The 72,089-nt window shown below is 42.7% G+C and overlaps 1 pseudogene; it reads right to left on the reverse strand.

Moving 5' to 3' along the window:
* Nucleotides 1–17,447: 17,447 nt before the first annotated feature.
* On the reverse strand, nt 17,448–45,159 carry LOC121290505 (annotated as a pseudogene).
* Nucleotides 45,160–72,089: the final 26,930 nt, after the last annotated feature.

Genomic DNA, 72,089 nt, shown 5'->3' on the forward strand with positions numbered 1-72,089 from the left:
TTTTATGACCATCTAATCAGTCAATTGACAACTTCCTGCTATCAAACCTCCTCACTATCAAACACAACCACTGTTCTCGTTGCCTGAAAATTTCATGAAGATTTCACCTATATATATTTCAGAATAGTTAATATGTGCCATGGGAAAATATGCATGTGGGTTTTTTTCAGGAGAGAAATCTGGTTGGTACAAATCCATCTCCCACATACCCTAAACGCTGATTTTTTTCAGGATTCACTTCGGTGCTCGGGCGCTCTTTTAAATGTAAGTTCTCCGTGCGCTCTGCCATTCCGCCTGATAAACAATTCCCAGTGATGTTTGCAGCAAAACTGTGCAACGGATTTGAAAACTTTGCATTATAACTGAGCACCGTTGATTCGTGACACATAACCTCCTGGGTTCAGAAATCAATGCCGCCCCCGTCCAATTCCAACCAATCTCGAACGGTTCGTTATGAAGCCAGCCAGAAGAGGTTAAACGCGAGGCAAAACAAGAGTGAGCTCCCCCCACGATGTTGCTCTGGGACTTGGGAAGCGGCGTTGTTGCATGACTGTTAATCAGGTAAATACATCAATCACAACGGCAGTGGGCCTGTTATTACCGCTTTTCCAACTTGCTCTGATCGCCTCGATTCATCGATTGAGGGCTACGCGGAAATATATTTCAGTTCCCTGTCATTACAGCTCCCCCGAATGATAGCACCAAAAGTAAATTTCAACAGCCATTCGGTAGTTTCTTGTTTAACCCACCGTCCTGTATTTGCCATGAAATCCACACGCTTCAATTCCAACATCCTTGAGATACGGCAACATTTCGACACTATTTTTACTTCAGTGCTTGAAGTGCTTTATAATTATTAAATTTAGCATCATTCTTAAGGCAATTGTGAATGAACAACTTGCACTGGTCATGCGCGACATGCCCATCATCCCAAGAAATAAAAAAGAAAGTGATTGCATAGATATCAGCCTATTGATGACGGGAGATTTTGTAGCTTAAGGTTTGCTTTTGTTAGGTTATTTTCATCATTGACAAGAAGGAGAAGGTATCTGTTGCTGAACAGCTTTCCGAGGGTCGGATCATTCAGCAGCCCTGGGAGAAACATACAATCACAGCTCGCTGGTAACCTGAAGTTTCAACTGGGCAAATAGGAGAGTTGCAGACTGTGCACAATCAATCAGCAAAGAAGAATGCTAAATTGTCCACTCTCTGCCAGTTGAATTTGAAAACCAGATACTAGGGAAGCTGCGTAAGGTGACCAGTTAGCTTTGATGGTTATAGCGTGGTGCTAATAACGCCAAGATCGCAGGTTCTTTCTCTGTACGGGCCAGTGTATTTTATTCGACTTAGAAATAATTAAAGGCCACGCCCGGCTCAGTTGCTATTCCTCCGCTGTCACGTGGAAAGAGCGTTTCGAAAAGTTCTTCTGCAGCGTTTGCAGGCTGTGCTTATTTTTCCATCCATGCTTCTTGCTTTTGGGACATTTCTGCCTCTAGTTCTGACAAATCCATCCTTCTTTTAACAATTCTGTGCCACAGATTTGTTGGCAACAAGACAACCACGCTTTGCTACTGTATAACGGAGCACTTGCAAACGACGCTGTGCTCAGCAAATATATCCTTACCGCTCCTTGGTAAACTGATGCTTTGACTCGCCAAATACGAGAGTTCCACCCTGTGCGCGATCAGTCAGGTAAGGAAGAATGCTGAATTCTCCACTCGCTGTTACACTGCATTTGAAAAGCATTTGATCAAACTAGGAAATGTGCAGATCGGCGATCAGTTAGCTCCTAGATAAAGGCAAAAGGCTGCGGATGCTGGAAATCTGAAGCAAAAGCAAACCTTGCTGGAAAAACGTCTTCAGACTCATACGGAATGAAATGTTAAGTATGTCTTTCGCGCCACATATGTTCTCTGAACTGCTGAGTTTTTTTCCAGAACTTCTTGTTTTTGATCAGTTATCTCCTATGGTTAGAGGGTGATGCTAGTGGCATTGAAGTTCACGGGTTCTATCCACATTGAACAACGAGACATGGGAGATGTATGGTAAGTCTGCCCCTTTTCCAGTTCAGCTGCAGTCCTTATACTGTTATATTGTTAGAGGTTCAGTTGTAATTCCTATCCTGTCATATCAGAATAGGATTTCGAATAGGACCATGTTCTCCTGCGGCATCGCAGGTTCAGCCTTTTTTTCTTCCACACTTCTTGCCTTTGGAAAATTTCTGCCTCTTGTCCTGACAAATCCGTCCTTCTTTTCATACATCTGTGTAATAAACCTGTCAGCATCATGGCAACAAATATTTTCTCCTGTATAGCGAAACACTTGCAGACGAGCAGTGACATCGCTGTCACCTGTGCCCGTGCCTGCCGTTCGCTGCAATGCCGCAGGCAAATTCACTCGAGCCAAATTGCAAGTGTCAGTGCAACCAATCATACTATCCTACCATAAAGTGATTGCATTCCAGCTATCAACAGGTCTCTACCCAGGCAACAATAACTCACTTCACAACAATTTCACGCAAATACTGCATCTGTCAGCAAAGTCTATCCATTACCAAATTTCTCATCAGTCAGTCATCTGCTGGCGAGGCCAAAATAATATTTGCTGCTTCGAGATGTCTTTTAAAAAAAGCAGCACAATATACTCCTAATTTGTTTTTAATTATTCTCAAACATGACGGAATGAAGTAAAATACTGAACGGCAACGTCTACTTCATTGCTGAGCTACTAGTAAGCGACGGATAAACTAGGTCGCTGAGAAACCAATGTTTTCCCGTCTAACTTGTCGTAATTCCAATCTCTCTCAGACATTCTATTCACGAAGACACCCAACAGAGGGAAAACTCAAGGCAAAATAACTGTGAGCTCTCCCTACTGTGCAGTAGCTTTGCTGTATGACTGTTACTGGGATAGATTTGTAAATCACCAAGGGCAGTCGCTCTGTTATTTGTTTTCATATTTACTGGTTCTGTAACTTGCTCTAATCGCCTAAAGCCGCTGATTGAGAGCCATGTGGAAATATATTTCAGTTTCCTGCACTTGCAACTTCCCCGACCTTTACTAGCAAATTTAAAATTCAACAGGCACTCGGTCATTTCTCGCTAAAGAACCCGTCATAATTCGTTAACACTGTGATCGTCTAAATTCTCATTCGCAATTCAGTTCCAATTGCCAGCTTCACTTGCATCAACCTGAGGACAGGGCAAGATCTCAGAACTAATTTTACTTCAATATCCGCCTGCTTTTACAATTAATCCGAATAATGTTATGAGAATTATTGTACTTTTGTAACATGTGGAATTCCTTCCCTTATCCTCTGTCCCCTTTTACCTCTCTCCTCTTCTTGCTAACAATCGCTCAAATCTTCTTAATTGACCAGAGAATTGGTCATTTTCCTAACTACTTCCTTGTGAAACTCCGTTTTAAATGTTGATGAATAACGCTCCTTTCAAAACACCCTGGCAAGGGGAGGGGTAGGGGGTGCTGCTATTTTATGAAAGGAAACAGATAAATAGAAGGTTCTGCTGTGTTGTTCAGCTGAGCGGGCTTCAAAATTAAATTGTGTACAAACGTCACAAGTAAGTATATCCCTCAGGTCAGAGCTCGCTATGTGGAATGTTGATGAGGGTCACTGTTCAACATGGGATGGCGAATATTATCTACCATTGGCTCCCATTTATATTGGCAGGTACCACAGGTTGTCAACATTCATTATGCCGGACCTCCACCATCGATTTTTAATTTGGTAATTTCCATGAGGTGACCAGAGCTGCACACAGTTATCCCATTGTGGCCTAACTAAAAATTGATACAGTTCCAGCATAACCTCCCAAGTAGTATATTCTATGCCTCGGTTAATAAACCAATGGATTCAACATGATTTTATAAACTCCTTATCGTCCTGACTGGTAACATTCCAGGAGTTGTGGAGATTCACTCCGATGTCCATCACTTCCTTTACACCTCCCAATATTCACTTCATTAATTGTCTACTCTCTTCGACTTGTTTGAGCTCCCCAGCTGCATTCAATCGCTCTCCTCCGGGTTGAAATCCATTTGGCACTTATCTGCCCATCTAACCAGTCAATTGATAAATTCCTGCTATCAAACTTCCTCACTATCAAACATTTTTTTTTGCCTGATTATTGAAAAAGCAGAGCGCTATTAATAACATCGCCAATGTTAGCAGTAATTCTATCCCTGAACTTGCCAGTGAGGTGCAATGCAGGCCAAAATGCTATTGGCAGATGGTGATATACAGCTCTCTCCATGTTCTGAATTGCACTGAGTCTTTCCCTTTCTCAACTCAGTAGGCTAAATTTCATATTTCTTTTTTGCATACTTTCCCATTGGATATAGGTGTCGCTGGCAAGGACAGCATTTTTTACCCTGCAGAGCTGGTGCCTTCCAATTTGAAGACAATTCTCTTTGCCAGGACGTTCAACTGCTGAGTGTGGAATTCTCGCCTCAAGATAACTAAAGGTCTCCTCGACTGAAAAATGAAACACGCGTGCGAACATCGACCAGAGGCAAGCTCGCCCCCGATATTCACGCTGGATGCCATTCGTTTGAAGATCAAGGAAGCTCCGGTAATTTTAAAACAATATATTCTTCGGCCACAACTGGAGTATTTTGCTGAATTCTAGGCACCACAATGGAGGCATTCGTGCATTATTGCAGAAGTTGTTATTGTTCTCGGTGGAGAAACACCTTTACAGCCTTGCCCTATTCCTTAGAGAAAAATGTTGATAGATTTGATGAAAACCTAAAAAAGGATATAAAATCTGGATAGCGTGAATAAATATGCGTTGTTTGTATTGGCTGGAGGATGAATAGCCATCGGACTCAGGTTTAAGGTCACTGGCAAAGGAAACAAATAAAAGGTGAAGATTTTTTATCTGACACAGCGTGCACGTCTGCAGCGGGATGCATGCCTCACACAGCGCTGGAATTTTTAAATGGAGAATTAGAAAAAAAAAAGTCTGAAAACTTGAAAAAATGCATACTTCCTGGGAAAGGGTGGCACATTAGGACGGGATAGAGTACATTTCGAGAGAGCCAGCGTAAACTCACTGGGTCAATTAATTCTGTGTTGCAGGAAAATAGGAGTAATAAAGCTTTTAAATGAGTTAAATTGAGTAACACTGAATAACTTAGGGAAATCTTGAGAAGATGGAGGCAGCCAAAGTCGAGATAGTGAAGGAGGTAATTGAAGGAGGGAAAACCTGGAAACAATTACGGGAGGAAGAGTGAATGGAGCGAGAGGAGATAGCGAGGGATGTCTTTTGCATTGTAATGTGGAAGGGGAGGACAACTCGAGTATTTTAGAACTGAGAGAGATTGTGAAAAGATGTGGAAAGAAGAGAGGGAAGGAGCAATGTGGTTTAGTGTTGTCAGCGAATCAGGTGGAAGCGAGGGAGGGATGGATACAGAAGAATACCAGGAAGTTGTAGGAAGGAAGTGATTGTGGGGGCAGGATGTAGAAGGGAGAAGTCACAGGGCGATGTTGAATGATGGGATAAAATATAAGGATGTTGAATAATTGACCGAAGGAGAGAATCTGGAAGGAAAGGAGAAAAGGGAGGACCTTGAAGGAGTGATGCTAGAAAGACGTGTGGCTGGAGGGGAGGGTGGTCGATGGCTTGGAAGGAGAAGATAAAGCGAGAGACTGTAGGAGGAGGTGCGTGGTTATCATAAGGTGGAAGGACAGGAGGGAGAGAGCAATGTGGGAGGATTAGAAGGAACGTGAAGGTCTAGGAGAATGCAAAAGAGGGAAAGTTTAAGATATTGGGGAGAAGGCCGGAGAGGGACTGGGCCTGAGATGAGAAAGCCAGAGGTGTCACCTACGACAGAGAAGGTGGCTCTTTTCGCCACTGGCTGCTCGCTGCTACTCATTCTGATCCCGTTGATCTCACTATGTTCTCAATCTGGCTGCTCAGCTGTTGTCCTTTTACATCCCCACTCTCCTCGAACTCTCCGTCTCTGCTCAGCTATGAATAGACGCTGTTACCCTTTCCACGATTCTCACTCTCTTCTCACTTGTGCTGTACTTCAATGGCACTTCTCTCCTCCCAATTGGTTTTCTCTGTTCTCATTCTCGCTGCTCTGTCGCCCCCATTTTAAACTCCCTGGTGGCCTCTTTCTGTTTTTTCCAGGCTTGCTGCTCTGCTGCCAATCTTTAATGCTCCCTTCCCACTGGTCGCACTCTCGCTCTGTTTCCCGTGACCACTCTTTCAGCCTTTGGCTGGGCTTGCTCTGACTGCTTCGGGTAGGATTTGAAGCACTTCCTAATTTAAAAAAAATAATAAATTGCAGAGCGACCCAGCCTCCTAATGAATTAACTGCAATATTTTTAATGAAATGGAAGTTCGAATTTACAATACCCCAAATAAACTAATTAGCGAATGTTCAAAGAGTTCCATTTATTTAACACATGCGTTTGTTGATTCGTTTCCAGTAAGTGAGTGTCGGGATAAAGGACTGGCTGGTGCAGACATTCACATCTGGGCTGACACTGTTACTATTAAACCAAGGCGAAGCATTCCTGTATTGCTAATAAATTACTGTTTTGCGAAGCAGAGAGGGTTATGTTGGAAATTGAAGGAATACATTCTAATTCAGAAGATTGTATTGTAAAAAAAGTACTGTCAAAAGCCCGATACCAAAACACCCGAATCACATTTATGTGAACAAGCAGCTATTGGCAGGCTATTTCAAGGATATAACCTGTTAACTTAGAGAGCTCACTGCTCAATTTGCTCAAATGTTTGATTTTAGATCTCTGCGTCTCTCGCTATCTGTGCCATTTTATGGTGCGGTCATAAAATGGTTTTGTGGGAATATCATGGCATAGCCGATGGTAGGTGATGATTTGTTCAAATCCCAAAGGAAATTTGAAACAACTGGCGCAACTTGTTTTGCAATTTGTGTGAAGTTCATGTTGCGTGCCTTGAATTCAATAGTAATAAGTGCACCAAATCTTATAGGGTTTTTCAAAACTAGACTAACATTTATTAATAGGAGAAATGATTTTAAATAAATATAAATGTCTACAAATTATGACTATAATAGCTTCGAAACCCCCTATTTAATCAGACTGCCAGTTACACAGTCGTTAAGGTAACAGTAGGGCACATAAATGCCTCAGGCAACTTGTGATGCAGTACCCTGAACCGGTCAAAGTAAAAGACACTTTCCTTAACTTCAGTTCTCAGAAGCTTCAGGCATAGATGCTCATGGATTTTTCACATTTGTTAGATCTTAAAAATGCCTACACTTACATACAGCTTCGCTCCTTTATACAGGTTCCCAAGTTTGAATGCAACTTCCTATTGATTCATTGTCTCTTTGGACTTTATCTTTCTGATTATAAAAACCTCTCACAGTACCAAGTTTAACCAGTGACCTTTAGGGAGACCAACACACTACTTCCAAACTTCACCTGGCTAGGAAACAGGTTTCACTCGTCCTTTGAAAATAATCTAACCTGCTTTATTTCAAAAATGGAAATTTCCTAAACCTCAACCCCATGTTCCCCATGTTTGCATCAAAGCCAATCAGAGCAGCTTCATTTGATCGAATTAAGTCAAACACATGCACACACATAAACACACAGATACGCAGATACACACACAAAACTGACACGATTTAAATGATTTAGACTTTCTGCCACTACCACCAATTTGGGCAGCGAATTCCAGACACCCACTGGCCTCTGCATAAAAAGTTCTTCCTCATGCCAGCTCCCCACCCAGCGTACCACCCCACCCCCCAATCACCCACCGCCCCCCCCCCCCCCGCCCCACCCCCGCTACACCTGCTGCACCTTATCTTGAAACTATGTCTCCTCGTTCTAGAATTCTCCACCAAGGGAAACAATGTTAGCCTGTCCACTCTATGTGTTCCCCCATAATTTTGTACACCTCAATCAAGTCACTTTCAGCCTTCTTTGTTTTCAGGCAAATAACCCCAACCCTTCCAATCTCTCCTCGTAGCTACACGTTTCTGACCCTGGCAACATTCTTGTAAACCTCCTCTGTACTTTCTCCAGAGATATTGCATCATTCCTGTAATGTGGCACCAGAACTGCAAACAATACTCCAGTTGTGCCCTCACCAGTGTTTTATACATTTCCAATATTATATCCTTACTTATATCATCTATACCTCTGCCAATGAAGGAGAGCATCCTTCTTTAAAACTTTGTCGTCCTGAACTGTTGCTTTCAGGGGCCTGTGTACTTGTCCGGCAAGATCTCTCACTTCAACAACCTCTCTTAGTATATTCCCATTTATAGTGTAAACCCTGTAACTATTTGACCTCTCTAAATGTATGACATCACAATTCTCAATGTTATAACCCATCTGCCTCTTTACCGCTACTCCACCAAACCATCTATATCGTTTGGAGATCATGACTATCTTCTACACTATCCAAAGCTCGGCCAATCTTTGTGTCATGTACTAATTTCCCAATCGTGCCCCCAACGTTAACGTCAAAATCATTAATATATAACATAAACAGCAATGCCTCACTGCCGAGCCCTGTGGAGCAGCAGTTGTGCCAACTCTCCATTCGCAAGGGCATCCACCGGCCGTTAGCCTGTGTTTCCTGTTAGAAAGCCAACCTTTTACCCAGTTTGCCACATTACCCTCAATCACATGGGATTTAACGTACCTGACCAAACTGTCAAGTGGGACCTTGTAAAAGTCCATGTACACAACATCGACTGCATGACCTTCATCGACTCTCCTTGTCACTTCCTCAAATAATTCAATCAAGTTTGTGATGCAAGGCCATCATTTAACTATTCCATGCTGACCGTCTCTGACTACTCCATGCATTTCCAAAAAAACAGTTAATCCATTCTCTTAGAATTCATTCTATAATTTGCTCACCACAGATGTAAGACTAACTGGCCTATAATCGTTTGGCAATTCCTTCGAACCGTTTTTAAACAATGTAACTAAGTTTGCATTTCTCAGATCCTCTGTTACCTCTCCTGTATCTAGTGAAGATTGGAAAACCATCCTCAGAGATTCTGCAATATCCTCCCTGACATCCTTCAGCAGCCTCAGAAACAATCCATCTGGCACTGTGACCTCACAACTTTCAAGGATTTTAACCCTTCGAGTGCTTCCTCTCTCCTTATGACTATCCTGTCCAATATCTCCCAGTGTTCCTCCTGGACTATTATATCTACATCATCCCTTTCCTTTGTAAACATGGAGAAAATCGATTCATTCAAAATGCTTCCCACAGCCTCTGCATTTACACACAAATTTCCTTTTTCATCTGTTAGGTCTTTCTTTTTCTTTAACTAAACTTTCAGGCATTAATATACTGGTTAAGCATCTTTGGGTTAACTTTAACGTTACTTGTTAATCTTTTTTCCTGCCTTCTCTTCGATTTCCTTATTAACTTTTTTTTTACTTCGTCCCTGCATTTTCTACAATACTCTGGGCTATCCACAGTGCTTAGTGCTTAGTGCCTTTCATATGCTTTCTTTTTTCTGTTTGATCTTCCCCTATATTCCTGTTAACAGCCAGATGAGTCTAGATTTGGCAGTACCACTCTTATCTTTATTGGAGACATGTCTCCTTTGTACAATTAAGATCTCGCTCTTTACTGCTTTCCACTCGTTTTCCACTGTTTAATCTTCCAAGATTGCTGCCCAGTCTACCTCAGCAAAGTTCCTTTTCACTTCTGCCAAATTTGCCTTCCCCCTGTTCCAGACTTTTACTCCTGCCTTATTTGTGACTTTTTCCATGGTGGTGCTAAATCTAACTGAATTGTGATTGCAGTACACGATATGGTAGCCAACTTGCACTTCAGTCACTTGCCTTTCTTCGTTCTCCAAGATTCGTCCAGAAATGCATCTCGTCTCGTTGCTTTTGTCAGGAATGGTTGAAAAAAATACCTGGACACACTGCATGTTTTTTTTTTCTCCATCAGTGCTCCTTAGTTGTTTGTTTCCCAGCTGATATTAGGATAGTTGAAGTTTCCTACTATCATTGCCCTATTCTTGTAACAAGCAGAAATTTGCCAACATATTTGTTCTTCTATCTCACTTTCCCTATCTGGAGGCCTGTACTATATTACCATTAGTGTGACTGCACTTTTCCTATTGATAAGCTCAATCTATAATGCCTCATTTTTTGAAACAATTAGCATATCATTCCTTCTCAGAACTGGAATTGATTCTTTAACCCTTAGTGTTACCCCCACACCCCTCGCTTCCCATTTAATCTCCTACTCTATCGTGTCTGAATACTCTATACCCAGGGATATTAAGCTGCCAGTTTTGCCCCTCCTTTAGCCAGGTCTCCGTTATTGCAATGATACCCTACTGCTATGTGTCTACCTGTGCCCTTAACTCATCTCTCTTGCTTTTGATACTTCTTGTATTGAAGAATAACATGTTTAACCTCGTCAATTTCCCTTGTTTGGGCACTTTGTAAACTTTGTTTCTCCTGTAAATCCGTGTCCATCACAACGGCCCAAGCTAATGTTCCACCTTCATTTTTTATGATATTAATCTGACCTATGTGATCCTGCTCCTTGGACCCCATCCCCCTGCCACACTTGTTTAAATATTCCACAACAGAACTAGCAAAAGCCCTCGCAAGGACACTGGTCCCAGCTCTGACTGGGTGCAAGCCGTTTGGTTTGTAGAGTGCCTACCTTCCCCAGAACCGGTCCCAGTGACTCAGGAATCAGAATCCGTCCTGGTTACACCATTACACCAGCTGCCTGCTCATTTGGTCTATCCTCCTGTTCCTGCGCTCATTAGCACATGGTACGGGGAGTAATCCTGAGATTACTACATTTGAGGTGCTGCCTTTTAATTTATCTCCTAACTTCCTGCCCTGAGTTTGCAGGTCTTCATGCCTTTGTATACCTATGTCATTGGGACGATGTGTACCGTGACAACCGGCTGTTTACCATCCCTCCCTAGAATGTACTGCAGCCGCTCTGTGATATCCAGGCACCATGGAGGCAACATACCATCCTTGGTTCACATTTGTGGCCACAGACGCGTCTGCCTGTGGAGCTAATTATTGAATCCGCTATCACTACAACCCTGCCATTTGTTTTCCTCCAGGCCTCAGAGCAGCAAAGCCACCCATGTTCCGGTGAACTTGGCTGTTGCTGCTTTCCCCGAGAGGCTATTTCCTCTACCACTCTACCCACCACCCCCCCCCCCCCCACCCCCACCGCCGCCCCACACCCCCAAAAGTGTACAAAGCGGTATATCTTATAGAGAGGTGGATGACCCTTATTGCCAATTTGGTGGAGATTATGTAGATGGACTTTTTGAGTCCTGGGTATGGATAACAGAGTTTTAGCTCAGTTTGTATTGATAGAAGGTTGAGAGTGGGTGGCCTGGTCAGAGTAAGTTGTAGAAAATTATTCAGCGGTTGGATGTGTTGTAATCTAACTCGGGTCATTAACCTATAAGAAGCAAATATAAAAAATATTTACATTAAAATAATGAAGACTTGAATATAAGTTGGACACTTCCTTTGCATTGCCCACAATGACTTCAAAGCTGCAATTCCAAATGTGGCCTTTAATATTTCAGTGTGTAAAACACAGGTATGAGGAAATTTTAGGGCCAGAAGTAATCGGGTCGACTATGTCCCTGGATTAAGTACAAACTGCAGAAATGTTTTAATATTGACGCAATCTGTAGGAGGGAATGTTCTCAAGACCATTGTTTGTAAAGACGTATATTAAGCCATTCATTTATATTCAGATCAGTCCTATTTCAGTGCAGTTTTCTGCTTAATCCACCAATGAGGTCTGAGGAAGATTATGTTCTGGACGCTGAGATTTTTTTTTTCGGCACACCAATTACATCAAAGTGAAAACTGATGATGTAATGTGCTTGCTCAATTGAGTGTAAATATTAGCAATGTTCATGGATGTAAGCGATTGTGTGGAGATGCATCTTTTGTGTCAATCAGGACCCTTTGCTTTGGATCGTGTCGGAGTTTCTGTCGGAACTGTGGGTGAGATACCAGCAGAATTAGATGCTTCTCAAATAACCAGTTTTTTCAGTAATCAATCGGATAAATTACATTTACTATCCGATCCTTGCAGCAATAGGTGTTCTTGGTACGCTGTTATCTCGGTTATTAATAACGTAAACCGGTGTTATCTATGTGTTAAATCGTTGATAGCTGTGCTGTTTCACTCAATATTATATCTCCATGCACGTTTTCCGCAGCTGCCTATTATTCTGTTGGATAGTGAAATGCCCTTGGCCTATGGACTTTCGATGTTGTATGAGATGCATTATATCTGTAATATGTTTCTTCATCCAAACTTAGCGCAGTCACTGGAATATTCTCTGTACTGTAACATTGGAGTTAAGTGTCTGGGTTAAGAACAGTTCTCAGACAATCAGAAGCCGTTATTAGTTTTTTTTTGTGCAACGAAATTCTCCCAGATTATTTTACTAAATATATTTTCATTGACTGTAACTGAGACAGCTCATGGTCTCAACGGGACAGCAGATAGTGTAACGTCCTCTCTTCACAATTCAAAGTGCACTTTAACTTGGATTTTAATATATTTATTTGTTATCGTTGTTAGGAAAGTCGTTTCGTTTTGTGCGTGGCTTCGCTTCAGAGGTCTGCCCACCGATACTTTCACATCTCATTTACTGCGTCTCTGTCAATGAATACATTCTTACAGGGCTACATTACAAAATAAATGTTTCGATGTTATGTTGGGTCACTTTGCAGTGCTACTGTTAAAATCGTGGGCCGTTCTGTTTATCTGCAGATTCAACATAACAGCAATTCCACACCTAAACTTTGTTATTGTATGAAATGGATTTTCAATTATTGTGAGATCTGTTTAGAAAACATTAGTTTATTCCATGCATTGCAGATGACGTGAATAGTGGAAGCGTCCATATGGAGACTCGGTCGATTTTGATACAACAAACGATTTACCGAAGCTTCACCACTGAACTAGTTGACGCTGAGATTGGGATCACCGAACACGGGGTTAGTGAACAGATTATGAGTATTGAAACAGATGTGAAAGTTACAGTTGAGAATGGTAGTGCGGATATATTGGAAGGAGAGCAATGGAGAAAGAGACTGAAGCAAAGTAGAGGGATGGCGAGAAGGAAAGTGAGAAGATAGTGAGAGGCAGCTTTGATAATCGTTCATCAGAATGAACTGCTGAAACTTCATAACATTATGATAAGCAGATTGGTTTGAATTGCTATGACAATTTGTCAAATTTTATCAGATGTATTGTACTTCCAGAATGTGTTTATCATTATCAGGCCCTCAGTTTATTCTGGCGAAAGTTGAGTTTACTGATTTATGAGCAGAAAAAGATAACATAATTCACATAAATTGAGAAAACATCGGCCATGTCTTGATATTGAATTATAAGGATTCTGCACTGTTTTAAAGATAAATATCTGCTTAATTCGGAAACGTTTATTTTATCCTTATATTTTATTCCAACTTTGATTGAATGAACAAAATGATTTTACTGGGCACATGGAACATCCAGCCAGTTCACATCATTAAACAGAAAGTGGAATTGTTGTCTTGCTGAGACCTGTAATTGTAATTTCCTCTAACAATCTGTTATAGATTCTAACTGTATATCTCAGCTTCTGCTAGCATTGAAATCTATCCTCTGCCTTATTATAGGCTGCTTCAGTCTATCCACCTTCCCAGGTCACCTGCGTGCATTTATTCACAAATCCTGTTAGGCTTTCTTACTTGAATTCCTTTCAATTTCACTCAAGATCTCGAAGTAAAACTTTATTTTCCAAGCTGATCCGAAGCTTCAGCGTCGTCACTGCAGTTCTGTGTGTTTTTTTTTTCTTGAACTTTTGTAGGCTCCGTCAACACAGAGCAACAAATTGTCTGCATCTCTCCATGCCCTCAAACATTTAAGCCTTCAGTATAGAGCCAATTCCCAGTTTAATGCATTGTTTTATTTAACTCCATAAAATGCCTGCTCTCTTCCGCACCCGCACTGCGGCCTCACTTGGGGCACTTCCAGCGGATCATGTGTTGACTTCAACTAGTTTCCAAACAAATCCCCGATTCATTTTTTAAATTGTGTGACAAATGCTTCTGTGTAGGAAAGTAGAACCCTGCCCAATGAATGAGTGTGCAATTCCTCTGCAGTAATAAAGACCTCACTCCCGATCTTGCTAAACTGTTGCTTTAGTCGCAAGCCTATTCACTAATTTAATTTACTTATTTTCTCTCCATTCCAGTTAATCTGGTCGCGAATGTGCTTATTCCAATGAAAGTGTGGTCTCTCCAAATAGATAACTTGTTACCTTGTAGGAGGACAGTGTCCAATCTCCCTATCGTTACCATGGATTCCATATTGGTGTGATATATTTCCAGTATTAATTCGTCTCAATACTCCTGTATGTAGACTTATTAACTCACTCCTTTATGCAAGCCCTAATGTATATGTCCACCTCACAATCTTCTTCACTGTTGATAAGCTTATGCCAATTCGTTGTAAGAGCTTGGAAACAAAACATTGCACAGTGAAACAGCGAATACACAGTGAAGGCAGCAATGAAATGAATCGCAAGGATCCAGGTGTAGAGAACGGAACAAAACGTATCATTTTGCTCTTCAATATTTACAACAGTTTTTTTTCTTTAATTGCTATGGATGCCCTGGATTGTTTGTATCATTTACCAGTAAAGTGCAGAAATGTGGTGTTACATCACGGCCCTCTTTATATCACAGATTCCTCATCGCTCATTTTGTAGCTGCTCAGTTCTTGTACAAAAACCTACTTGAGCTGAGACCCAGCATTAATTCGGAGAGGAAGTGGAGCAAACAATATTAATTCAAATTATTTTTATCACAGGAGGACCTGAAGGGGCACCAGGAACCAAACTAAATTGCATCTCATGTTCTAAATTCCCCAAGAGACAGGAAGTACACATTGGCCCAGATATTCTGGTCTCCGGATGGCCATTTCTCAGAGCTACGCCAAGAAGAAGCACTGAAAGACTCCTCAGAAGTCCCAACGCAAGGATGGGGACTGCCCAGGAAGTTTCAGCTACTCATGGGAGCACCCCTCTGCATCCGAGGCTCTATGAAAACTTCTCTAAACCTGAGTTAATTTCGGAGACTTCAGAGAGATCCAGATAACTCTTGGTAACTATACCGCTGACCCCGAATCCCCAACTGGCATTCCCGACTACCTCCTGGTCGACACTCTGACTCGCTCCTGACCCTCCGAATTTTTGACACCTGGACCCACATCTGACCCTCCGCCTTCCCCCGGCCCTCCTGGTAACTGAGAAGATGCACAAGTAGCCGGAAATTGCCATTTCAGCAAGAAATCATTGAAGAACCTGCGCTTTTTAACGGAACCAAAACTGTTGTAAACCTCATCAAGAAGATCCTGGAGTTGCCATTGAGTAGGTACTGAACTGAACGAATCATATAAATGCAGTGGCCGCAGGAGAAAGTCAGAATTTGGGAAATCTGCGGCAATTAATTCACCTCCTGAATCTCCAAAGCCTGCCTACAAAATACACACCAGTCATCTGATGGGATTCACTTCTCTTTCCAGAAAGTTTAAAGCTCGAGGATACACCAAAGAAACTCGATCCCTGCCAAGACAAAGTAGGCCAGTTGATAAGGCACCACATCGTGCGCCTGAACCATCACGCACAACGGAAGAAATGAATTCTATTCGCAAAATGCTCTGCAGCGACTCACCTTCGGTTGAATATTCCAAACCGCCACCCAATTCAGTAAGAAAAGGCAAAGATGGAAGACCCATAATAAACCAACACCTGGAGGAAACCCTTCAGGGCACGGAACATTCTGACTGGAAATTTCACTCCTTCATTTTCGTTCGGCCAAACATCTCTGAACTCTCTCTCTAACCGCACCGTGGACGGCTATAAACTGGATGGACTGCGTGTGTTAGGGAGACAGATTAACACCACCTTCTCAAGGGCAATCTGCAGTTTATAGTAAATTCCGGCCTAGCCCACGACGCTCATATCCAAAGAAACAAGAAACACATATTAGAAGGAATGCCTTGCTGGAAGCAATGTTGGAGGCAGGAGTCACAAAATAATTAACCAAAGAAATAACTAAAACTAAGATGAACCATGAAAAATAAAGCGATGGGACGGCGCTAACAATCTAACTTTTTTTTGAAGACAGCAGGCTAAACAAAGGAAATAATGTCTTGTTTCTGGGCGGTAAAGATCTCTGGCTTTTGAATGTATGAAGCTGTGCGCCGAAAACCCAGAGTGCAGCACGTGATTCTCTTCCGCTGCTCGATCCATTCACCACAAATATGTTTGATCCTCATTTTCACGCGTCACATGCTATATTCATGCAGCTGCAGAATAAATTTGCATTTATTTCCATGCAACACAATTTACACTCGACACAAATGATCATAATCGTAATCAAAACATTTCTGACTGCTGCGGAATTAAATTACAACAGTCTATATAAATTGTTGTTACGTGCAGGTGTGGGAGCAAGATGTTGTCACAATTGTACTGAAAGTCAACTCCCCTCGGAAGAGAGGAAGAGATGAAAGAAATGATTGAGCCGTGACTTGTCGATAGAATAAAGAACCCAATGCCGAAAATCCATGTTATATAGTGGGATAATTACAGTTCATTCCCATATCAAAATGATTTTACGCATTTATAATAAAAAAAATCCGTAATTCAAAAAGCAATGAAAAAATGACGAGCTTTGGAAGCAATGCATCAAATATATTTAAATATAAAGAGAGGGTGAATGGTATGAGAGCCCAATGGTAAAATATGTACCATTGTATTATCACTGAGAATATCTACGAAGAAGATTATTTTTATACCTAGGGCTTTTATAAAAAATAGTCGAATGATTTTGTATATTAAAGTGTATTTAGTTCCAGACATGAGGACAGAACAACCTCTCTGATATATCTGCCACAACAGCTTTGGATTGCTTTGAAGTACAACATTGGAATTTCTGGTACTGTAGCTGTGAATACTATAATACGATTGAAGGTTTCAGTTCCTGGGAATTCACCAGTTTGAATGAATGATACCTCCACTGCTACAGCCCTAATGATGAGAAAGCTCCAGCTTTCATTATTGTTTCACCGAGTGTGGGCATCGCTGGCTAGATCAGCATTTATTGCTGAACTTCAATTTGAGGAGGTGATGGTGAGCCGCCTTTTTGATCTGCTACAGACCACATGGTATGTATATAATGACCGCGCTAATAGGAATGGAGTTGCAAGATTTTGACCGAGGTTTACTTAATAATATGTGTCTTGTTACTTTTTTCATTTCATATCTGACATCGTCCTGCATGTTATTCAGCAGAATGCCTCAGTCCGAAATTCTGATTTATTCTACATTACAATCCTGCCTTCTTTGTTAAGTTCATTTACACCCATTCATTCTTAGGACCGTGTTTCATTAATTGCTTTGTATCGGACATATTCCTCCATGCATTGCACAGCTGTGTTGTCCACTTGCGGATCAAACTTGTTCGTGAACAGACGTTCCTGTTGGATGATCCAGGGTAGATCTCCAGACCCATAAACGCAGATTAGACGGCGGTACCTTCCTGTGCAAGCCGGATATGTGGCTCCCTTCGCTACATCACCAGCCTCGAAAGACCACTTCACTGCTCAGGTAACAGTTGGGTCACTCTTGTGGTGTCCTGGAGTGTACGGTATGGAGCCGGGTATCTCAGGCATCCTCTGTAAGGTTGCCCAGATGTGCTCGTCGGGGCTGTAGGTCTCCTCGGACCACTTTGAAAACGCTTGGATTTCCGGGTTCACCAACAAAGTCCTCACAAATTGTCTGGTGACAAGAATGTGTGCACCCCCCCCCCCCCACACACACACATACATGGGACCGCTTACGGGTGGGGGACTCTTCTTTTGCTGAGTTCTGAGGACACCGTTACTGTTTTCATAATGAAATTCCCATCTTCTCTGTAAATGAACACAAAGAGAAACTTTTCTTATTTTCCAATTTGCTCTTAATTTTCCAACCACATCGTAAGTAACAGCAGGAACTATAAACATTCATTGTCTCAATTACTTTATATTTCATCTACTTCTTTTCTGCATATGAAATATGCATGGGTCATGTTGATAGCGAGTGATTGAAAAGTGAAAGGAGAAACAACAAGGTGGTGGCACAGTGCAATGTTGGTAATGGCCTATTGGAGAGGAATGATGCGGAGGTGTCATCAGTGAAGCTCAGGAATGTGAAATAAAGGAAGGAAATTAGATGGCAATTGGAAGGCAAGCGTTTATTTTTTTTTTAAAAAGAAGAAAAACGGTAACTATCAACTTGCCAGGTCTTCAGAGGCCTGAAATAGCTAAAAGCACATCACTTTTGGTTTCTTATGTCCAAACCAGCAGGCACCATTTGCGAGGAATGATGTGGTCTGTTTCCATGTTCAAATCAGGCCAATGAAGTGAAAGTAAAACAAGAGCACATGCAGCAGATAGTTTCAGAAACCATGTGCTGCACCTGACAAAGAGAGATAATACTGAGCTAAAGGCCGGCTAGACTACATTGGTTCATGCGAAAATGCTGGGACCCATTATGAAGGAAGTCTTAACAATTCTCTCGAAAAAGCAGAGCTTGATTAGAAAAAGTCACCCTGATTATACTAAAGGAAAATCGTGGTTGACAAATTGAGATGATTTTTTTCAAGATGCACCGAGTCGGGTAGGTAAAGGGGAACCAGTGGGTGTAGTACACCTGGATTTCCAAAAAACTTTTAATATGGCGCCAAAGCAAGGGGTACTGTCCCGGAAAAGGACCCAATCATTTTGGACTGTGATGAGGAGAAATGTCTTCCCTCAAAATCTTGTGAATCTTTGGAATTTTTTACTCCTGAGAGCTCTGGATGAATCATCGTTGAATACATTTAAGGCAATGATAGATATATTTCTGGATTCTCCGGGAATTACGGGATATGGACAGCGGGAGAGAGAATGGATTTTAAGTCTAAGATTAGCTATGATCATATTTAATTTTTAAACAAGATCGATGGGCTACATTGTCTTCTACTCCCCCCTTTAATTATGTTATTGTGTCATTGCAACCCGCCGATCAGCACGTTTCAAACATTCAATATGTCGAATAGGTCTTGCACTCTTGTACCTTATATTAAACTGCTTCCACAGTTTCCAGGGTGGTCCTTTCCAGATTTGAACAAAAGTCTGTGCTCAAAAAAGCAACAATATTTTGGAGAAAATGGTTAGTCTCCAATCAAACACTGCCAGTGTAACCGAGAATGAGGGAGAGAGAGAGGGAGAGGGGGATTGAAGGCGGGTTGGGTGGTTAGAAAGAAAACTAGGACACTGGATATATGTACGACATGAGCTGATCCATTTACCTTTTTGTAGTTTGGCGGGACTACTGAGTCCATAATATTTGAGCCGTTCCTGGCCATAAGACTGTTGACTATCTCCCAATTGGTTTTCGTTGGAAAGTCTTGTCCGCAAACATTGATGAGGTATTTCCACGGGACAGGCCTGTGCAGCAGCTCTTCCATACAGTTCAGGTGAGCCTGAACTCTGGACCATGAGGCGTATGTCACCGATTCTAATTTTCCTGCTATAAAGACATTATTGAAACAGGAAGCGATGGCCTGGACAGCCGAGTGAAATGGATTTGGAGACGTCCTGTCCAAGTGGACACAGTACACGTTCTGTGGAGCATAAATGTTTCTTAGGAGCCTCTCGAACATCTCAAAGTTGCCATGGATCTCCATGGAATAGGCCAGGGGGAAGTCGCGTTCCTCTGTACTTAATAAGAGACTGATGTATTTGCGGATTTTAACAAAATTGTCGCAGTCTTGCGTCATTGCTAAATAATCCGATTCAGTGACAGCTTTATGCTTATTTGTGAAAGTGATGGAGTTTAAAACAGCCTCTTTAATAGCTTCAGGGTCACCACTAATTATCTTCCAACAACTCGAGCTCTTTTCTGCCAGACCGAAGGATGCATATCACACATCGTAACCTGATTTTTGGTTAACTGGTTTCCAGTAGTTTGTGAATGAATTTCCTCTCTAATGAAAAGATCGACAAAGAAAAGTTGCTAAGAGACCGCTCAGGATATATTTCCCGTGTAGCAGCCAGCAAATAGGCTGATACAACATTCTTGTTCTTCTTCCGCGGGTATTTTAAAGATAAGTACCAAACGGGATTACCAGATATAGTTGATATTCAGATGAACAATCAGCATTTTTATTCTATTGAAAAACTGCTATTCAGCAAGTTGAGTAAATTCTGCGCCGAAATTTTAGACACTAATGCATTGAAAAGTGATGTTCCAGGCTGCAATCAGGAGCTGCTCATTCATCGGGATACAACCGACCACCCGCGCCGACAGGTCCCACATGATCTTTGTGTCTGGTCTAGTGAGCCTTTGTATTTGGTTAGACATTCTCTCACACCCCCACTTTCTCTGCTCTTTGAATTTCTGGTTTGTTTAATGTCTCAGTTCCTTATCACAGAGATTTGATCCTTCATTCGTAAAAATCCGGGTAATTGTGAGTTTCTCCCTCTTGTGACTGGTGTCAATAATTGGACGATTCCAACATTCTCTATTTCCTCTTCTGCATCTCAGGCCTTTCCTTCAAACATTTCTCAGAGAAACATCAGGAATCTCAGGGAATTTGCAAATAGAGTCCAGGTCCTATCTATTAAATGGGACAAAAGTGACAATAGTTTAATAAAGTCAAGAATCATGTAATTTGATGTCAAATATGAGAGATGTAATATAGAAATAATAGCATTCATATAGCGCGGATGCAGCTTTTGCGCTTCCCAAAACTGTTTTAAAGCTAATTAAGCATTTCTGTAATTTCACCTCTGTTATACTGTGGTACGCAGTGCGTCCCCAGGGCTGCACCAGGCAACTCTGTAACGAACTAACGGCAGTGCAGCTCAACTCATTTTCAACCATCCTAGACTGCAGCACGTCCTCAGCACACATCTACACAGTGAAGCATTCCCTCAGTGCTGCCCTTCTGATTGTGAGGAAGTGTTTCATTCCTGCCAGCCGACAGGTCTGCTCTCCATCAGTACTGCCTCTCCAATGTTGTTACTTTCGCTGCAGGATAACATGCTTAATGCCCTCCACTGCGGCAACTCTGACCCTGTCATTAGCTCTTTGAATAGCCCCTTGCCGACAGTGCAGCAGTCCTTCGGTCCTGCACCTCTGGTCATACAGTTGTATCTCTACGTCATAAAAAAAATTCCCCTCTACACTGGCTGTCTGAAAGGATTGAACTTACTCAGTAACGACGCTCTAATGGTTCAACAGTCTGTCACTATTGCCCCTCGGTCAGTAAATTCCATCAGTCCTGACCCTGAAGAAATCTTGGGATATGTTGATGGAGTTGGAATGGCATATAGTATCCTTGCTTAGTTTTAAAAGGGCTTTGTTACAGTGCCATGTAATGAAACGAATTGCATAATTAAAGCCATGGGATGAAGGCAGTGATGGAAACAAAAATGGTTAATGGACAGAAGGCACAGTGTGGTGATGACAAGCATTTTTATGTTGGTCGTAAATATAGAGTGATTTTTTTCCAGGTACCGATAATAGAGTCTTTGACTTTTTAAATAGCTATTGATTACCAGGCGAAAGTCTCTAGGGCATAACTTAAAAGGTTGCAGATAACACAGAATTCCGAAATGGAGTAAGCAATGAGGCGGATAACAATAAACATCAGTAGGATACAAACAGTGAAGTGAAATGCGCAGAAACATGGCAGATAAAATTTATCAGAGCAAAGTCTGAAATCATGCAAATTGTGGGGAAGAAGAGGAGTTAAAGTCAATGTTGCGAAGGTGCTGGAGTAGAGAGACCTGTTATCATCGATGCTATGATCTTTGAAGCTGACCTTTCAAGGTTCAACAAACAGACGACATCCTCGCTTTGTTTTGGATGATTAAGTTTCGCAAAGAACAAAGCATTCCAAAAGCTTCATCAGCCACTATTTTTCACATAGTTGGGTGATGACATTTCGGAAAGGATACCAGCATCTTGAAGAGGCTGTGCAAATAATTTAATAGAATAGTGCTGGGAATGCATGACACCTGTTTTTTGGAGGGGCTGGAGACCTGTCGCTGTTTTCCTTAAAGCAGAGAACGTGAAGGTGCGATCTGAGAAAAGTGTCAAATCCACGAACGATTCTGATAATATAAATAATGAAAATAATTGGAATGTCAGATGGATTGGTAGCCGGACAACACAGACTGAAAATAGTTAGTGCAGCAAACAGGCAGCATGCTGAAACATGTTTTACATAGTGAGATGCTGTTATTTTGATCACAGCGTCTGAAAGGCGGGTAGAAGAAGAATTAATAGCAACGTCCAAAAGAGAAAATGATAAACATTTGAAGGGATTAGTTTTCCTTGGCCTTGGGGTCACAGCGGATGATGGATCTAATTATAAGGGTCTGCTAAAGAGCCTTTGAAAGTAAGATGAGATGTCTGCCCGCCTTCTTGTTATCTCGTTCTATAATGTTATGATTCTAGAGTGAATTCGCCGGCAAATGAGTAGCTGATAGACCCGTTAGCTATGTAGCTAAGTCCTCGATTGGAGGGATTGTTCAATGAAGGATGATTAAGCAGATAGTGCCTTCATTCCCTGGAGTTTTGAACAATAATGCGTGTTCTCGTTCAAATTTGCTAAATTCTTAAAGGGCTCAACAGGACAGATGTAGGTTTGTGATTCCTGTGAGTGGGGAGGGGGTCGGTTGTACGAGAGCTAGGAGACAGTCTCAGTATAAGGTGATTTAGGACTGAGGTGAGGAGAATTTTCTTCACTCAGCGGGTGGTATATCTCTGGAATTCTATGACCCAGAGGGCTGTGGACTGTCAGTCATTGGGTACAAAACTGAGATGGATAGATTTCTGCATATCAAAAAATCAGGGGATATGGGGATAGCGCAGCAAAAATAAAACGTTGAAGGCGGAGATCAGCCATGATCTCATTGAATGCTGGAAGAGCTGACTGGCCGACTCCTGCTCCTTGTGTTCTTAAATTCACCTCATTCATTACATTCAAACTGAGAGAGGCGATGGGACCACATACTGACAAGACTTTGGCAAGAAGGTTCTTGTTTCGTCCCATATGATGTTTTTTGAGGATATAACCTTTTAACTAAACTTTCCGGTATGTCACAGTTTAGACCATAAACGGAAATACATATTTATCAAACAGCAATGAATAATAATGTCAGGGCCTTCCGTTACCACTGCCTTCTGAGAATTTGTAAATAACAGCCACATAACATATGTTCTCACTGCTGAGTGACTGCCCCGAGTGTGATTTTGACACTAACCATCTTAAACAGTGCTCTTTATTTTTCTGATGGTGTCAGGAGAAGAGCAAATATCAACAATATAGCCTAAATTGCCCTTTGAGAAATATCTTGGCTTTAATCAGAACAAAATAAATGTAAGTATATTTACAAATGAAATACAGCTGCCGATAGAGCTCATGAAATGTTCCCAAAATGCGAATTTCTGAATTGAAATGTTTAGGAACAGCGGCATCCCCTTCACATTAAATCTCTTCCACACTTTCATTTTACCTGCCTCTCTACTCCGCTCCCCTGGCGCTTCTTGGGAACAAGTTAATAAATTCCTAAATCGTTGGAGAGCTGCGACACCTTTCCCATCCTATGGTTTACACGATGCTTCCGGTTGTGAAAAAATCTGCAAAGTCATACTGCTCAGAATACAATCAAGAAAACTAGGCGCTAGAAATTTTATCAACATCCTCGAGCCATTTTTCTGGCCATTCTCATATTTCTCCATGCAACCATCAGGTTCTCTTCCCTCATTTGAACCGGACATATATACTCACCGAAGGTTGTCTTAAATTCAACAGAATTTTCAACGTTAATATTATCAGGGAAAGAAATGTCAAATTGACTTTCTTTGTCTTGAGTGGAAAGAACCACAATCTCTAACTATTTCCGAAATAAAAGAAAAAATACAACAAATGCTGTAAATCTGAAATTTAAACGGAACATGCTGGGCATGCTTAGCAGCTCTGACACTATATCTGGCCCAAAAGGTTAACTCTTCCCCTCCACACCGACACAGCCCATGACCTCTTCCCATTGACCTAGCCCCAAACCTCACTAACCCAGCCCCACACCCACTCCCCACTGGCCCAGCCTCACACCTCACTGACCCAACCCCCACTGGCCAGATCCCACGGACCCAGTCCCACATCCCACTGACCCAGCCCCACACCTCAAAAGCCCAGCCCAGCACCCACACCCCACAGACCCAACCCCACATTCCATTGACACAGCCTCACACCCACTCCCCACCAACGCAGCCTCACACCCCATTGACCTAGCACCGCCCCCCACACCCAACCGACCATGCCTTACGGCCCACTGACCTTACCCTCCACTTACCCATATCCTACTGACCCAGCCCCACATACCACTGACCCAGCACCCTGTCCACACCCCACAGACACAGCACTGACCCCCGCACCCAACTGATGCATCCTCACTCTCCACTGACCTAACCCTCCTCTTACCCACATCCCACTGACCTAGCTCCGCATCCACAGCCCATTAACCTCGCCCCGCGTCCACACCCCACTGATCCAGCCCTAAATTCCATTGACCCAGCCTCACACCCACTCCCAACCTACAAAGCCTCACACCCCTCTGACCCAACCTTCCCTACCCTCAGGCCACTGACACAACCCCACATCCCATTGACCGAGACCAACACCCCACTGACCCAGGCCCACAGATATCTGACCTAGACCCACACCCCACTGACCCTGGCCCACAAATCAATGAAACAACGCCACACCCCACTGACCTAGACTCACACCCAACTGACCCAGACCCACACCAAACTGACGCACCCCTCAATGACACAGCACCAACGCCATTGACCTAGCTCCACGTCCAGTGGCCTAAAGACCATAAAACATAACAAATAGGAGCAGCAATTAGGCCATTCGACCCATCGAGTCTGGTCCAACATTCAATCATGGCTGATAAGTATCTCAACCCCATTCCCCCGCCTTCTCCCCGTAACTTTTGATTCCCTTACCAATCAAGAAACTATCTATCTCAGTCTTAAATACAATCAATGACCTGGCCTCCGCAGCTTTCTGTGGCAATGAATTCCATAGATCCACCACTTTCTGGCAAAATAAGTTTATCCTCTTCTCTGTTCTAAAAGGTCTTCCCTTTACTCTGAGGCTGTGCCTTTGGGTCCTAGTCTCTCCTACTAATGAGAACATCGTCCCCACGTCCACTCTATCCAGGCCTTTCAGTATTCAGTAAATTTCAATCAGATCCCCCCTCATCGTTCTAAACTCCATTGAGTACAGACCCAGAGTCATCAAATGTTCCTCAAATGTTAAGCCTTTCATTCCTTGGATCATTCTCCTGAACCTCCTCTGGACTCTCTCCAGGGCCAGCACATCCTTCCTGAGATACGGGGCCCAAAACGGCTCGCAATATTCTAATTGTGGTTTGACCAGAGCCTTTTAAAGCCTCAGCAGCAAATCCTTGCTTTTATATTCTAGTCCTCTCGAAATGAATGCCAACATTGCATTTGCCTTCCTAACTACCGACTCAACTTGCAAGTTAACCTTTAGAGAATCCTGGACTAGGACTTCCAATTCCCTTTGCCCCCCAGATTCCTGAATTCCCTCCCCATTTAGAAAATAGTCTATGCCATCTTTCTTCCTACCAAAGTGCATTACCTCACACTTCCCCACGTTGTATTCCATCTGCCACTTGTTTGCCCATTCTCCTAACCTGCCCAAATCCTTCTGCAGCCTCCCTGCCTCGTCAATACTACCTGTCCATCCAACTATGCTTGTATCATCTGCAAACTTAGCAAGGATGATCTCAGTTCCTTCATCTAGTTCATTACTGTATAAAGTGAAAAGTTGTGGTCCCAACACTGACGCGTGCGGAACTCGTCTGGTCACCTGGCACCATTCTGAGATGGACCGCCTTATCCCCACTCTCTGCTTCCTGTCAGACAGCCAGTCTTCTATCCTTGCTAGTACCTTGCCTCTAACACCATGGGCTCTTATCTTACTGAGCAGCCTCCTGTGTGGCACCTTGTCAAAGACCTTCTGGAAGTACAATTAGACAACATCCATTGGCTCTCCTTTTGCTAACCTAGTCGTTAGCTCCCCAAAGAATTCTAACAGATTTGACAGGCATGACCTCCCCTTAATGAAACCATGCTGATTTTGCCCGATTTTACCATGCACTTCTAAGTATTCTGAAATCTCATCCTTAATAATGTACTCTAAAATCTTACCAACGACTGAGGCCAAGTCTAATTGGCCTTAATCTTCCCATTTTTGCCTCACTCCCTTCTTAAGCAGGGGGGTTACATTAGCGATTTCCCAGTCCTCTGGGTCCCTCCTGACTCCAGTTATTTCCAAATGATCACCACTAACGCCTCCAATATCTCTTCAGCTATCTGCTTCAGAATTCCGGGGTGTAATCCCTCTGGTCCACGTGATTTATCCACTTTCAGACCTTTCAGTTTTCCTAGCATCTTCTCCTTGTTAATGGCTACTATACTCACCTCTGCCCCCTGACTCTCTCGAACTTTGGGGATGAAACTCATGTCTTCCTCTTTGAAGACTGATGCAAAGTACCTATTCAGTTCCTCTGCCATTTCTTTGTTCCCCACTACTACTTCTCCAGCTTCACTGTCCAGCGGCCAAAGGTCCATTTGTGCCTCTCTCTTACACTTTATATATCTAACAAAAACCTCTTGTAATCTTCTTTTATATTACTGGCTGGTTTAACCTCATATTTAATCTTCTACTACCTTGTTTCTTGTTTAGTTGTCCTCTGTTGGTCTTTGTAGGCTTCCCAATCCCTCGGTTTCCCACTGCTCTTCACCGCATTGTATGCTTTACCTTTAGCTTTTATGCTGTCCCTGACTTCCCTTGTCAACCTTGCTCCTCCCTTTAGTATGCTTCTTTTTCCTAGTGATGAATGTTTGCTGTGTCTCCCAAATTACTCCCATAAACTCCTGCCATTGCTTTCCGACTGTCTTTCCTGCTAGTCTCATCTCCCAGTCAATGCTGGCCAGCTTCTCTCTCATGCCTCTGTAGTTTCCTTTATTCAGTTGTAATACTGTTACATCTGATTCCAGGGCCTCTGGCCCAACCACACACCCCACTGATCTATCTCCACTCTTTATTGAAAAATTCGCCAATCCCAGCACCCTACTGGCCCAGCTCCGCACCCATACACTACACTGTCCAAGCCCTATGCCCACATTCAGCTTAACCTCACACTCACTGAGTCCCTGACCTTTCTTATACAAGCACACCACACTGATCCAGTTCATCACCCTGGCGACACCCAATAGTGCATTCACTCATCATTAGAAATATATTCTACTAGTCAAAACTCACATCCCACTGGCCAGATGATGATTCCACATCTCACCCCCAGCCCACAACTAAAACACCACATCCACACAATAGTGACTCATCCAAATACATATTTGCCTCTGCACTATGAAGATGCCTCATTGATGCAGCCTTACAGGAGCACTAAACGAAACAGGTTCTCCACACCATTTATCCAGTCAGCAAACCCATAAACCACTGTTTGAACTCCACAGTCAACTGAGAGATCTGCACATTCAAAAATCAATGACCAAAGATAAATTACATGATCTAAGGAGGCAACCAAACCCAACTCACCCTGACTCGCATCGAGCATCATTTTCTCAGATTCACAATCACAAACGAAAGACTCAAACTCCCAACCACACCCCATGGTCCGAACCTCACGCATTAGAACACTGACACTGCCTCAGCAACCACATCCCTATTGTCGAGCATCATATATGAACTCTACTGGCCCAGGCCCTCAAATATAACCCACTGGCAAAGTGGTATATGCGCATGCCATTCTCCCAGCCCTCCACTCAAAATTGCCATTCACTCAGCCACTTGCCCTTATTTCTGACTTGACCCTACAGACACAGATTTGTTACACAGCCCCAGACCCGCACGCCACTGACCCAGGGAACGGCAGTTGATTATGCATATTCCACCTACACAATGCCTGCCTGGGAAGCCTTTAATTCTGTGACTCTCTGATCTTCAGACACCTCCCCACCCTGACCTTTCCACACTCCGTCGCTCACCAATCCACACCCCACCCCATCCCCAGCACATACCCCTCAGCCCCTGCCCCCGGCATCGCTAACTGCCACAACCCACCTCCACTCGGACAGGGCATGGTGTACTTTATCTATTTGCATCTATAATATAGGTTCGTATCCAGTTGCATGAGGAAACGTTTGCTCCAGTTTATTGCAGCTTTTCTTTATAAATCTCCTCAGTAAAAAAAGGTTTTGCTTACAGGAATCAGGATTGCATCCTGATTCTTACCTCGTTGCTTGCCATAAACCATGTTAAGGATTAAAATATGTTCTGCTAGAGAGGGACAAAGTTCACTTTCAATTGATGTTAAAACAGGGCGGGTAGAAATTGCATCAACCCGCCTGGAATTCGACAACATAATACTCGAAATGTGAAGTTACACTGATAGCGCAGCCGGAAGTTCAGCTGGGTTATCACGCTGAGAGTCTTCATTTAAAAAAAAAACAATCACAGGCCAGCAGTCTCTTCCCTCTTCAGTGATTTTAATTGGTACACACTCACAACCTTGTGGATAATGTGGACCAGCTTTTACTGTGAACTGTTCAGCGAGTACCCCAGTCAGATAAATTTTGTTGAGGTTATTTTTCCTAAATGGTGAAAAATGTGACTCAATGGGTGCAGTGTGAATAAGGGTATTGCGTTTGAAAGTGCTTATTTAGCATTTTTTCCTGTTGTTTATTGCTGTAAGTTGAATTCACTTAATAGCACTTAACAGAAAGCCATTGCTTTAGTACTCGGTGCTGATTTGGTGCAGTTTCCTAACAACAGTGTTTGTGGACCATCTCCTATGTTTCCACTCAAGATGTACAACGCTCTGACTGGCACATAACAGCCAATTACAAGATTTATCAGACAATGAGGGGCAGGAAATAAAGTCTATAGGATGACATATTAGAGGTCGCCATGGAAGTCGTCTGGGAGAGGAACATTGTCTGACAGTTGGCACCACAGGAAATATGGGCAGGAGTAGAAGGCATTGGAGAGAGTGCAGAAGAGGTTTACGAGAATGATTCTGTGGTTGAAAAACTTAGTTAGAATTTGGAACTCTTTTCCTTGGAGAAAAGAAGGCTGAACCAGTGGCCTGGACAGGGTAGAGAGGGAGAAATTGTTCCCAATGGCAAAATGGTCACAGAGACACAGAGTTAAGGTAATTGGTAAAAGAAGCAAAATGATATGAGAAAAATCAATTTATTCACACAGCGTGTTTTTGGAGTCAGCAATGAACTGCCTGAGATTATGTTGGTGGCGGCGTTACCTCAAATTTTCAGGAGGGAATTAGTGATTATTTGAAAAGAAACAATCTTCAGTGTTGCAGAGAGAAAGCAGGCACGAAGTGAACTGCTCGTTCAGAGAGCCAGTGCAGACATGATAGGGTGAATGACCTCCTTCTTTGCTGTAACCGTTCTGTGATTCTTTGAAGAAGCCATTCGGCCCTTCCAGTCTTATCTGCTATTGAACCAGCTCATGGCTGGCCTTGCAGCTCAATGACACTTTTCATGCGCTGTCTCTCTATCCGTTGTTATCTTCAGTAGTGACAAATCTATTGATCACTGCCTTGAGCATATATAATAACTAAGCCTCCACAGCATCTGGGGTAGAGAATTCCAAAGATTCCCCGCCCTCTGAATGAAGAAATTCCTCCTCATTACAGTTGTAAATGTCCTACCTCTTAATCTGAGACTGCGTCCCCTGGTTCTAGAGCCCAAGACAAGGCACTGCACCTGCATTGTCGCTGGGAAAATCCCTACATAACACATTGTGGGAGTATCTTTCTCATACCAACTGTAACAGTTCAAGGAGTGGGCAAAGAATGTGTGCCTTGCGAATGGCACCCACAACCCATGAGTGAAAATCAATGTGATCCTTTAAGTCGTGATAATATTCTTTTAAAGTCGTGTTGAAATCGGTATCATTGCAGTGTTTGCTCCCAAGCAGCTGGTCAGCGTTAAGAGACAGTATTACATGAAAGTTGCGACATCATGAAATTTACTTAACGTGCATGAACAACGAATTTAAATGGCAATCTAACTAGCCTCGTGTGACCATTCCTCGCGCTGGCTTCAGTTCCTTTACCGGGATGATATCTTGTACCAAACAGTCTAAACAGAGGTTGTCTCTTAATGCCCCCACCTCTTCCTCATATTGGTCAACTATTTACTGTTTTTCTGCCTAAAACTACTGGGTCACATCACATTCTCTTGGGCAATGCTTGCATCATAAATCACACTTGCAAATATCGCGTTTTCTTGGTGTTGCAACTCGTATTTTGTGTTTAAAAAGGGAACAAGATTTGATGTTTAGAACTGGCAGTAATATATCAAATAGATGGGACTGATTCGCTATGGTAATATTGATACAGATGTTTGTAATCATAAATCACAAGCATTGCTCAATAGATGTTTAGTTGGAGTGTAACATAGAAATTAAGGAACTCTCTGATTATTTCACATCTATTGGTCCTCAATCTGTATCAATATCGTATCTTGAATAAGAGGAACATTCTGCCAAGAACAATAGCTTGTATCTGGATAGAGTTTCCATTTAGCAGGAGATGCTGTGAACCAAACAATTGGGTTTTCACCCAGAGTTGGCTTTGCTTACGATCGATGATAGAAATTCGGAAATACAAATGCACTAATAACTGAACACCCAGTATATTTCTTTCATTAAATACCTTCATTAAGCTGAACGATAATATAATCACAATTGTGTCCATTTTTGATTTCACGTTGGCTTTGCAGTGGTCGACGAACAAAGCGTGATTGGCTGCATCCGGCTATTTTTAGAGAAGTCAGTGCATTGTTGGAACTTACCTTGTGCAGTCACTCCTGACTCTCATCCAAAATTGTCAGAGGCAGTATTAACTGTGTTGCACTGGTTGGGAAAACACTCCAGGAAATGTTCAGTTACACATCATAGCTGGGCAATAATACTGCGGGATGCCATGTACACACCCTCCCCACCTTGTTCTGTCATCAGAGTGGGTGTCTCCTAACTTGCGTGTGAATTGTATTGGCACATTACAGATGGACAGAATTTTAGGCTCAATTCCAATTTTAACAAGAAGAAAGTTTGCATTTTTATCTGTGATTTGCATTGTTAAATCATAGGGAAGAGTCGCACAGTGGTAATGCTTTTGAGCTCTTAAGCCGTAGGTCAGGATAATGTTCTTGACAAACGAGTTCAAATCCCAAACGCACAGCAATATGGTGACCCTTAATGGCCTTCTGACATGCCCGAGGAGGCCATGCATCAAATCATTGGAGAACAGGAAGGATGAAACCGAAGAAACCAGCTGGAACCAACATAGGCACCAGAAATGACAAAAACTAATCCTTCTAAGCTGACCCCGCAAAATCCTTAACATAGAAACATAGAAACTAGGAGCAGGAGTAGACCATTCGGCCCTTCGAGTCTGCTCTGCCATTCATTACGATCATGATGACCATCCAACTCATTAGCCTTTCCCGCTTTCTCCCCATATCCTTTAATTCCTTTCACCTCAAGAGCTATATTTAACTTTTTCTCGAAAACTTACAAGGTTTTGGTTTCAACTACATTCTGTGGTAACAAATTCCACACACTCACCAATCTCTGGGTGAATAGACTTCTCCTCATCTCAGTCCTAAATTGTCTGCCCCATGTCCGCAAATTGTGACCCCTGGTTCTTCACTCCCCCACCATCGGGATCATCCTTCCTGCATCTTTTCCAATCCTGTTATAATTTTATAGGTTTCTATGAGATCCCGCTTTATTCTTCTGATTCCAGCAAATATAATCCTAACTGACTCAATCTCTCCTCTTTGGCCCCAGGTCTTTCGGTCAGTGTGGACGTAATGCATATTGACAGGGACACAGAGATTTCTGTGACGCGACCATTTTTGCGGTTTTTCAGCCCAGATTCCCAATCACAGCTGAAGTGTGGATGGGTCAGAGCAGCCTTTCAAGGGGAAGACTGATCAGGGCAAGAAGGCACTGGTGGGGAGAGAACACATCCCTTTTTCAGGAGAGGAGGTGCTGTTTTCAAATGGTAAGAGTTAAGCTCACTTGTTTTGAACAAACATGATTCAATACACAATAAAAAGAGCTTGGACTGGGTTTCATGTTACTGGCACTCAATTTTCAAACTGACGTCAGGTTTTCTTAAAACAATGAGTTATCGGGATGTGAATGCAACGTCTTCAGAGATATTTGACATAGGTTTAGTCAGCAACTTCAAAAGGAATTTGGGTTAACATATGAAGGAGTAAAATGTAATTCCATAGAGATAGAGCAGGCAAATGAGCAATCAAATAACATGAGTAAAGAGTTGGCACAGAAACAATGGGCTAAATAGTTTCCTTTTGTGTTGCATCACTCTATGATTCTCTGTCAAACAACAGGTCCTCCAGGCAATTCTTAGAAAGTCAGAACCACGATAGATGTGCCTTGGTTTCTAGCCAGGATCTTGGTTTTCAGAAGAGTCAGAGCGTAATGTTTCAATTTGTAACAATTTGAGAGGAAAGGGAAACACTTGTGGACAGCAGTATTAATAAAGGCTTGTCTGATAGCACTGGAACAACCACAACAAACTTGCCTTTACATAATGTTTTTTACTTGTAAAATATCGCTCCAGGGCACTTCACAGGAGCATTATTAGACACAATGCGACGCTGAGCCACATAAGGATATATTGAGACAAGGAACTAAAAGTTAGATCAAAGAAGTAGGTTGTAGTGGAGGGGAGCATAGAAGAAATGAAGAAAGGGAGAGTGGTTTGGAACATAAGCATGCTTGACAGAGCTATGTTACGATAGAATTCTTATATACAGAATTCAGCAACAGAAGGTGAACTAATAGAAAATAATTTATATTGAACTCTCATGAGCCAGGTGAATAAATAGAGGTGCGGCTTAAGCATGGCTTTTTGTAGCTGGGGAATGACGAATGCCTGCTTGTTTTCAGATTCTCTGTATATGGAGTTGAACTTTCCATTCGTTTGTTTGATTGTATTTTGGACTTGTTCATTACTTTTTTAAAATGATCTCCATACATCACCAACCTTGTTTCTTTGGCTAATTACCCAAGACTGTTGAAGGGCCTCAGAGAGGGTTTGGAAAAACTCTGACCACAATTTCTGAAATTCTCAGTAGATCTCAAAAATGGAGGGCAGAATTTTCCTTTGTCACTAATAGAAATGTTGCAACAGGATTTAGCCTCCCAAAACTGATCTGACTCACCTTTCCAGAACTGTTTTGTGCAATTCATTTGTCATGTTATGCTTCCCTCTACATTGCTTAAAATAACAGTTTTCTACCATCTGCAAATTTGGGCTTGCAGATTCCTATCCAATCATGTACCTCTTTAATTAATGTCATGAATAGTTAACATCTAAAAATAGATCTTTATCGAGCACTTGCTTTTGGTTATCCCTGTTCTCTGTCGTCTCGGTTTTACTACTGTATGTAAGTGGGGCACACCCGGTGAGCTTCAGTCCATCCATGGCTTAGAGGTCAGTAAATGTTGTTTTCAGCTCCATTTAACACCATAATGGCTAAATATTGGCCTCTAGGAGCATGAGCAGTGCCAAAGCTGAGCACAGGAGACACGACCAACAGGAACGGATGAGACAGGGGCGGGGCTTAAGGGGGGACATAGCAGCGGTGGGTAAGATGGAGACAGATTGGGGGTAGGGGTTGTTGGGTGGTAAGTGAAAGGGGAGGGTAAGACAGAACCATAAATGGGAGAGCATGGGGGTGGAAGAGCAGAGTGGGAGACTGAAAGTGCTGGGGGCAAGAGTTCAAAATCTGTTTCTGGAAGAGCCAATGACTGTCCAGGGCCAAAAACTAAAGGAAGATTCAGTGATGTTCTGGGGTTGAGCCCATGATATGGGGGCATATGTCAGAGACTGGTCTGGGTAGACCATGCTGTTGGGGGAATATTTCAGAGAATGCTCTGGGCCTGAGGCATCAGAATATAGGATATAGGAACAGGAGTAAGTCGTTCAGGCCCTCAAACCTGCCTCGCCATTCAATAAGATCAGGGTGATCAGCCCTAGGCCTCAGCTCCTCTTTTGCGCCATTTCCTTAAAACTCTCAACTCCCCAATATTTCAAAACCTTTCTACCTTCGATCTACATGCTTTCAGTGATCTAACCTCCACAAGCCTCTGGGGTAGAGCATTCCATGCATTTTCTTGCTGTGTTAGGAGAAATTCCTTTGCATCTCAGCTTTAAATGAGCGTCCTCTTATTATGTAACTATATTCATTTGTGCAAGATCCCCCCACTAGTGGAAACACCATCTCAACATCTACCCTGTTGTGCCCCCTCAGAATCTTGTACTTTTTAATAAGACCACCAATCTAATGAATAAAGGCCTAAGCTGTTTAGATGTTCTGGATAATTCAATCCTTTCATTCCAGGAATCAGCCTAGAGAATTTATTTTGAACTGCCTCCAATGTCAGTATATAGTTTCTGAAATACAAGGACCAAACCTGTACACAGTGCTCCAGGTGCGGTCTCAAAAAAAAGTCTGTATAGTTGTAACAAGACTTCCTGATTTTTAAAGTCCAACCCTCAAGAAATACAGGCCAAAATTCCATTTGCTTCCTTATTTATTTGCTGCACCAGCATGCCAACTTTTTGTACTTCATGCACAAGAACAGCCAGATCCCTCACAGCTGCGCTTTTTTGGAGACTCTCCATTTAACTAATCGTCTGCCTTTTGATTCTTCCTACCAAAACACATGACCTCACACTTTTCTACATTAAACTCCATCTGCCAAGCTTTTGCCCACTCACTCAACCTGTCTATATCCCCTTGTAGATTTCTTGTGTCCTCATCACAACATGCTCTCCCACCTATATTTGTATCATCAACAAATTTGGATTCATACATTCTGCCCCCTCCTGCAAGTCATTAATATAGATGGTAAACAATTGAGGCCCAAGGCCTGATCTTGTGTTGCTCCACTAGTTGTGTCTTTCCAACCTGAAAAAGTACTAACAAATCCTCAATCCATGCAAATATCCAACCCAATTATTGTGAGCTCCTATATTGTGCAATAACCTTTTTATGTGGCAACTTATCGAATGCCTCCTGGAAATACAAATACACAACATCTACCAGTTCCACTTTATCCACTCTGCTTGTTATATCCTCAAAGACCTCTTGCAAATTTGTCAAACATGATTTTCCTTTCACAAAACCATGTTGACTCTGTTTTGTTACGTTAAGCTTTTCTAAATGCCCTGCTGTTTCTTCAGTAATAATGATCTCTAGCATTTTCCCAACTACAGACATTAGGCTGACTGGCATATAGTTTTCTGTTGTCTCCATTCCTTCTTAAATAGGAGCGTCACGTTAGCAATTTCACAATCCACTGGCGCCCTCCCGAAATCCCGTGATTTCTGGGATATTTCGACCAATGCCTCCAATATCTCTCAGCCTCTTCTCTTGAAACACTTGGATGCAGGCCATCAGATCCTGCTGACGTATCTGCATTTAGTCCCATTATATTCTCAAATGCTTTGTGCCTTTTGATAGAGTCTGTTACAAGGTACTTCCTTCCATTAGCGCCTTTTTTATCTGATATCTTTGGGATGTATATAGTGTCATCCACCGTGAAGACTGATTGAAAATATTGGTTTACATTATCTGCTATTTCCCTCTTCCCATTATCCGTTCTCCAGTCAATCCCAGGGTCGCATGCTCACTTTCACCAATATATTTCTTATATGCCTGTGGAAGCTCTTGCTATTTGTTTTTATATTCCTTGCTTATTTACTTTGATAATCAATTTTATCCCTCTTTATTATTTTTTCTGTCATCTGCTGCTGATTCCTAAAACATTCACAATCCTTTGACCTACCATTAGTTTTTACTGCTTTGTATGCTTTAGTTTTTGATTGGATACATTTTTGACCATCTTTGTTAACCATGGGTAGTTTATCCTTCAGATCATTTTTTGCTCAGCATTATGAAATATCTGCTTAAATGTCTGCCACTACACATCCAGTGACCTTTCTCTTAGTCTATTTTCCGAGCTGACTTTAGACAACTCTTTCTTCATACCTCTGTAGTTGCCCTTATTTAAGTTGAGGACACACAATAGTTTGAGACACGCGTTGCTCCCCCTCAAACTGAATTTGAAATTCTACCATGTTTTGATCACTATCCCCTAGAGAATCCTTAACCACAATATCTGTTATTAATCCCACCTCATTACACATTACTAGATCTAAAATAGCCTGTTCCCGGGTAGGTTCTGCAATGTGTTGCTCTAAGTTACAATCCCTGTTGCACTCTAGAAATGTGTCTTCCATGTTATGCCTGCCAATCTGATTTGTACAGTCAATATTCAGCTTAAAATTACCCAAGACAATTGTAACATACTTCTGAGGCACCTTCATGATTTTCTGGTTTATACTTTCTCCTGCACTGAGGCAGCTCTTTGGGGGCCTATATACGATGCTCACCCGTGACTTCTTCCCCTTGCCATTCCTTATTTCCACCAAAGATGATTCCACATCATGCTCTATTTCGCCAATATCACTACTCACCACCGCACTGATACCTCTCTTTTTTTTTAACAAAGCTACCCCAACTCCTTTCCTTTTTGATTATTTTTCTGGAATGTTGGATTCCCTTGAATACTGAGTTACGAGACTTGGTCACCCTGCAACCATATCTTTGTAGTAGCTATCAAGTCATATTCATGTATTTCTATTTGTGCTGTCCACTCATCTATTTTATTGCAAATTCTATGCGCATTCAGATAAAAAGCATTTAGCTTCAAATTTTTAACATTATTTTTCATTCTGGTCCGAATTTCTCCTGCATTCTTCTGCTCATATTTTCTCCCATTTCCTGCTACACTTGGATTATCATTCGCCTCTACACTACCCCGCACCTCTGCTCTCCCGTTTCTTTTTGATTTTTTAAACTTCTCTTCAATTGAACCCTCCCCGGAACTAATTAGTTTAAAGTCCTATCTACAACCCTAGTTAAATGATTCAACAGGACACTAGCCCCAGCATAGTTCAAAGGAAGACCATCCCCATGGAACAGCTCTCTCCTTCCCCAGTACTGGTGCCAGGACCCCATTAATGGGAACTTATTTCTCCCACACTAATCTTTGAGCCACGCATTTATCTTTCTAATCTTATTTACCCTAGGCCAATTTGCATGTGGCTTAGATAGTGATATGAAGAGTATTACCTTTTGTGCTTCTGCTTTTTAATTTAGCCTGGAGCTGCTCATAGCCCCTCAGCAGAACCTACTTCCTGGTCCTACATATATCGCTGGTTACTATATGATTCACGAATAATGGATCCATCCCCTCCCTCTCCAAGTACTTCTGCAGGCCAGAAGAGATGTACTTATCCTTGGAACAAGGCAGGCAACAGAGCCTTTGGGTTTGTCTGTCTTTGCTGCAGGGAGCAGTATCTATTCCCCTCACTATGCTATCCCCTATTACTACTACATTTCTCTTTTCTCCCCCCAATTGAATGGCACTCTGCACGACGGTGCTGTGGTCAGTTAAATCATTCACCCTGCAGTCTGGGCCGCTGTCCCGGTGTGGGAGCACTAACCTAATACCTATTGGACAAGACCACTGGCTCAGGTTGCTCCGAAGCTAAATTCTGGATCACCATACTTGCCTCACCCTCCTGTCTCTAACCACAGTCCAAATTTGATGTAGTATCTGGAATTCGCTTCCAGAAGAGGTGGTGGAAGCAGGTACGATAGTGGTGTTTAAGATGCAGCTTGACAAATACATTAATAGGATGTGAATAGATCGATATAGACCCCAGAAGTACAAAATGTTTTAGTTGATGGGCAATATGATCAGCGTAGGCTTGGAGGGCTGAAGGGCGTGTTCCTGTGCTGCACTTCTCTTTGTTCTTTTGTCCTAGTTCATCTATAGGGTGTGCCTGCCTCCTGGAACACAGTGTCCATGTAACTCTCCCACTCCTTGATTTGGTGCAGTATCCACAGCTCGGACTCCAGCTTATCAACTCTGAGCTGAAGTTCCTCGAGCAGTCAACACTTGCTGCAAATGTGGTCACCTTGCATCATGCCAGCATCCACCAGCTCCCACATGCTACAGCTGCCACACATCACCTTCTCAGTCATCTCTATTCTCTTTAATTAATTAACCTGGATGTTAAATGTTTTAAAAGCATGTTCCTTAATTGTACTCTTCATTCGTAATTACTCTCCTGATTTGAACCATTGGGACAATCAAAAGAGAAACGGTAGGCACATGCTGCCGAGGGCACATTTCTGAGACTGCTCTGGGCCTGAGGACACGCTGTCGGGACAATTTTCAAAGACGGCCCTGGAGCTGTATGGACAATATTAAAAGGTTTTTGCATGGCATGCAATTCTTGGTCCTTTTGTTGGATGGGAGTAGGCCTCTCATGCACAGAATGTTGTGCTGGGTGCGGTCAGTAAACTAAGGCATTTGGTGCTGGAGATTCGATTCATAACATTGGAAGACAGAGGGCAGTAATGTTCAGGGGAAGCATCTACAGTCTCTATGTTGGTGGCTGAAAGGTTAAGTGGTGCGGGGGGGTGGGGGCGGGGGGGAACAATATTGGATGGCCTTATGGTGCGGGGTGGTGTGGCAAGTGGTTGGATACCGAAAAGTTAGCTAACATGTGACCTCCAGAAAGGGAGGGTTAAGATCGACAAACAACATGAGAACTTCAACACTAAAGGGGTCAGTTGGGTGATGATGAATATCAAGATTTATAGTGAGGGGCTCAAGGGTAACAGGGGAGGTTGCATAGTGACAAGAGAAATGGGAATTAGGAGGTTGCGACTATAATCGAGGATGAGAGGACATTGATGGGTGATAGGGGGATTGGACGTTGATCACAATTTAAAAAGTGTTGAGTAGCATGTATGCATTCAGGGATCAATGACACAGTTGGATCAACAAGCTAGCAAACATTAGAATTCGAGGTATCTCAGGGAATGAGGGAGGAGTCCAGTACAAAGATCTTGATCTGATTTATGGGTCACCCTTTGTTTTCCTGTTTAAACCGTGGAGTACATTGCTCAGCTAAGTGCAGTGTAGTTACAAACACTCTGGACCCAGCAATCGTGAGAGCCTGACAAGTTTCTGTCCTGGATCGCCTTTGCATTAGGGAGAAATCCGTCCTAGCCATTATTGACCCAGCAGCCAATGAGAACATCTCCCCCTTATTGATCCTATTGAGGACTTAGTCGATGTGCAAAAACTTCACTTTCAGAGCATGACCGTCCTCAACATCTTTCAGCTCACAAAGGATTAAATAGCCTGCATATCCTAAGTGAATGGAAGCACTGTTATGCAATGGATTCTATACTGAGGCATGTGCTATGCCTTTGCACAAAAATCACAGAAAACACCCCTAAGCAGCCACCCAGGAGCAATGTAAAATCCTGACAGGTAAGGAGACGGCATTGTCAAGGTGAGAACACAACTCTGGCATCACACATTCATACCCTGTTGCAGGCATTTGCAATTTTTCTGTGTGATCATTACCTCCCTAGTACAGCAAAATGTATGGGGAGAGCGGGAACTAAGCATGGAATGTCATTCAGCCTTAAACGTGGAGGAATAAACGACCAGCAGAGGGGCATGGGACCCAATGGGGTTCAGTGTTTGGAGCTACTTTTTTATAAAAACTCACTCTTATAAAGGAAACGCATTATTAAAAATGGAGAAGCGATTATAACATTAGTCATGACAAATACTTGTGGCATCCAGAACAACAGGTATCAGTGTGACAGCAGCAGGATAATCATTAACGTTGATGAACACTTCTCCTGAGCACAAATAACGTTAGCCTGAGATTTAATGATAACAGCTGTATTGGCCTTTCATCATTTTCACAGATAATGTGCCTTTCCGGAAGTCACGGACATGGAAATAAAAGTTACTTACTGTGGCGAAATTGTGTGACAATTAATGGAACTGAAGGTCCAGACAGGAGTTCATTGCAGGGGTTGGCGATTGGGTGCGCTGCTTGAAGGGGAGGGTACATTTTGAATGAACTAATGGCATTGAATCAGATTTGATATCATTTGAATCAATTAAACTTTGAGAAGGATTAATGCAGGATATATTTACAGAATTGAAAAGTGTATACGAGTGAACACCCTTGACAACAATGTGCATTCAAACTGCATTATTTTTCTTACCCGCTATATGTAGGTGGAGCCATGGCATCTGCAGCAGAGGTGGAGGCATCCTGGCTATTCCTTTTTGTCTGAAATGATTCTGGGATGGTGGTGGTGGTGGGGGCAGTGTTCACTTGAGGAGATATTTAGAAATTTTGAACGAGAAGGGCCAAAGCAATAGGACAGAGGAGTGGCAAGGAGAATGAGAACCAAAGTATGAAAGGAAGAAATAGAGCCTGAAAATGCACGCCACACCAGGAGATAGGGGCAGAGACGGGGGGAATGAAAAAAACAACTGAATATAAGGCTCTTTGCATGAATGGATGCAGAATTTGTAACCAAATGAATGATTAATAACAAAAGCACCAATCGAAACAAATCGAAGTAAAAGAGGAAGGTATGATAGTCATTGCGGAGATGTTGGTACAGGCTGGCCAAGGCTGGGACCTGAACCATCAAAGGTATCTGACATTTTGGAAAGTTAGGCAGAAAGGAGAAGGAGATGGGAGGGGCAGCTCTGTAACTAAAGGTACAGCTTAGTACGGTTGTGAAACACGTGCATGGTGCAGAGGATCAAGATGCTGAATAGAGAGAAATAAGAAATAGCAAGGGAAAAAGTTATTGCAATGAATAGGCTATAGGCCAGAATGTTACAGCTATCCAGCGGCTTGTTTCATAGAGAGTGGGAGTGGAGTGATTGGAGAGAGGCCAAAAGTTGGATTCAGGAAAACATTTTGGAATTTTGCATTCATCACTTTCAAGGCAAACTGATGGCAGCTCATTTTCCTTTTAATCCATTTCGAGAATGCTATTTGCATATACAAACATAACATGAATACACATTAAAAAAATATTTTTTTCTGGCCAGAATCACGTTCCCCCTCCCAAAGCCATGCCATACTAGTTCGAAATTAGGCTGGTGTAAATCACAATCGAATGGAAGTCGCATGGAGCTGCCTGACCTCATTTCGCTCATGGCTTTGAGATGAGTGCAGCATTCGAAGCCTACCTGCAACAGCACTGCTTCGGTTTCTCAACAATGCCAACATTACACCACACTGTTGGGGTATAGGGTTTGTCTGCTAATGGTAGGTGCCTCGGGTGTTGAAATGGTCTATTCACAGTGAGTATCTCGGGTGTTCATCTGCGCTGCTCATGATGGGTGCCTTAGGTGTTGAGTTTGTTTGCTCACTCTGAGTGCCTTGGGTGGTAATTTGGCTGCTCATGTTGGGTGCCTTGGGTTTTCAGCTGGCCTTCTCACTGTGGGTGCCTTGGGTGTTTATTTGGCTGCTCATGGTGTGTGCCCTGGGTTTTCAGCTGGCCTGCTCACAGTGGGTGCATTGGGTGTTCAGCTGTGTTGCACACAATAGGTGCCACGGGTTTTGAGCGAGGCTGCTCTCGGTCATTCCCTCCATACTCTGGAGAACAGGACTCAGTGTGTGCTGCAGATCTCTGGAAGGTCTGCAGTCGGGAAAGGAGACCAGCATTGAGACCAGGGGGAGAGGGAAGGATGTCAGATGCATGGGCGTCATTGCAGCACGCTGGGTTTGGAGAGGGTTCGGGAAGGATGTCACAGACATGATGGAAAATGGGGTATGGTGAGATGGCAGTGTGGGGAACGGTGACAGGCCAAGGGGAGACCAAATGGGTGGGGTGGGAGCTGAAGCCTGACATGAAGAAAGCGGTGAATGGGAATGGAGCTGTAGAATGGGAGGGGGTGCGTGCAGACTCCGGGTGATTTGTTAGTAAGGTACACAAGGGATAGGTTGCACAGAGACTCGGAGCAGGTGAGTGTTACAGGTGGGCGGAGGGTGAGGGAGGCAGCGGGAAGACTGTGTTGTAATCATATGGAAGGAATGGGAGAATCATTGGAAGACAGTCACAGAACCTGGGCTGGGGCCAGAAGGTCAAACCGAGAGATTAAAGGCAGTCTTGGGCTTTGCGTATCTCATACTCCGGGTTAGAGATTAATCCAGTCCTGGGGCTTTGTGTATCTGATAGTCAGGGTGAAAGATTAAACCCAGCCCTGGGGCTTTGTGCACCTTATAGTCAGGGTGAGAGATGAAACCGAGTCCTCGGGTTTGGCACATCTCATAGTCAGGGTGTAAGTTAAAACCCAGCCCTGGGGCTTTGTGTATCTGATAGTCAGGATGAGAGATTAAACCCAGTCCAGGGGATTTAGCACCTCATTTTATTCAAAAAATGTAATGTATTTCTAAAATATCTGAAAGAACATTGCAATACATTTCTAAAATGGCCATCACAAAAGGTGCGATCGTATTCAACTTTCCACATAGACCACAAGGTACATCAATACATTCAATGAACATTACAGTCATTTCAAAATGGTCAATGCGGACTGTCAGGCAGTGCAATGGTATTCACAATATCGACATAGATCATGTTGCACTCTGAGGTGCTTCAATACAATTATGATACATTTTGTTTTCAGTACATACTTTCCTTCTGAGTCATAGAGCCCGAGGGGTCTATATAATTCCCAGCCCCTCGGTGCACAATGGCAGAAAGATCTTAGAGAGTGACCTTTTCTTATTGTGCCTTTGCAGGAACTGCCCCAAGCTTTAGTTCATCCCTCAGCACATAGCCCTGGACTAAAGTTTTACCCCTTTTCTAATCTACAAATAATTATTTGGAACCCAGTGAAATATTTTTAAGATTGCCTATCTCTTTGTCGTCAGAGAAAAAATAGTTACATCTTCTATTACATAATTTAAGTTTTTCATAAATACGGTGAATAATTTCCCTGGCTGTAAAGAGTAACCAAAAACGTAATTGGGTTAGCCTTCTAAATAATGTGGCTACATAATTAGGACTTTGGCTAGCAACTATACGACCAGTGAGTCACTTCCGCATTACCCTAAGACTAACAACCAAGCACAAGTCAGAGGTGTAGTGCAATATTGCCCACTTGCCTGGGTGAGTGTGCCTCCAACAGTTATTAAAAAGTTGGACACCATCTAAAACAACGTTCCCCCAGTGGTCAACACCTCATCCTCCATTGTATATATTTCACACAGATGCAAAGTTGCAGCAGTGAATACTACGTAGAAAATGAGTTGGACCATCACACCAAGGCACCTTCAGTGGCATATTCCATGCCTACTACTCCTACCATTTAGAAAACAAGGACAGCACGACACATGGGAAAAAGTGCATCTGCAAGCTCCCTTCCAAGACAAACAACGTATTTCCTTGTTAATATAACATCCTTTCTTCAGTGTTACTGGGTCATTCTCATGGAATTCAATCCTAATTAACAGTGTAGGTATATCTTTACAAGATAGGCTGCAGTGGCTGAAAAATGTGGTTCCCCACCGCGTTCTGAAGTGCAATTAGGGAAGGGCAACAATTGCTGCTCCAACTCCTGCCATCTTTCTTCAGAGTCATGCACCAGCGCCACTGGGAAATATATCCCCATTCTTTCACTGTTGCTGAATGAAACTCTTGGAACCTTCTCCCTAACAACACTGTGGGTGTACCTACATGGGCAGCAGAGGCAATTCTCCGTTGAAATTATTGATGTGAAGCAAATACTCGCTTTGGAAGAGCCATTCATTGCCATTGACCGTCGAAAATGAACATAGAATGACTTTTGTCTGCAGCACCAACACCTCAAAAAATCATCGAATTCTACAGCAAGGAAGGATTCATTTCTTCTTTTGCCCCTATTCTGGCCATCTTAGGCGAATTCAGCTATAGTGATTCCCTTACCATTTACCCCTAGCATTTTACATTTGTTTTATTTTCAGACAATGATACAGTTTCCCATTGAATGCTTTGATTGAATCACCAGCTTCAGGCAGTTCATTCCAGAACCTAAGCACTGGCTGCGTAAAAAGAAAAGTTTTTCCTCATGTCACCGTTCCTTCTTTTTTCTGGTCAACTTATATCTACAATCCCTGGTTCACAATCCTCTCACCAATAGGAAGATTTTCCTCCTGTCACTCTGCCCAGGCTCCCCATGGCCCTAACATTTCTAATTAAGCTCCAATGAAACTTCCCTTCTCCAAGCAAAACAGTGTTAACTTCCCAATCGGAACACCATAACTCAACTTTCTTATCCCTAGAAGCAACCTCGGGACTTTTTTCTGAACTCTCCCACATCCCCCCAAACAGCAGCTTCACCCCGACCCCCACCACTACTCCAACTCATTCCTTTATTTCCTTCCTAAATTGTGCTGCCCAAAACTGTACACAATATTCCAGTTGGGGCTGAACACATGTTTGTGAAGTTTTCACATAGCTTTCTTGTTTTTGGTACTCCATGCCCCTAATTTCTTGTTTTTGGTACTCCATGCCTCTACTTTCTTGTTTTATGTACTCCAGGCCTCTACGTTCTTGTTTTTGGTACTCCATGCCCCTACTTTCTTGTTTTTGGTACTCCATGCCTCTACTTTCTTCTTTTTGGTACTCCATGCCCCTACTTTCTTTTTTTTGGTACTCCATTCCCCTATTTTCTTGTTTTTGGTACTCCATGCCCCTACTTTCTTGGTTTTGGTACTCTAGGCCTCTACTTTCTTGGTTTTGGTACTCCATGCCCCTACTTTCTTGGTTTTGGTACTCCATGCCCCTACTTTCTTGGTTTTGGTACTCCAGACCTCTACTTTCTTGGTTTTGGTACTCCATGCCCCTACTTTCTTGGTTTTGGTACTCCAGGACTCTACTTTCTTGGTTTTGGTACTCCCTGCCTCTACTTTCTTGGTTTTGGTACTCCAAGCCCCTACTTTCTTGGTTTTGGTAATCCATGCCCCTACTATGAAGCCCTGGATCTCATATGTTTTATGAAAGACACTTTCAAAGTGTCCCGGCAATTTCAATTATTTATGCACATATACACATTCACACAATTGCCCTTACCTCCTCATCTCCTCTGTCACTATAACATTTAATTTGATTCATCTCTCTGTGTTCTTCCTACAATAAACAATCATTTTTTATTTCTATGCATTAAATTTCATCTGCAACCTAAAGAACTATGTTCTTTGAAGTTCTGGACTACCCTCACATTTCCAAACCCTTCTAAATCTCCTGCCACCCGCAGATTATGAAATTATTCCCTGGTGTACACCAAGGTCCAGGCCCTTAATTTATTTGAAGATGAGCAGAGGGCCTAACACTGGGCCCAGGGAATTCCACTATAAACCCCCGTCCTGCTGAAAGTAACAATTCACTGCTACACCCTGTCACTCAGTCAATTTCGAATCATTATTGGTGCTGTATATGCAGTGTACCAATTCTATCTTCGTTAACAAGCTTGGTATTCTGTATTTGATTGAACGGATTGTGAAATACTAGGTGCAACAGAGCAACAGCATTGTCCTTATCAATGCTCACTGTTACATCATTAATAAAAATGGAAGCAATTAATTGAACAGGACCCTCCCTGAACAAACCTGGTTCTCTTACCAGCTCTCTTAAATCAACCACCGTATAAGCACATAAACATTTCCGTCAACAAATATCAGTAAAGGATAAACTGGATATATAGATCAATACAATTCATCTTCCTGGATGTTGAGATCGCTTGTGAAAATGAGTGTAACTTGTTAATGGGTGAAGAGTAAATGGCAAAATGAAAGATTCCATTCAATGGATTGCTTCTCTATTTATGAAAACCCATCCATTTGATGGCAAATTGTGTTCCGCGAAATGTGTGTAAACAAAGATGCATAACATAACATTGTGGAGTAAAGTTTCCATTCAACCCATCATTAAATATTCACCGAGGTAATTATTCCATTCGGACAGGCGACAGTGGTGAATTCAGCTATTGCAATTCCCTTACCATTCACCCTTAACATTTTACATTTCATTTATTTTCAGATAATGATACAGTTTCCCATTGAATGTCGTGATTGAATCACCATCATCAAAGTCTCAGGTAGTTCATTCCAGAACATAAGAACTGGCTGCGTAAAAAAAAAAAGTTTTTCCTCATGTCGCCTTTCCTTCTTTTTCTGCTCAACTTATATCTGCACTCCCTGGTTCGCAATCCTCTCACCAATAGGTCCACTCTGCCAAGGCCCCCCGTGGCCCTGAACATTTCTAATTAAGCTCCTATGAACATTCCCTTCTCCAAGGAAAACAGTCCTAACTGGCCAATCTAACTACCTAACTAAACGTCCTTATCCCTAAAAAGCACCTTCACAACTTTTTTCTGCAGTATTCCCACATCCCCCCTACAACAGCTCCACCCCGACTCCCACCACTACTCCTATCATTCCTTTATTTCCTTCCTAAGCTGTGCTGCCCAAAACTGGACACAATTTTCCAATTGGGGCCGAACACATGTGTGTACATTTTTTACGTTGCTTTCTTGTTTTTGGTACTCCATGACCATACTTTCTTGCTTTTGTTACTCCATGCCCCCACTTTCTTGTTGTTGGTACTCCATGCCCCCACTTTCTTGTTTTTGGTACTCCATGTCCCCACCTTCTTGCTTTTGGTAATCCATGCCCTTACTTTCTTGTTTCTGGTACTCCATGCCCCTACTTTCTTGTTTTTGGTAATCCATGCCTCTACTGTCTTGTTTTTGGTACTCCATGCCCCTACTGTCTTGTTTTTGGTACTACATGCTTCTACTTTCTTGTTTTTGGTACTCCATGGCCCTATTTTCTTGTTTCTAGTTCTCCATGCCCCTACTTTCTTGTTTTTAGTACTCCATGCCTCTACTGTCTTGTTTCTGGTACTCCATGCCCCCACTTTCTTGTTTTTGGTACTCCAGGCCCCTACTTTCTTGTATTTGGTACTCCATGCCTCTACTTTCTTGTTTTTGGTACTCCATGCCTCTACTTTCATATTTTTGATACTCCATGCCTCTACTTTATTATATTTGATACTCCTGCCCCTACTTTATTGTTTTTGGTACTCCATGACCATACTTTCTTGTTTTTGGTACTCCATGCCCCTACTTTCTTGTTTTTGGTACTCCATGCCCCTACTTTCTTGTTTTTGCTACTCCATGCCCTTACCTTCTTGTTTTTGCTACTCCATGCCCCCACTTTCTTGTTTTTTGTACTCCATGGCCCCACTTTCTTCTTTTTGGTACTCCTTGGCCCTACTTTCTTGGTTTTTGGTACTCCATGCCCCCACTTTCTTGTTTTTGGCACTCCATGCCCCTACTTTCTTGTTTCTGGTAATCCATGCCCCTACTTTCTTATTTTTGGTACTCCATGCCTCTACTGTCTTGTTTTTGGTACTCCATGCCCCTACTTTCTTGTTTTTGGTATTCCATGCCTCTACTTTCTTGTTTCTGGTACTTCATGCCCCTACTTTCTTTTTTTTGGTACTCCACGCCCCTACTTTCTTGTTTCTGGTACTCCATGCCTCTACTGTCTTGTTTTTGGTACACCATGCCCCTACTTTCTGATTTCTGGTACTCCATGCAGCTACTTTCTTGTTTTTGGTACTCCATGCCCCTACTTTCTTGTTTTTCGTACTCCATGCCTCTGCTTTCTTGTTTTTGGTACTCCATGCCTCTACTTTCTTGGTTTTGGTGCTCCATGCCTCTACTTTTTTGTATTTGGTACTCCATGCCTCTACTTTCATGTTTTTGGTACTGCATGCCTCTACCATCTTGTATTTGGTACTCTGTGCCCTTACTTTCTTGTGTTTGGTACTGCATGCCTCTACTTTCTTGTTTTTGGTACTCCATGCCCCTACTTTCTTGTTTTTGGTACTACATGTCCCAACTTTCTTGTTTTTGGTACTCCATGCCCCTACTTTCTTGTTTTTGGTACTCCATGTCTCTACTTTCTTGGTTTTGGTACTCCATGCCTCTACTTTCTTGTTTTTGGTACTCCATGCCTCTACTATTTTGTATTTGGTACTCCGTGCCTCTACTTTCTTGGTTTTTGGTACTCCATGCCTCTACCATCTTGTATTTGGTACTCTGTGCCCTTACTTTCTTGTGTTTGGTACTCCATGCCTCTGCTTTCTTGTTTTTGGTACTCCATGCCCCTACTTTCTTGTTTTTGGTACTACATGTCCCTACTTTCTTGTTTTTGGTACTCCATGCCCCTACTTTCTTGTTTTTGGTAATCCATGCCTCTACTTTCTTGGTTTTGGTACTCCATGCCTCTACTTTCTTGTTTTTTGTACTCCATGCCTCTCCTATTTTGTATTTGGTACTCCATGCCTCTACTTTCTTGGTTTTTGGTACTCCATGCCTTTACCATCTTGTATTTGGTACTCTGTTCCCTTACTTTCTTGTTTTTGGTACTCCATGCCTCTACCATCTTGTATTTGGTACTCTGTGCCCTTACTTTCTTGTTTTTGGTACTCCATGCCTCTACTTTCTTGTTTTTGGTACTCCATGCCCCTACTTTCTTTTTTTTGGTACTCCATGCCTCTACCATCTTGTATTTGGTACTCTGTGCCCTTACTTTCTTGTGTTTGGTACTCCATGCCCCTACTTTCTTGTTTTTGGTACTCCATGCCCCTAATTTCTTGTTTTTGGTACTCCATGCACCTACCTTCTTGGTTCTGGTACTCCATGTCCCTACTTTCTTGTTTTTGGTACTCCATGCACCTACCTTCTTGTTTTCGGTACTCCATGCCCCTACTATGAAGCCCGGATCCCTTGTGTTTTATGAAAGAAACTTTCAAATTGTCCCTGCAATTTCAATTTTTATGCACATATACACATACACCAATGCCCCTTACAACTTCATCTGCTCTGTCACTATAACATTTAATTTGGTTCATCTCTCTGCGTTCTTCCTACAATAACCAATCAATTTTTAATGCCACACTTTAATTTTCACCTGGCCCCTAAAGAACTATGTTCTTTGAAGTTTTGGAGTACCCTCACATCTCCAAACCCTTCTAAATTTCCTGCCACCCGCAGGTTATGAAATGATTCCCTTGTATAAACCAAGGTCCAGGCCCTTTTAATATATATGAGGATGAGCAGAGGGCCTAACACTGGGCCCTGGGAATTCCACTATAAACCCCCCTCCTGCTGAAAATAACAATTCACTGCTACTCCCTGTCACTCAGACAATTTCGAATCCTTATTGGTGCTGTATATTTGGTGTACCAATTCTAACTTCGTTAACAGGTCTGGCATTCTGTATTTAATTGAACATTTAATTGTGGAATACTGTGTGCAACACAGCAACAGCAACGCTCACTGTTACGTCATTTTTTTAAAAAAGGGAAGCAATTAATTGAACACGACCCTCCCTGAACAATCCTGGGCCAGCTATCTTCAATGAACCACCTTAAGACCACCCTAACATTTTAGGCCAGAAATATCACTAAAAGATAAACTGGATATATGGATCAATCAATTTAGTCTTCCTCGATGTTGAGATCGCTTGTGAAAATGAATGTAACTTGTTTATGGGTGGAGAGTAAATGGCAAAATGAAAGATTCCATTCAATGGATTGCTTCTCTTTTTATAAAATTCCATCAATTTGATGGCAAATTGTGTTCCTCGAAATGTGTGTAAACAAAGATGCGTAACATAACATTGTGGAGTAAAGTTTCCATTCTCCCCATCATTACATCACCGGTGTAACTAATGCATTCGGACAGCAGACAGTGTGAAGACAGATGGGGACTGATAGTGGACTTTTTTTTTACAATAATCAATACAACGTTACAGAAGTATTAGCAATAACGATTTCCAGAACATTGTTCCTATAATAAGGAATGCTTTGTTTGTTAATGGAACCGGGGTGTCATATTTTCATTACACGGAGTGAGATACTAATTTCTGACACGCATATGTTATATCCAACTGTTCGCTTTGGATTTTGTGTGAAAAGTGCAATGTTTCATTAGGAAGAGATCAGGTTCGTCCTGGGAAACTACAGGCAGAAAACACATGGAGTAAAGATATTCCGATGCACGTTCATATTCGCAAAAACACTTTTATTTCGCACTTGGACGATTACTTAGAACACGTGCTATAATTTAACTAGTTAGGAGAGGAATTTGCCTTCTTTTTTTCTCTCTTTTTTTAACCAAAGTCAGAATCAAAGTCCAGGGAATTTTAATCATCTTTTTAATCTCTTCCCTGAATTTGGTTTGTTTTGCTGCATAAATACATGTGTTTGAACAGGAACTCAAATATATTAGCATGCATCCGGTTTCACTCGCGATGTATTCAGGAGTTGCCAACTCGCCGCGGGTTTGTGCGGTACTTGGCAATCTGGTAGTTAAAATACTAACGACAGCTGTAGGCCAAAAAAGTAAAAAAACTACCCGATACTCCGAACAATAAAGTAATCGATTTTCTCCTGTTCTTTATCTCTAAATCACTCTGATTCTCACGGTGGTGACCCCGAAGCGCCCTGCGGGCTCTGCTGGTCATTAAAATGCGCCTGATTGTCAAACAATTAAACAGTAATATCAAACAAAATGAAGCCAAGCAACAAAAATGCATTTTAACCAGGAGTATGCCACACCTGCAGGCGATGAGTAAAAGACCAGACTGGAGAAGCAACCCCAGGCGATTTTGTGAATTATTCGTTCAGGTTCACATGCAAACCAAAAGGGGATGTTCTCGAAATAGATCACAACAGAGACTAATGTTAAAACCACAGTCGCCGTTTTCTTAGTACTTAGTACTTTGTTTTAAATTTCTGACAACATATAGCTACAAATCGGTCAAATGTGAAGGAGACAGTGAACCTGACAGAGAGATCCAGGGTAGCAGGATTCAAAGACACGGTGAATTTACAAACGGCCGTGTAGGACAGGAATGAATACGGAAAGTCAAAGCTGAAAACGCGATATATTATTACGTTGAAAATCATGACCAGAAGATCTGCTGCGGCCATTGCGGCCATGTAGATGGAGATACTGTTCGATGGGTCACAATTCCCCCTAGAGAGAATCGTGATTGTCATTAAGTTGGCTGTAAGAAAGAGAGAGAAAAGTTAAGCAAATAAATGACAATTGTTACACCATTTTATTGGGAAATATTCGGATCTGTCTCTATTTCGCGTTATTGACACGGATTCTTTTAATTTTCAGTATAGAGACGAGTGTTGGTGAATCTTTGTTTTTTTTTAATGAAAGGATTAACCATGTAATACCCGTTGTAATTCCAGCAAACGTTATTCAGAAATCACCACGTCTTCAAAATAGTTTCCAGAACACTAACAGGCACATGGGGATTCCAAAAAAAATATTCAACCGAGGCGCAAACATTAAAATTATGCCAAGAAATTCCACAAATTCTCCATATAGTCACCCTCATTTAACGGCCCAGCCACCGCTCGGCGAGTATTGCAATTGGGAGGGTTCATGGTGGCAGATCAGATGTTGGCAGCTCCCTGAACAATTTATTCTCAAAATCCTTTCAAAAGCCGCTGTTGGTTGAAGGTGGCTAAAATCGGAGAAGTTACCAACGTAAGGTAAACTGGGAGCATGAAATAATTGATTTGATGCCCAGGGATAAACAGCAAATCTATCTGGGGTAAATGAATTATTGTTTGAGAGGCTGGACGGGGCAGGGGAGTTGTTCAACAGTGATAGGGGGTAAGTCAGCCTCAGCAAAGGGAGGACACTTGAACCCCCGTTGTCCCGGTCTAGCGACCAGAACAGACGCTCACCCGTGGAAAGGATTAGCAGGATACACGTCGATATTTCTCAAATCATCCTAATGGATATGTGACTCCGCAATGTGGTCATTCTCGAAATCTGTTACATTAACATTGAAATTTTAACAACCCTTAGGTCACAGAGTGAAAATGACTTACCGGGAACGCCGAATGGTGCAAGAACGGGATAGTAAATGTTCTCTATCTGTAGAACTGTTATCATGTTTTAGAGACCTGTGTGAATCCTCTCAAACTATACGGTTCCAAGTGGAATGCAACTGTGATCCCTAATTCCTCCACGTTTAAGAACAATCCATCTTTCGCTGGGAAAATCAAGTTACAAAATATTTGTGCATTAGTTGCAGTTCTTTATCAAACAATTGGCGATTTTCTGGTTCACTGCGCCTCGGCCACTAATGGAGAAATTGCACAACGCAGGACATTAAATCCCACCTGTTAAAATCAGTGAAGGCATCATAATCCCGGATTTAAAGTGCTCTGCGCATGCCCTTTGAAATTTGAATGGAACTTCTCCTTTTGCACACTGCGCCAGGTTATTGTGACCTCTTAATAATTTGGTAAAATCCTCGCCAATCCAGAATGTAAGTCAAACTTAGTTAGTTCTCAATTGATCGCAGGTCATGTCTCGCCTCGAACTATACTACCTATGACACAAAATATTATAATTGATATTGAATATACTCTAAAATTGACCACGGCTGCCACATTGGAACAACAGCGGTAATAAACTGACTCCAAAACTATTGTTGTGACCTTACTCTAACAGCGCAGATAGTAACCCCAAGCTAAAATAACTCATCGAAACTCCACAATAACACGGCTGGTTGTAAAGTAATTCCAATAAGTCTGGTGAATTTATGTTGACAAAATGATTATAACCTGACATTAGTGTTTATGAACCCATGCAGCCGTTACTGATGATGGTCTACTTTTAAATTACTGCGTTTGTCATTTTTATTCAAAGTTGTAAAAAACCGTAACACAAATAGAGAATATGTATACATTATTTGCATGGATCGCATCCGCTGATGCACTAATATAATTAAAATCTCTGCCTCTTCCTGTCCTCTGGCACACCCTTCATATCAAGGGAAGATTTATCTGATAGGAATTACGGAGGCTTGGTGCAGAACGATTATTATTGGCCCTTGAATATTGAGAGGAACACGATATTCAAAAATAATAGGGAGCTATTTAAAGATGGAGAGGTAGCACTGTGAATCGAAGATTGACAAAATTGGTCCAATGGTTAATAATGACCTGGTTCAAGAGATCAGGATGTAGATTCGGTTTGGGTTAGACGAGGAATACTAAGGAGAAAAGTCACTAGTAGGAGTGGTCGACAGGCCCCCTAGCAGTAACGACAATGTAGGACAAAGTATAAAGAGGAAAAATTAGACGCTTAGGGTAAAGAGACAGCGATAATTATAGGTGATTTTATTTTACATATAAAGAGGGTAAATCAGTTTAGCAATGGCAGCCTCGATGACGAGCTCTCAGATTTTTTTCGAGGTAATTTCTTAATGCAACATGCTCAGGAACAATGCAGAGAGCAAGTTCTATTAGACTTGGTAATGTAACTGAGATTAATTAATATCTTCAGAGTAATGGCACCCTCCAGGTGGTAGTGAATCACCTTAACAGGGGGAAGAGTGGGCCCAAGACTAGTACCTTAAGATCAAAAAAGGGCAAATGTGCGGGCATGAAAGCTGAGTTAGCTGAAGTGAACTGGGTTAATCTCCTGGAGAATAGATCGATGGAGAAGCAGTGGCAGGCATTTTCGTGGACATTACAGGATATTCAGAGTAAGTATAATTCGACAATAACGAAATGTTCTAAGGTAACGGCCCAGTATCTGTGGTTAACTGAAGAAGTTAAGGAGAGCATTAAATGTCATGAAAAGACATGTAACTGCGCAAAGATGATTGGCCGGTCAGATGATTGACCAGAATATAAAGAATGGAAAAGAATGACTAAAGGTTTAATCAGGGAAAATTATTTCGATTATGAGAGGAAGATAGCTAGAAATATAAATTGCACAGAAAGAGATTGTTGGGCCTCTAGACAGTGACAGTGGGGAGTTAAGAGCAGATAATGAGAAAATAACAGAGAAAATGAACAGATATGTTGATTCTCTTTTCAATATAGAGGATATAAAACACAATCCTCTAATAGCTGTAGATCAGGAGGTGAAAAGGAGAGAGGAACGAGGAGAAATTACAACCACAAGGGAAGCAGTACCGAGCATACTGATGGAGCTGCGAGCTGACAAGTCTCTGGATCCCGATGGATTACATCCTAGGGTAATAAACAAAATGGCTAATGAGGTAGTAAATGCGCTGGATATAATTTTCCAAAATTTGCTAGATTATGGAATGGTCCCATGTGACTGAAAAGTAGTAAATGTAACTCTACTATTTAAGAAGGATGTGAGTGTCCAGCACTGGTGAGCACTGCTTTAAATTAGAGATCACTTATTTGGAACAGTTAAGAGGAAATTTGCTTTCCACCCAGAAGGCTGTTTGACTTTGGAACTCTGCCTCAGGAGGTGGTGTAGGCGAGGTCATTGAATATTTTTTTTTTTTACTGCGTAAGTAAATACATTCTTGTTAGGCAAGCGAATCAAAAGTTATCGTGTTTAGTTGGGAATTTGGAATTCAAAATGGAATCATTCAGCTATGAGCATATTGAATAGCAGAGCAGGCTTGAACGTCCGAATGGCCTACTCCTCCTCTCCATCTTCTTTGTTCCAAAGAACTGCCCTATCTCTACCCCAGTATTCTTCGAATGCAATACATTGGATGAAGTTACATATCCACTAATGACATAATCATATTCCGAGTGCTTTTAAACTTCTGACCATTTCCAATACCTCTAACATCTCGCTCCAGCTGACATTTGTCAGTATCATTGTTGGGGTAGAACCAAAAAGGTCATATCTTTCCTTTCACACATTTCAAGACTGCATTTCCTCTGTTCGCTTTGCACTGTGCCCATCCTTGTCCATAATAAGGATAAAAGGCGCCTACCATTACTTGAACCATGTAAATTCCTGCAACATTTTCTACATTGCTCGCAAACTTGACACTCAAAATTATTCTTATTTTTCTTGATCTGTGGTATACACCCGGTAATATTTTATCAATGTATTTAATTTCTCACCTGCATTACTCCGGTGCTGTAAGAGCTTATTTCACGAATGTTGCCACTTAAGATCTCGTTTATTTCAGAGCCTATCTTTCATGAAATTGCTGAGCAGTGTACAGGAGCAGTTCATTGATAATTACGATGGAGGCCTAATGAGAATGAAATAAGACTTTGAATACCTCTCAGATAATGGAGAGTATGTGGAATGTGCTTCATTGGGTGGTGGTGGAGGGGAGATGAGAAGGGAGGAGCGGGGCGGGGAGGGGGAGTGGCTTGGTGGGTGTGAGGTTGGAAGGGCACTTCAGGAACAACAATCTAAATATGGTCATGTTTAAAATACACGATTTAGGGAAAATACAAACGAATATCAAGAGTCAAATATCGTTATGGAGGAGACTGAAGTTCAAGAGATGAAATGGGGCTGGCCCTCGTTACTTACTAGGTAACAGAATCATTGAACAATTGGCGGATTTCAGTAAGAGATAGTAGGAAACAAAGTTCCCAGCCAAGCTGGGGTGGGGCGGGGGTGGAATTATTCAGGGACGGGGTGCATTCCAACAAATCAACATGATTTACTTGATCTGCATATATAATTTTTGTTTCCCAGCTTTACATCGTTAGATTAAATTTAACACATTTTCAAGTTCACGGAGCTGATGGAAAAGATAATCATTTCAATCATTGAGACTGCTAGCTTTGTTTGCCCTTTCACCCCGCACCTCATTTACAACGTTGATGTGCAACACCTTAACCATTCCATGGCCAAAGATGGACAAATGTAGTCCTTCCACATGCATTAAATGGTCCGTACATAATATCAGTAAGTTTCGCTGATTCATTCATTGGTCAACTTCATGGCATGAAGAGTTTGCTAATCTTCCAATCCATGTCAAAATGAAAGACGCGAATCATAGAATTCCAGCATTCAGAAGGAGGCTTGTAGCTCTTCAAAATTATCCCGGCCATGGAAAAAGTTCTACAATCCCAGGTTCCCTCATCACCCTGTGAAGTAGATATTTTAAGACTTGCTGAATCCAATTACATCATCATTCAGATAGAAAAACGTGGATGCTGGAAATCTGAAAATAAATGGTAGGATAATGTTTTATATGCACAGAAGGTCAAGAAGTAAACAGCGAATATTTCAGATCGATCACTTTTCGGCAATACTGTAGAAATATATATAATGTTAATTTTCTAACAGATTTTAAATAAATGGAGTGCGGCATAGGGAAGCAAATGCAAACGTGAAGGTCCGTGAGGGTGGAGGGCAGGAAGCTAAATGTGTCATGGTACAAAAATCAAAGAGAGTTGAAATGGTTACCGTAAAGGAACAGAATTTTCGTCCAGATGAGGTTGTGAATGGCAGCACAGCAACCGTCTGAGTGTTAAATGGCAGATAAAGGAAAACTGTGACAAGTCTAAACAAGCAAAAATAATCAAGGAACATCATGGAAGCTGATATAATGAAGTTTAAATCAAACTAACAACGTCCGAATAAATCATAAAGCATGGATTTCTGTGGCAAAACAACCAAGATGGTTGGATCACAATCACATTTTGAGGTTTCCGTAAGGAAGCACATTGAATTGTTGTTGAAGATATCTAAGAGGAAAATAATGTGCTGACTGATGCATTTCACTGCAGTTAATCGAGCAAACAGTCGTGACGGATAAATGTTTGAAATTTTTAATGAAAACCTTGTGATAGCAGATCTATTACACCTCTATACAGTATGATTCACACAATTAGAACATTACGCCGAATGAGCATTCCTGATTTCAAAGGGATGGTATCACGCATTCCACCAACAAACACCATTCAAAATCGTTTCTCAATTCGCCAAATCAATACCTATCTCTTAGTGTATCACACTGGAATTTCTGAAACTTAATATTTCCAGGGAATAAGCTTAGTTGGATAGTTTGCTTCCACAGTAGACAGGGCAGTCTGAATCTCACATTTGAATCATTCTGGGGCAATGCATGGCTTTGAATGAAGCCACAAATTCGGGAGCTAGTTTTGAGAATTGTGATGCAATGTAATGAAGCCAGGCAGGTTAGAAGTTACATTGTGAGCCTTTGAAGGCCAAGTGCAGATATCTTGGTAATATCATTATATCATCACATGCCTCGAGCAATGAGCGAACAGTTGGTGTAAGTACAAGATTTGTGGAAGGAAGCCAGAGGGATGCTGCCACTGTGCCTGTGAGGGTGACATTTCAAAGGAGGAAATGTACAACAAATGGTCATATGCCTCTTGTCAGATAGTGAAGTTATGTGTGGGAAAGCTATTGAAATCAGCTCGAATAGCTAAGTTGAGAGAGCATCAGACGTTTAAAATAGGGCTCCTGGATTGGATTCGTTATCTAAGTATTGTCCTGTGGCCAAGGGTTTCGTTCCCTGTGAAACAGTAGTGAAGGGAAGGCGAGCAAAATGTACTCATTTCTTCAAGTAGAGCTGAAGAAACAGAGGCGCTTCACTGATTTGCAAAAAAGAGCAAAAAGATAAAGAATCTAGAGATTGTGGTAGCCTCGATTATTTTAGAATTATTTCTTGATTTCTAGCAGCCCTTAGTTTGAAATTTTATTCCTGACTTTTCCTTGGTTGTCCTAGGCACCATTGCTGTTGACCAGTGGCAAAACATATTACATTTCCCCGCCATTTTTATCATTGGTGGAGACACATCCCCGTGTTCAACCTAACAACGCATTTTAGCAGGGTAAAAACCTCGATCAGATTAAACTTAATTCATCTATGCTGAGGAGGCGAGAAATTTGAAGAAGGCTTGAAAATTAGGAATGTGAAGGGGACCTGGAAAAAAAAAAGATTCAGGAATGAAGGCGGTGAATTATCCCTTCAATGTGCCAGTGCAGACACGATGGTCTGAATATCATCTTTTTTGTGCTGTGACAAATCTATGATTCTATGAGTATGGATCTTATATTATGAATTTAACCTGCCTAAAAACAGTTTCCTTCTGGTGAATCTGTACTCCTTCCACTCTAAGGTCAATATTATCTTAATTGTTCCTCTGATTATGTAAGTTTGTGCAAGAAATAAGAAATAAGAGAAGGTGTAATCATGTACTGGTCATCACTGATTCTCAAATAGTCAACAACTTACTGGAAAATCTGCCTCAATAACAGCTTTCTGAACTATCCTCATATCCCAAAGATTCCCATAAATCCTCGAGAGGTATGGATTGCTGTCATGACCTCCTGATCATCTACAACACTCCCGTGTATAGAATTCAAAGATTCCCAATCATCTGAATGAAGACATTTTACCTGATCTCGCGATAATGCCTGATGCTTTCCTCTGGGACTCTGACCACTAGTGCTAGAATCCCGAGCATTAGGAAACATACTGCCAAAATCTCCCCTATCAAGGCCCATGAAAAATTATCTAATTCAATGAGATCACCTCGGATTCTTCTAAATTAGGTAGGAAACCATCTGCCCTACCCCGCTAAGTAGGATTCATGTCGGTGCTCGGACGCTTTTTGAAGCGAATGTTCTCAATTCGCACTGTTATGCAGCTTCAGAACAAATGAAAAATGATGCTTGCAACAAAATAGTTGGCTACAATTCAGGCCGTTGTGTTGGAAATCTCAACTGCTGGTTGGCGCCTTGGCATAGCACCTGGCCTGTAATCAGGAGTTGCGTACATCAGAATCTCCACAGTACATCTATCCGTTTAGTCAATGCATGGTGTAAATCAAGCCAAGCAAGCTGAGAAGTAGATTTGAAACCTATGTGCCAATATCAAGAAGCCGGAGAGAATCAATATTACCTCTGAAAGTTTATGCGTAAGGAATCATTTGACTTAATGCCCTCAATTATGGAGAGCAAGAACCCACTGATTCGTGTTATTGTGGATGTGGTGATGCAAAATAAACATCCATGTTATCAGCCCTTCTATCTTGATCCACCAGACGGCCTTTCACAAACAGGATATCACGGGTCACTCCACAGTAATCTCACAGCATTTGGGGGAAAAAAAAATCAGTGCATCTAATTAAGACTTTAAGGCTCCTCAGTCAATCATAATTTATTTCAATGCCTTTTGTTCTCCGTTGGCATTCCACTTTGAAACTGTTCTCGACATTAATCTCACTGAAGCAGAGTGTGACCTTTTTATATCCATCAATGTGTCAGTGAAAAGGGTGAGGTCAGTATTTGTGGCATTCACCCGAGGCTGGGACAGGACCCGGGTGGGTGGTGGGGGGATGGCTGCCGCGAATTTGGAATGACATGGGCAATATGTTTTATGCATTCTTGGATTTGCCTGCAGCTGGTAAGGCCATAATTTGTTTCTTTGGCTGTGAATGAGAAGATGGTGGTGAGCCACCTGCTTGAAACACTGCTGCTGCGGTGTAAGCACATCAGATGTCCCGTTTTTTTTGACCCAGTGAAGGTGAAGGAATGTTAATTGTGTTCCAGATTAGCGTAGTGCGTGGCTTGGATGGAAACATGAAGGTCCGGGTTTTCTTATGTGCATCCAGCGATGGTTCTCCTTGAGGATAGAAATTGATTGCCTGGAAAATGCCGTCGATGGGATCTTGACAATTTGCTGCAGTGCACCTTCGAGAGGGAGCACACTGCTGCCAGTGTGTGCCAGTGGTGGAGGGACTACCTGCTCAAAGTGGGGCTCTAGGGTGGGAGCGTAGTAGGGCTGCGGGGCTGACAATAAAGCAGTTTTCTGATACCGGACTATGTCAAACTTTAAGTATGGCTGCCACTGCATTGAGCCCCATTTATTCTTAGTGAGAATATCCAAAGAAGGTACGTTTTCTTGCTTCTGAATGTGAACAACTGAAAAGGTTTTGAAGAAAGTTTGGAGCATTTTGAAACTTTGCAGGAAAAGTCTGTTTTGACTGGAGCTCATCAAAGTGAAATATTATCCCGGATTTTGCCCTTATCAGCTCTGAAGAAGAGTTATGCGGAGTCGAAACGTTAACTTTGTCTTTTTTTCTCTCTCTCTCTACAGATGCTGTCAGACCTGCTGAGATTTTCCAGCATTTCCTGTTTTTGCCTCAATCTGTTTCTGAACCTGCAGCATGGAAGATGCCTGAATTTTCGAAATAATTCAATATCCAACGCTAACTGTAGTTTGCCTTTTATTTAGGTTAGTGCATTTTTGCTCCGGTATTACGAAAGGAACATGTACTGAGCGGAAAATTCTGAATTCAATGCAGATCTGTACATTGATGGTGCGGGAATACCATATGTAACCACCAAGTGAAAGAGCTGTCATGAATTTCTGATCAATACACATACCCTTACAACATCAGATCTCCTAATTCATTTTCTTGGGATTAGTATAGCTCCCTCAATGTATAATGTTATGCAGTAAATAGATGCCCTTGGTGTAATGTAATGAATTTGGATAAATGTCTCCTCTTCCTTCTTTGAATAAAATAAATAGTGATGATTCAAAGCGGGAAACATTTCTTCTAAGAGAACAAGGGTCACGAAGAGGACAACTGATCTACAGACGTGAAGGCTTGGGAGAGGGTAGAGTGAGTAGTTATTAAATGACAAAGGGTTTTCAGTGTAGCAAATACAAAGGGAGTGGTGATGGTTTTAGAAATGGCACAAGAAATAGGTGCAGGAATAAACCATACCGCCTGTAAAAACATGTTCCGCCATTCAATAAGATGGTGGCTGATCTTGGTCTATATCTACATTCTCTAGTCCAATCGTCCTTATCCTCAGATTCCCTGAGTGAACAAAACTCACTCTATCCCACTCTTAACTATATTCAATAATGAACTATCTGGGTTAGAGAGTTCCAACGATTCGCTGCTTCTTGAGAGAAGTAATGCCACTTTATCAAAATCTGAAATGATTTGCAACTTATCATGAGATTATGCCCTCGGCTTTTACACTCCCCAGCCAGCAGAAACAATCTCTAAACTAAATCTACGCAATGAATCCTCTTCATAATCGAATATGTTTCAATTATATTGCCTCTCTCGGATGTAAACTCCTCAAAATATAGGTACAGTTTATTCAGCTCATCCTCATAGTCAAACACTCATCCGTGGTTCAATCATTGAACCTTTCTGTACAGCCTTTACTGAAAGTATTTCCTTTATTAAATATGGAGATCACAAGTGCAAACTGTGTTCAAAACCAGGTTGCAACAAAGACTTGTGCAAAAAGAGCAAAATTTATTTATTCCTGTTCTCCATTCCTCTTGCAATAAAAGCCAACTTTACGTTCGCCTTCAAATGAACAACAATTGTTTGTAGGTGAGCTCATGAATGTGTGCCAAACAAACGTGTTTGTTCATGGCCAAACAAACATGAGGGAACAACGAAATAAGCAGTACTAAACCAAGACAACAAAGAAAAAGAAAAATAAATGAAGTGGTGCAGGGGGTCATAATGAATTTAAATTGCTGAACTCTGTTGATTTTAGGAGACTGTAAAATGTTGAGTCGAAAGATGGGTCGCTGTTCCCCATGCTTTGATTTAGTCAGGCCATTCAATCTCTGTAGTCTGTTCTGTTATTCAGAGACAACATTTCGCAATAGTACTGAAGTCTCGTGCTCCATAACATTCCACACCCATAGCCAAGCTGTCCCATTCCAGCTACAACAATGACATATACTTGGCAACGTGGAAAATTGTCCAGGCTTCTACTGTGCAAAAGAAGCATAACAAATCAAATATGCCCAATGAGCTCCCCATCCATCTACGCTCAATCATCAGTAAAATGATGGGAGGGTCATCAACAGTGCTATCAAACGGTATTTGCTTAGCAAGAATCTGCTTACTGACGTTCAGTTTTGGTTCAGATAGGGCAAATCAGCTGACGTCATTACAACCTTGGCACAAACATGGGCAAAACACCTGAACGCCAAAGAACGTGAGATTGACGGCCATTGACAGCAAGCAGTATTTGGGCTAGTCTGGCATCAAGGAGCACTTAGAAAAACTGAAGCCAATGGGAATCAGGTGGAAACCCCTCCGCTGGTTGCAGTCATATCTAGTGCAAAGGGAGATCGTTGTGGTTGTTGGAGTTCAAACATCTCATTTTCAAGACATCACTGCCTCCTGCAGGGTAGTATCCACGGCCCAACCATCTTTCGCTGCTTCATCAATGACCTTTCTCCCGTCATAAGGTCAGGAGTGAGGCTGTTTGCTGTTGATTGTGCATTGCATAGTACCATTTGCGACTCCTCATGTACTGAAGCAGGCCATGAGCAAATGCAGGAAGACCTGGAAAAGATCCTGGCTTGAGCTGAGAAATGGAAAGTAACAATCACGCCACACAAGTGCCAAGCAATGGCCATCTCCAATAAGAGGTAATCTAACTATTTCCATTTAATATTCAAAGGGATTACCATTGCTGTATTCCCATGACCAACATTATGGGCGTTTCCATTCAACAGCACCTGAATTCGACTGGCTAAATAAATACAATTGCAGCAAAAGCATGTCAGAAGGACGCAATCATGCAGCGGGAACCTCGAATCCTGACTCCCCAATGCCTACCCATCAACTAGAAGTCATATGTCATTAGTGTGATGGATTACTCTCCACTTGCCTGGATAAGTGCAGCTGCAACAACACTCAAGAAGCCTTATATCACCCAAGACAAACAGCTCTCTAGATTCGCACCTCTTCCACATTATTCACCCCCTTCACAACCCGACGAACAGTGGCAGAGTTATGTACCATCTAAGAAACTCACCAATGTTTCCTTAGGCAGCACCTTCTAAACGCATGACGGCCAACAGCTTGAAGGGCTAGGGCAGCAGATATATGGGCACACCACCTAGAGGTTTCTCTCCAAGCCACTCACTATCCAGACTTGGAATTATACCGCCGTTCTTTCACTGTTGCTGAGTCAAATATTTGGAGCACCGTCCCAATAGCACCGTGGGTGCAGCGAGACCACAGGTACTGCAGCGGTTCAGGAAGGAAACTCACCACCACCTCCTCAAGGGCAATTAGGGATGGTCATTAAATTCTGGCCTAGTCAGTGAAGCCCATAATGGATAAAATTAATATCATAGCCAATAGGGGGGGAAAGTGCTTTTGTTGCGGACATTAATATTTTTCTTTAAGAAAACGCTATCAGTCGCAGATTTAAAATAAAGCCACCAATTAACGTTTCCAGAACAGAGTTCTGAGTTTCTCGACAGTTGCTGCCTGGAATTGTTTTAGAATTTCAATGCCGAAATCTCTAGGTTTGTTTTTTTTTTTTACTTTGGCCCCTAGCCCCACATTTCACGTTAGCAGAAAGTGTTTTTTCGACTCACCATATCTGTACAGGGGGATGTGCGTGTGCTGGACATGAATCACAAGATGTTAGTATGCAGGTGATTAGAAAGTCAAATTGAATGTTGCCGTTTATTGAGGGACAATGAAAGATAAAAGTATTGAAGTTTGCTGCTGCTGTACAGGACCTTCATGTGGTCACATCTGGAGTACAGTGTACAGTTGTTTTCCTCCGCATTTGAAAGAAAACTATATTAAAGCTTTAGAAGCAATTTGAAGAAGGTTCTTTCAATTCATGGTTGAGGGTAAGGGTCAATTTAACTAAGAACGGTAGAAACTGATGGAAGATGATAATAATTTCAGCCATGAAGGCTGCGAGCCACTCAGTCACCACAGCTGGAAAAATGTAGCTTTGTTGTGTCTATTATCTGTTGGTACGGAACAACAGGAAATTGTCCGGGATCATTGTTCCATCACCTTCAGGACTTTACCCGTTTTGCAATCCTCCAGTCCATGTAGGAATGAAACTCATGGAACCACTTAACCTACAGTTCAGAAAGAGGCAATTCTGTCCCTCGAGTCTGTGCCGAATCTTGGAAAGGGATGTCAGTTTTGTCCCACAATTCAGCTTTTCCCCATCATCCAGCTGAATCTGATTCCTCTATCCTGCGACATAGAAAAACAAAATAGTGTGCAGACTGGAAATCTGAACAGAACTGAAACTGCTAGAATTTTTCATAACTTCCGCGAACATCTGTGGAGATAAGCAGAGCCAGCGGTTCAATCGATCACTATTCATCAAAACTGAACAAAGGCATAAATGTAACAATTGGGAATTTCAGAGGCAACGGTCTGTGGGGATGGTGGGCAGGACACAAATGTTTCATAATACAACGGCCAATGAAAGTTGTAATGGTTACAGTAAAGACACAAATCGTCTGCCTCCTGCACTTGGTCAAATGTTTTTGTGAGATCAATGAAGGCAAGTCCCCTTCGTTCACTGCATTTTTCTTGCAGCTGCCAGACTGAGACAGTGATATCAATTATAGATATTTCAGTTGTGAAATCAAACTTAGATGCATTCAACCAAGATTTGCATTCAAACAAAGGCAATGCGAGCAAATACCTTCCATCTTATGCTCAGCAGGACGATGCCTTGCTAGTTGTTTCAATCGGTGTGTTCACCCTTGTTCTTGCCCACGGTCACAATATTTGCATTGTGCATTTACTTGGCCACGGGCCCCTCCCTCTAGTAGCGAGACAGAACTTCGTTTAGCTACAGGAGGAATGCCAATTACCTGTGCTGGTTGAGCTCATTCGTGATTTTATCAACATCCGGAGCTTTGCCCATGCCAAGCGAGCCAAATATTTTGCTAATTTCCTACATATTGGCTTCAAGATTCTGCTGTGATAAAGCAGGCAGGCTATCTATGCTGTCTAGATCTTCTTATATGACAATGTTGCCCCTAACCTGCGACTCCAGGAGGTGTCCCACTATCTGTCCAGCTATTTATTACAGTGATGACTTCCCAGGGCTTTGATTTCAGTGGAGTTATTTTGTTTTGATGTTGGATCTGTTGCACTTTTGATACTATAATCAACGCCTCACAACCCCCTCCCCTACACTCCCCAACCTCGACCCGCTGTGAGGATGAATATCTCAATGTTCTAGCAGAGTTGTAACCAGTAATCATTCGTGCACTGTCTCGCAGCATGTTGGAATTTACCTCAAATGCTTCCTACGGCATTCAGAGATTTTTCATTCTGATCCTTCTTGTAAATATTCAGGGGACCACTTGGCTTCAATGGCAGGTTCGATCACAGTGATAGTAGCCACAAACTAATGGATGTTTTCCAGATTTTATTCACATATGTTTAGAGTGCAACATTGGAGTTGGTGTCTCGAAGTATGTTCCATTTCGCTTCTGTGCTGTGTGTGTGGAAATAAACAGCTGCAGCATCTGGCCTCTGACTTCTTTAGCTTTCCCTCTTTGCACCACGTCACTCATCAACTTCTATTATCGAACCTGGATGGCTCTGTGTCCCTTTAAATCAGTGCAACAAGTTTCAGTCTGCACAGAAATTTTGGTTTTCAAATTTCAGTTTACGCTATTTCTGCCTTAGAAACTGGAAGGGTAAGTATCCTTTCCCTTTTTCCTTTTTCATTCTGGATCTGCCTCAAAAAATAAAATAAGCTTTCAAAGCTCAGAGTCCATCACAAGGACGAATCGAGAGAATATTCTGTGCCGCATTTGTGTTGTGCTTGTGTTGTTGGGGCGGGGGGGAGGGGGTTGCATCATCCAGAGTCACAAATTCCTTACCGCAATGTCTAGTTCCTTACTCACGCATTTCCAAAGAACAGTTCCGCTCCCAGGTGACCATGAAATGTTTTCCTAACAGTGGTCCACTCTCTGCGAGCATCCCTCCTGTTGTATTTAATTTTAATCTTCAGCCTGTCACGGTTCATGCCGATAACAGATAGCTTGCACATGTTATCGAACAACTCGGATCCATGCACGTAGTGCTGACGCCTCAACTTACCAATCGAAGAGGTGGCATCTCCTATGTGTTGGCTTGTTTGGTTTGCCAGGTGATATAATAGATTCTGCTCACATATTGAGGACAGACTCTAATCTACAAAGGTCCATTGAAGCAGATTGCCTATTGTGGGTCAGCAAGTTAACATTCGCGTGCAGTCCAACATGAGGTGGGCGGAGACTGAACGGAGAGATACGATGGTCCACCCCACCGCTGGAGACTGCCTGTAGCTCTGGTACTCCATGCAAATCAACTTGGTACTATAACTCATAGCTGCTGTTCTGCGTATTGTGTTATAATTCTGCACTGAAAATGAAGTGTCCTCTCATAACGGCCCAAGTCTTGGGAAATGTATGTAGACACTGGGTATCCAAAACCTGCAGGGTGACACTCCGACCCTCCCTGGTTGATCCAATTGCAATGAAATCCACGAAGTTGGCACCAGCTTGGTTGCAGAAGTTGCCAGAAATAGGAGATATTTAGATATCAGTTTGTCTTTTCTCCCCAGTCCAGATATTTTGATAGGTTCTACTGTCATAGGCTTCAGCACTCATGAGCTATACACATGGCAGTAAAGCTCTTTGTTCAGAAGTGGGAATCCGGCTCATGAGTCCACATGTCAGTGGGCTTGAACACTGCATGTTTGGCGGAGGAGGTGGGGGGTGGGTGGTGAGATGGGCAGGTGAAATTCTGCGTTCTTCTGAAGCTTCAGCCTCGGGCTGTGAAGGACCAAGTTATCATGTTCGCTGCAAAAAAGCACAGCAGAGAACTTGCGGATGGAGCGGCTGTGCACTGACAAGGGGAGATTGACACATTTGATTCTTGATTTCTGATTCCTGTCAGCCAATAACGTGCACTAAAATGGGAAACAATGCAGGGCACAAAAGCAGAAAGCCTGCTAACTCTCTTCAGCCATGCATTAGATACATTACACATATCACATCAACCAGTGAGAAACACTCATTTCAAACAAAGCGAGAGAAAAATAAAATCAGACTTACCATGAACCGACAACGAAGCCATTAGAAATCCATTCAGTTACTGAATGCTAAGTCAGCAATAGACATTTTCTATCTCTACATCCATAGGGCCGGAATATGTCATCGCGTTGTGTGAAGCTTCATTTGCTGTGGATTCTATACATGTGGTATTAATGTAGGTAACGTATAACTGAATATTCGGCAAAGTGAGGTTAGAGTGAATGCCTTTGGCATCAAGGCAGCATTTCACAGAGTATGGCATCAAGGAGCACTGGCAAAACTGCAGACAACGGGAATCAGGGAGAAAACATTCCGCTGGTTGATACGTAGCACAAAGGACGATGGTTGTCGTTGTTAAAGGTCAGTCACTCAGTTCCAGGACATTCCTGCAAGGGTCCCTAAGGATAGCGTCCTAGGCCAAAACACCTTCAACTGCTTCATCAATGATCTCCTTCATCAAAATGACAGAAGTGGGCTTGTTCGCTGATGATTGCCCAATCTTCACCACCATCTAAAAGCTTTCAGATAATGAAGCAGTCGTTTACAAAATACAGCAAAGCTGGGCAATGCCTAGAACTTATGGCACTTTTACTAATGCTTCTTGATGCCACACTCGGCCAAATGCTGCTTTGACAAGTGCCAAGTAACATTTGTGCCACACAAGTGCCAGACAATGAGCATGACCACCAGGTAGAATCTAACCATTGCTCCTTGCCATTCAATGTTATTACCATTGCTGTAATCCCCACTATCAACATCCTGGAGGTTACCACTGTCCAGAAAGTGAACTAGACTAGCCATATTAATACTTTGACTACAATAATAGGTCAGGGCTAAGAATCATGAAGCGGCTAATTCACCTACTGACTCACTGAAGGCTGCTGTAGATATTTGAGGCACCACGAGGACGTGCCAGAATACTGACCACTTGCCTGGATGAGAGCAGCTCCAACAACGCTCAAGAGGATTGACACCATTGACAGTGCATCGCTCCATCGACCCAGCTCCTCAGGCAGGGCCTTTCAGTGCCTAAACTCCCATAGTGCATCACTCCCTTATTCCTGAACCTCATACAGTGCTGGCCTCATGCTAGCCCTCTGATAGCTCTTCCTCACTGCTGGGTTTCTGACAGCACTTCCTCAGTGCTGACCCTCTCAGAGTGCGGCATTCCCTCAGTGCTGAAGTTAAGACAGTGGAGTTCTCCCTCAATCCGAGCCCACGACAATGCAGTGTTTGCTCAGTCCTGCCAAGCTGACACAGCAACCCTCCCTCAGCACTAACCCTCAGAATGTGCAGCGTTCCCTCAGTTTGGAATCGCTGACTGAGCGGCACTCTTTCAGTACTAACTTTCAGTGCTTACTAACTTACTCTTTCAGTGCGGTTGCTCAAGATTCCTGGCAAACAGGCCGTGCAGAGATCCCTCCGCCGTCATCCTCTGTCAGTGCTACACGACAAACCAGACAGTGCAGCGCTCCAACGTTATTAACGTCTGTCAGTGCAGCACTCCCTCAGTCAAGACCATCTGATATTGAATGGCTCCTCGGTCCTTACCCTCTTACAGTATAGCTCTCTCTCACGGTTGACCATTTGCATTGTTGCGTTCCATCAGCCCTGCTCCTCAGACAGTGCAGCGCTCCATCAGTGCCCAAACTCTAACATTACAGCGCTACCTCTGAGCAGAAATCTGAGAGTGCAGCAACTCCTCTGTCCTGACCAACATACTGTTTGGCTCTCTGTCAGCCATGACTATTGACAGTGCATCGTTCTGTCAGTCCTGAGCCTCTGACTGCAGTCCTCTGTCAAATTAGAACATTTTTATCTGCAGCAGTACTGCAGTACTGACCTAATCTCATTGCAGTCCTCCCTCAGTCCTTACCATCTGATATTCCAGTTCCAACATTTTCCTGAACATCTGACAGTGCAAAGTACCTCAGTCCTGGCTCTCTGACAGTGCAAGTCTCCCTCAGTCCAGACGATCTGACTGTATTGCGCTACCTTATCACTGTCCAGGGGGACTTATACCTAGAGTGTAGTTAATTCAATTCTGACAGCCCTACAGTGCAGTAAACCTCTGAAAGTGCAGCGCTCCCTCAGTCCAAAAACCTGATCGTACAGTCCTCCTCCAGTCCTGAAAGCTTGACATTGAACAGCTCCCTCAGTATAGACCCACTTGCAGTGCAGCGCTCTCTCAATCCAGACCTTTTGGCAGTGGAGCTCTCCCCCAATCATCATAATCTGACGGTGCAGCCTTCCCTCAGCCCTCTGCCTCTGACAGTGCAGCCCTTATTAAGTCCTGACCCGCTGACTGTGTTCCCTCCCTAAGGCCTCTACCTTTACAAGTGTTGCATTCTTCCTTTCCTGACCCTCTAAGAGTGCAGCCCTCTCTCGTTACTTACAAACTGGATTTGCACCGCTCTATTAAGCAATATCCAAAGTGGCAGTTACCTCATTGCTGACCCACTAACAGCGCAGCGCCCCTGCAGTTCTGAACCTCTGATATCGTAGCACTCCCTCTGTCCTGACCCCCAGACACTGCAGATCTCACATTTTCCTGACCCTTCCTGAATGAAGCATTCCGCCAGACCTGACTCGCTGGCAATGCAGTGCCCCCTCCTTCCTGACCCTCTTTGAGTGCAGTGCTCCCTCAGTCCTGTCCACCTGACAGTCCAGCTCTCCATCAGTGCTGATCATGAGTGCATATCTAATCTGCGCAATTGCTACCCCTATATAATGATCAATCTGAGCCTGGTGCCTTTCATAAACAACAGGGATGCTGAAAACTGCTACCAGTGCTATTATCAGCAGGGTCAGCCCATTAAACAAGGCACCAACATATGTGAGCAGCCACATCAGCACTGAAGTATATCGCACCCTTTACCATATTGATGTCCATCTGACAGTGCAGCACTCTCTCATGCCTAACCTTCTGACAGTTCAGCGCTCCATCAGCATGGACCTTCTGGCAGTTCAGCTCTCCCATATTCCTGACGGTGCATCTCTCCCTCAGAGCAGAGCATTTGACACTGCAGTACTACCTCAGGCCTAGCACCTGACAGAGCAGCGCTCCCTCAGTCCTGTCTGTCCGACGCTGCAGGCCTTGCTCAGTCATGAACCTTGAGAATGAACGCTCCCTCGGCGACGATCCTCTGACAGTACAGTGCCCCTCCTGGTCCTCAATCTGCGACAGTGCCTGGATTTCCGTTTCCTGAAGGTGCAGAGCCAAATTGTCTCTGGCCTTTTCAATTTGCAATGCGCTCTCAGACCTCACCCTCAGTCAGTGCAGTGCTCCTTCAGTGCTAAAAATCTACTGATGCTTACCTCCCACACCCTGAACCTCTGACAGTTCAGCACTCCAATTTTCCTGACCACCTGACAGTGCACCCCTCTCCCAGTCCTAGCTGTCTGATATTGCAGCGCTACCTCTGCTCTGACCCTCTGTCAGTAGAGCAATGAAATACTCCTGACCCTTCAGAAATAGTTCTCCTTCAGTCCTGACGTTTAGACATTGCAGCGCCAACTCATTCCTAGCCGCCTGGCAGTACCGCACTTATCAAATCTGCCCCTCGGACTGTGCAGCGCTCCCTCAGTCATGACAGTCTGAGATTGCAGCCCTCCATCATCACTGACCCTCAGACAGTTCAGCGCTCCCTCATCCTTGCAGTCTTACAATGAGTCTTCCTCAGACTTGACCCTCTGACAGTATAGCATTTCCTGCTTCCTGACCCTCTGATGGTGCAGCGCTTCCTCATGCCTAAGCCTCTGACAGTGCAGAATGCGATCAGCATTTACACTCTGAAGTGCATCATTCCCTGGTTCCTGACACCCTGGCATGCCCGTCACCCTCAGATCATGCCCTTTGATAATGCTTTGCTACATCATGCCTAATCCCTAAGAGCACAGCGCTCGCTTAGTCTTGTCCCTCTGACAATGCAGCCCTCTCTCATTAATGGCAGTGCACGTTTCATCAGTCATGGCAATCTAGCAGTGCAGCTCTCCTGAGTCCTGACCCTCTGACAATGCCACCATCAATTAGTCTTCAATCTCTGGCTGTGCAGTGTTCCTTCTGTCCTGGATTTCTCACATCGCAATGCACCCTCATTCTTCAGCCTCAGTCAGTGCAGTGCTCCATCAGCGCTAGAAATCTGACAGTGCAGCGCTCCAACGTTAAGAAACTCCAACACTGCAGAGCCCACTCAGCCCTCATCATGCGACATTGAAACTCTCCCATTTTCCTGACGCTCTGATAGGGCAGCAAAGATCCAATCCTGACCGTCTGTGAGTGTAGCACTCCTTCACTCGTGAACTTCTGGCATTGCAGCCTTCTCTCAGCTCTGACCCTCTTAAATCTCAGAGCTCCCTATTCCATACCCTCTGACTCTATAGCCCACACTCGGTCAATGTCCTTTGATGCTGCAGCGCTCCTGCAGTCCTGGCCATCTCACATTGCAGTGTTCCTCAGTCCTGTGGGATTCCTGAGATGATCTTCTGGTCAGGAATGAGAAAGTGCTGCACTGTCTGTGGCTCAGGCAACAGGAAATCTTTCAATATCAGACAGTCAGGAATGAGGGAGGACTAAACTCTCAGATGTTCAGGACTGAGGGGGCGCTGAAATGTAAGAGTGATAGTTCTGAGGGAGCACTGTACAGAAAGCGGCTCGGCCTGAGATGGAATTGTACTGTTATGGGCTCAGGTCTGATGGAGTGATGCACTGTGAGTGGTCAGGTTTGATCGGGAGCATCTTTTCACTATTTTACCATTACTGAGCGCTGCACTTTTAGATGTTCGGAAGTAATGGAGCGTTTTGCTCTCAGAAGGGGAGGGCAGAAGGAGAGCTTAACTGTCAGACGGTCAGTAATAAGGAAGCAATGCACTGTCAGAAGGCAGTACACGTCACAGGAGCCTGGCAGAAGTGCACCCTCTCAATCCTCACACTTTGAGATTGCAGCGCTTCCTCAGTCCAAATCGTCTGACAGTGCTAAGCTCCCTCTGTCCTGGTCCTCAGACCTGTCCCTCTGATAGTGAAGCGCACCACATGCTTAAATCACGGAGAGTGCTGAGCGCTTTCATTCCGGAACCATTTCCAGTTCAGCACTATGTAAAACCGAACCCTCTGACATTGTCACAATCTATGAGTCTGAACATCTGACAGTTATGACCATCAGACATTACACAGCTCCATCAGTCTTGACCATCTGGCTG

The sequence above is a fragment of the Carcharodon carcharias genome, chromosome 18, assembly GCF_017639515.1.
Source record: "Carcharodon carcharias isolate sCarCar2 chromosome 18, sCarCar2.pri, whole genome shotgun sequence".
Taxonomy (NCBI): Eukaryota; Metazoa; Chordata; class Chondrichthyes; order Lamniformes; family Lamnidae; genus Carcharodon; species Carcharodon carcharias.